General features: G+C 46.9%; 3 protein-coding genes across 3 annotated transcripts in view; all 3 read left to right on the forward strand.

The window, feature by feature from the left end:
* Positions 1-816, forward strand: part of LOC115319536 (alpha-tocopherol transfer protein-like) — a 15,167-nt gene extending 14,351 nt beyond the window's left edge. The window contains exon 5 of the mRNA XM_029979569.4: positions 643-816. Within this exon, the coding sequence (XP_029835429.2) occupies positions 643-816 (174 nt within the window). The remainder of the gene's footprint in view (positions 1-642) is intronic.
* A 29,077-nt stretch (positions 817-29,893) lies between these two features.
* Positions 29,894-49,716, forward strand: LOC115330597 (alpha-tocopherol transfer protein-like). The gene is made up of 5 exons (XM_029992477.4): positions 29,894-30,026; positions 33,137-33,388; positions 33,849-34,042; positions 38,676-38,786; positions 49,510-49,716. Exons 1-5 carry the CDS (start codon positions 29,921-29,923, stop codon positions 49,714-49,716), a joined length of 870 nt encoding a protein of 289 aa, XP_029848337.2. The 5' UTR covers positions 29,894-29,920.
* Positions 49,717-53,108: 3,392 nt separating this feature from the next.
* Positions 53,109-57,446, forward strand: LOC115328424. Its single transcript, XM_029989620.4, has 2 exons — positions 53,109-53,310; positions 53,489-57,446. Exons 1-2 carry the CDS (start codon positions 53,109-53,111, stop codon positions 57,442-57,444), a joined length of 4,158 nt encoding a protein of 1,385 aa, XP_029845480.2. The 3' UTR covers positions 57,445-57,446.
* Positions 57,447-65,312: the final 7,866 nt, after the last annotated feature.

Below are 65,312 nucleotides of genomic sequence, written 5' to 3' on the forward strand. Positions count from 1 at the left end.
GTCTCAAATAAACGCCTTGGTAGCTCGCTCCAGCTCCCGCGCAGCAGAAAGAAACAAATGATCGGCATAGTCAATCTTTGGGCTACCTGCTAGACCTGCAAGCCTGCCTGCCACTGATGTCACGGCACTAAGAAATCGCGGGTATATTTGAATGTTGGTTTCGGCATGGTTTTAATGTGCTAATTGAACAACAACTATTTGAATTTTTACAATACTGAATAGCATACCAGAAGGGGGAAAGGGAAATGCCGGAGATACATGAAATATTGTTATTTGGGGTAAGCTCTAAAAATGGTACGAGTACCCCTTTAACGCGGTGATTGGTGGATATCGGTGTCAAGGCGTTGGTTCTCAATATTTTTTTGTGGTCTCTATTACAAGTCGTTAGGTAAGGATGGGATATTTTGTTCTGTTCCCTGCTATATTTGGTGCGCATACGTATTCAGTTACAACTATCTTGACAACGTCAAGATCTACTTTGTCTCAAAACATTGAAGCAGTGAAGCGTTCGGTGTTTGTTCAAGTCTTCCCACCCAAAAATTCACCTTTTAAAGCAATTCGCTTGTGGCCGTGCCTCCCAAAACCCCGCACATAACACTTCAGAGGGTGATTTTAATAATTAAAATAACGTCCTTGTTACAGGTTCGCTTCATTGGACGCCGATACAAAGAGCTCCATGAGCTCCTTCCTCTTGAAGGGCTACCTCAAGAATACGGGGGATCGATGAATAGTTTCGACTGCAACGCTTTGGAGAAAGCACTTCAAAGCAAGGAGGACTTTTACATGCAACTGAACCAGTACGGCTACAAGAAATGACCAAGTCGCGACAGAAGGTTCCAGTAGGACAAGTTTGACCGCGCGGGAAAATGACAAGCCAAAATGCAGTGTGTTCACATTAGGGGTGTGCGAATAGTGGTTCGAATCAAATAGCGCAGCGTCATTCCCAGCATCGACACTGCAAAGAGAACCGGTAGGTCTTGGTTTCGCCTAGCACAGCCAAGATTATATATGGCGCAGCGCTATTCGATTCGAACCACTATTCGCACACCCCTAGTTCACATGATCTTTTTTTTTGTTTTGTTTTGTTTTTGTCGCTAAATTAAACTGCACGTCGCCGAACGCTCTTTCTCCGACCAAATATAGGAAAACCTGACCGAAACAGAGACAAGATGCCAAAGTTTTGGAACTAACCGTTATCTTATTCAAAAATAGTAAACAATTTTCTCTTTTTTTTTTTTGTTGTTGTTTTGTTTGAATGCGGAATTGGCGGCCGATGGAGCTCTGAATACACGGAGCTGAATGACGCAAGTTGTCGAAAGCGGCTAAAAATGGGGCCCATTTTCCCATCGCAATTTTAAGAAAATCACTTTTGAATTAGATGACGGTTATTCCTGGAGCTTCTCCGTCTGGTTCTGACCTCTAGCGCTACATATGGGTGGAGAATTAGGTCTCAACGATGCGTAGTAAATTTTTGTGATGCAAAAAAAAAAAAAAAAGCTGTCAGTTTGGGCCGGGGGGGGGGGGGGGAGGGTCCACGTTTTACATCAATGTGGGGGTGTGTGATCAGTTCCTTTTCTCAATCAGCATGCATTACTGGGGTCAGAGACCTTGCGCCCAGCGGCCTTGCGGCGCTCCTAAAGGCTGATTCGCACATTTACGTTTTGAGTGTGATCAACTGCGTTGCAAGCTCTTGTGTCTGCCCACGACGTGAGAAGCCACTGGCACAATGGCGCCATTTAACCGATAGCCCTAAAACCATCTACGATACGCGTATAACTAGGCTGAAGGCGTCGAGCTGTTTGCGAGATAAAATCGGCACGCTATCTAGAAGATATGTTCGCTTATAATGTTGTCAGAATTGTTTCAAGTCCGAGGAAAAAGAGTAATGCGCAAAATACCCGCAGACCTAAAGAGTTGCAGCACTACACCCGATAGATGGCGCCAGTGGGTTATCTCGCTGTAAGCAGTGAGAGGCGGTGGCGCCGCAGTTGACCACTCACAAACGCATGGGCCTTAGAAGTCCCCCTCCCCCACCCCCTTTTTTTTCGTCCTGTTATTCTCGCTCATATATCATCAACTTTCAATCCGATGTACTACATGCCCATTCGTGTATATTCTAGCGAATGCATTCCGCGAGGTTTAGGTTTCATAATAAAGATGATTGACTTTTCCTTTTTTTTTTTTTTTAGCTGGAATGAACTATTTGTATTTCGAAACACCGGAAAGAGGGTGCATGCTCGCACCTTCTCGTATCCACTTTAAAACGGATAATAAAAGTTAAATGCGCAATCACCGAAATAAAGAAATATAGAAGCGTTTTAGAAAAGTTTTTGTTATTCTCCCGCAAGTGTGCCACGTCTCCTTCTGATCTGTACTGTACACGGCGTAAAGATCCACTAATGCCGAAAATGGGGATCTCAAATAGCAGCGTTAGGTCACCGAGAACCTGAAATATCTAGTGCAATACGCTTGACGCATCCCCTACAAATCGCTCGCTTCGGCCCGATGAACCGCTGGTTACAACAATTGCGAAAACTAAAACAAGACATAACGCCGTGACGGCTAGAGAGGTTTATGTTATATTTTTAAACAATATTCGTCTATGTTTTCCCAGCCAGTGCTATGGAGGGAAGCAAGACATACAATTAAGTTTTTCATTAAGATCTTTAAGCGAAATTACAACTTCCATCGTGCTTTTTTTTTTTTTCCGGTAAAATTGATCGCTTCATCTTTGTGCCACTCTGGAACCCGTTCTCAATTCAACCAGTTCAATCCTTAAGGAAGTTCGCTATCACTTTTCTAAGGTAAGTTTTGTGTTGTTTTTCTGTGACAACATTACGCAAGGCTCCGTTACGGATTGCATCAGCGGTATAATTGCGAACGAATTCAAATCAAACTAAAAAAAAAGGAACACACAGCTAGTAATTCGTTCCAAGGTCTTGGCACTCCACCCGTTCCTTCGGTCGTAAACAAGGAAAGTTATCGGACGTCGCTTCACTGCCGATGAGTTTGTCCCGTGCACAACGCACACACGTTCCGCACTCGCTCACTTTCTTCTTTCCACGTCATCTCCATCAGCATCTGCTTTCTCGGGTTGTCGCTTCTCTGATGACGCAATCTGGAGCTCAAGGGTCTTGTTTATTTCGGTGCAGCGGGCCGGCCGTTATGCCCGCAAATGATACAGAGACGAGTAGGTACCGAGTGCGTACTGAGAGTGTTCTAAAATAAATTCGCTGTTTGTGCAGGTGAGTTATACGACCAGGGGAACATACCGGGCGTCCCATGTAGCGGCAAGGCTTTTCAAATCGACCGCGAAATTCGGTTTCTTAACCTATCGCGCTACGATTTTGTGCAGCGTTGCCTACAAATAGTGCTTTCTTTTTTCTTTCTTTTTTTTTAAATTTGCAAAGAGCGTATTTACCTGAGAAAAAAGTAAAGAAAGAAAAATGCTTAGCTCCTATGGAAACGCAGCGAAGCCACCGCTCTTCAAACAATACGGCGCCGTTTCGCACGGGAGACAAGAGATGGCGCAAGCGGTCGCGACGCCAACTGCCGCCAACGAACGAGCATACGGCGGCGAGAGCCGGCCTATGCTGCAGGCGATCTTTTCGACTCAAAAGCGGCGCGTGTTCCGCAGGCGGTGACAGTCGCAGAAACAAAAACAGGCGCGGTAACAACCAGGAACTGCAAAACAGACGACATAAGTACCATAAAAAAGAAAGTTAAAATAACCCGACAAATAATTTTTTTAATCGATTGTGTCCATTAAATGTGTTTTGTTAATAAGGATGATAAAATAATGCATTGAAAACTGATATGAAAACATCTCCCGCAACTTTTGAGTCGAAAAGATCGTCTGCTAAAGACGCCTGCTCTCGGCGCCGTATGCTCGATCGTTGGCGGCAGTTGGCGATGAAAACTCTTGCACCATCTCTTGTCCCCCGTGCGAAACGGCGCCGTATTGTTTGAAGACCGGTGGCTTCGCTGCGTTTCTATAGGAGCTAAGCCTTTTCTTTGCTTACTTTTGCCTCAGGTAAAACAAAACTAATTATGTTAATGATTGATGATTCCTTTCAGGTGAAGAACTCTGATTAGATAATAGATTTTTTTAAAGACCACCCAGACCGAAGCTTGTTGGCTTGCTCAATGGACATTAAAGATTTGTATTACTCGATTCCCCATAAAGTGCTTTTGGCATCTGTTGAAGACTATTGACAATCATGGTACCGTGGCGTTTCAGAATGAATCTGGACTCAGTGTGAGTCACTTTCTAGAACTTTTATCTTTTCATCTTTTTTTACGTACTGACACGGATTATGTAACTTGTCCCGAAAAAGTAGCCAATAAATTTTGAAACTATTTTAGCGATTGTTATTCTTCGGGTGTTTCCCATAACACGAATTCTGCCGGTAACATTGTTTGTAATGACACTTTGTCAATCAACCAAGTTAGTACCGACGAAATCTTGGAGGCAATACAAAACTTAAAACCAAAGCGATCCGTTGGTGCAGATTTAACACCTAGTTTTATTGTTGAGGGTTGTGCTGATATTATTGCCTCTTTACTGAAACATGTATTTAATATTTCGCTTAAAAAGGGTGTTTTTCCAAGTCTATGGAAGAAGTCTGTCGGTGTACCAATACACAAAGCTGGTGAGGTGTCGAAGGCAGAGAGCTACCGCCCCGTATCGTTACTAACTTTTTCATAGGTTTTTGAAATAGTGATGTAAACCCGTGTTTATTTTTACTTCTTTCATAAAATGAGCACCGTTCAACATGGATTTGTTAGAGGTCGTTCGGTAGAGGCAAACTTTTGTTCACTACTCAATTACACTGTGCCGTTTGTTTTTGCGCGAGGGCAAGTCGATATTGTTTATTCTGATCTATCGAAGGCCTTTGATAAGGTAAACTACAAACTGCTTCTGCTTAAACTTTTTTTATATCGTGCGTCACCTTTACTTTTAATGTGGTTCAGTAGTTATCTGAATGATCGTCAGAGTAACGTACATGTGTTGAATAGCTTATCAGACGTTTTTGTGCCCACTTCGGGCGTACCTCAAGGGTCAAACCTGGGGATGCTTCTTTTTCTTGTATTTATTAGTGCTATAGAATCTTGCGTAAGGAATGCGCAGCTGCTATTATTTGCAGAAGATATCAAACTTTATTTAAGAATTCAGTCGACGAATGATTGTGTTCTTTTACAAGGATGACATTGCCCGCCTATCAGGGTGATGTTCTAATAACTTATTAGCCGTCAATCCAGATAAAACAAAACTTCTGACGATGTGTAGAAAATGTGAAATCATTTCCTATCCGTATCTACTTGGCAATACTTCAATTGAACGTGTTCAGAAAATCAGTGACCTAGGTGTTTATTTTGCCCAGTTACCTTTCTTTTTCATACCACGTAGCCCAAATCCGTCACGTCTGCTTCTAGAATGTTGGGGATCACATCACGCCTGACGCGAGATTTTTTTAATCCGCTGTGTATCATTCGATTGTTTTGTTCTTTGGTTCGTGTTAGGCTCGAGTTTTGTAGTGCCGTATGGAATTCGCTGACGGTAACTGATGCAGCAAGAATAAAAAAAGTTCAGAGACGATTTATTCGCATTGTGTATGACAGATATTTTCAGAGGAAGGCGCTTCAAAGCAACGACTTTGAGCTCTCGCCCTCAGATATCACTACTATACTTTGCTTCAGCTGAAAGTTCAGACGCGGCTGATGCAACAAACGCGTGCATATGGCCCTGAACAGTGCTTGCACCGCACGAACGCGCGTGCCTAGCTAGGTCGCCTGAAGTCAGGACCTCGCGCGTGTAGTATCGACTGCGTCTGGACTTATGCTGAAACAAAGTATAGACGCTTTCAGCGCGCGCCAGATTGAGCCGCCATTGCCGACCTCCTCTTGTCTTACCGAGATGTCGAGCCACTGAAGCGGGCGTTGACGAGTCTCCACAAGGGCCTACGCTGAGAAGAAGGACACAGTAACATTTAAAATGTCAATAACCTCTCCTGCTGTTTCAATGATGAAGTGGAGCGAACGGAATGAGAGGGAACAAAAACTGAAGGTCGGTTATGGCGGTGCCCATGCACAGCTGCCTGAAAGCGTCTATAGGCGAGATTGTTAAAGCCCCTTCATGTTTCAAAAGTTGCGCAAGTTGCGCTGATGCATGAGGCGCGTACAAACGTGCAGCCCTTGGGAAGAAAGATCATGACGGCACAGCGCAGCACTGAGCTAGATTTCAGACGCCATGTTCCTCCCAGGAGTGGCGCGCGGCACGTGTCTCGAGCATTTCCACAACAATGAATGGCGCCACTTTCCCCAGGATGGAGGGTCTTCAGAGATTGTCACGCGTTGGCGTCACCAAGCGGCAAGGCTCGCAACTACAGTACCCTTGACCCTGCGAGAACTATTGACGTCACGAGCGCGCGCATTGCGCTTCTCGCTGACCGACTTTGAAGCGAGGGGCATGAGAGCTCGCACTCACGTCCTTTCTTTTCCGTGCCCATCTAAAGGGACACTGACACCACCCAAATTAGTCTTTCCTTTTTTGTCACGCGATTCATTATGATGTCGGAATACTACTCAATTATTATTTTGCAACAGAGTTACGTATTTTTTAATAAAGCCAAAAAACGCAACTGCTCGTAACCGAAACCGAAACTCCCGAACCCTCGGAGAAGTAGAGAGGACAGAGTGAGTGGCGGAAGTCACGTGGCTACACCCAACCGTGAGGAATTTTTTTTTTTTTCTCCGCACGTAGCAGGCGAATTGCGTTCGTTCGCCGTGCGATTCCTTTGGAGTCATGTTCCTTCCGCTCGCTGTTCTGTACTTCAAGATGAGTTGTTTAGTACATTTAAGTGTTGGCAATTAGTAGTGACCTGCCCGTAATGAATTCCCGTGATCGGCTCCGAAAAGAATACTCCCAAGATGTTGCGTGAAGAGCTGCCTCACATGTCCTGCATCTGAAAGTGGTATTGTGCGGCAGAGTGCACAAGTTTCTGAAAAATCAACGGGTCGGGGTCAATGGCTGGCTGCGATACCTGTAGAACAGTTACGCGAAGCGCGGATAGCGGACGCTACCCGATTCATATGCCCCTTGCATTTTGTGGAAAGTGACTACATTGAGTTCGCAGGTGTCAAAATGGAATCCCACACCATTTAGTTCAACGACGTATCGTCCACAACAATTTTTTTTTTCAATTATAATTGTTAAAAAAAATTCGCAAAATGCTTGACAAAAAAAGAAAAGGTACACCCCCACCAGGGATTGAACCCATGCCCTCTGCGTGTGAAGTGGACGTCTTTCCACTAAGCTACAGAAGGTTTTTTTTCTTTTTTTTTTTGCAAAAGGTTTATTTACATGACTAGATACACTTTGACACTATTGTACAATATATACATAAATTGTATAAAGAACAGGTTACACATGTCGCACACCCTACACTCAAGATGTTGGGGCGCATTATTTTCCGAAGTAGTTATTTTTCACAGACACCGATTCCAGTTCGTCTTAACTAACACTTAACTTTTTCTCATAAAAAAGTTTTTTTTATTATATAGGCTAGGTGTTTTGAATATAACCTAAATGATGTCAGGTGAACGACTGAGGCTTTGTACAACCTCTTTCCATTCATCATCTCCTTCATAATTTTCGACCATGCTTTGGCCTACGAATATGGCTATGTTTTTTAATGGTATATTCGGCTGGTCACTTTCGAGCACTACAATCATCCGAGTCGTAGCTACCAGATCCCGGAGCGCCTCCGCATCGGAGCGAGAGAATCGGCGCGCCCAGCCGAACGCTTTTCAACGTTTCAGAGCGGCAAGCCGAGCGGATAGAGGGTGGCGTGCGCAACTACATGACGGCGCTAGCCGCCCTCTAGCGGAACTTTTGCTCTTTGGATTCAAAAGGTTGAGCAGTATTCGGTGATCCATCCATCCGTAAATCCTTGAAAAATGGCAACCGTCAACACGGATGCTGATAAGGTCATCGCAAGTCAGCCGTGCCAAGCGGAAGTTCCTGCGAAACTATAAAAAAAAGACAACATTACAGCTTGAAAACTCTCGTACTTTTGTACTTACCGCTTTGTCCGAGTAGGTCCGCACTATAAAAACATAGGCCTTGACCTTGGGCACCGTACAAGGCAACGTTGGTACAAGGCAACGTTGGTACAAGGCAACGTTGGTACAAGACAACGTTAGGTACAAGGTGCGTCAAACAAAAACTCGGCAAACTTCGCTTCGCAAACACGGTCCTCGTCGTCGTAGTCCGAGCTGCTGGTGTTGTCGCTGTCTGCTAGCTTTTCCAGCAGCACTGGCGGTGCCACCACTAACATTAAACGTCTTCGTTTCAACGACATTTCACCTCAATTCGGGGAGCACAACACAACGGTGACGGCGTCGAGACTGACGGCTGTTTTTCGCAGCCCTCTTTTTGCGGAGTAGCTGCGTTCTCGCCGTCCGCTTCCGACACAAAAGCAAAATGGGGGAATGGCTGGAGTCACGTGACCGGTCGGCAGCCAGATCTCTCGCGCGCTCCCACTTCCAAGTGAGAGCGCCTGAAACCGCTCCGATTCGGAGGCCGGCGAGAGTCGGAGCTTCGAGAGCGCTCCGAAAGAACCAGGCAAATATACTTGGAGCGCCTGGCATCGACCAGCCGAATGCACACCGGCTTTTCAGAGCGCTTTAAGAGGCCGAAAAACGACCAGCCGAATATACCATAAGTTTACCCAAGAAGGTTTGGCCACACCCCCATCCGTATCCACTTTTCGAGTTTTTCCATAGGCTATATCAACCTAACACGACGAGTGTGTCAAGAACCGAAACCAGTTGGCTTCCAAAATGCAAGTAACGAAGAATGCACTCTTCAACTTCAAAGTCCTTTTCCAGTGTCCTCTTGAAGACGTCCCAGAAAAATACAGCATCAACGCACAGTACAAAAGCATGAGTGAATGCCTCAGTTGTCTTGCACAGTCTATAGTCCATGCTCCAAAATACGTCAAACCCACGGGATTCGCGCCATTCCTTCACAGCTATCGTTCGAGAATGGAAGCGGAAAAAGAATGTCTTGCACTTAGGTGGTATGGGCATACGTTTAACCCGTTTCAGAACATCCTGCTTACAATTGCGAGGAGCCGCGAACGCATTTAAGCGATACAATGGTTCGGGAAACAAAGAGTTGATAAGAGATCTAACTAAGTTTTTTTTTGGTGCATGACTCTAAATAGACACTAGAGAACCGTGCCGTCAAGAAATCGATAGTGTCAGCAACTTCTTTATAGAAACCACGTAAAGTGATTGTATCGCTTGAAAGCTTTTGGTCTACTCTGGATCCTGTGTACCTCGCCAAGAAAAACTCTTTGCATATTTCTAGAAACGGGTGGTGTAAGGTTCTAAAAAATTTCCATCTCGTGATAAGTTGCCTCACAAAGATATGGCCAAGGCCAAGGCCGCCATCTTCAGTTCGTCGAAAAAGGTTAGATCTCTTCATTGGCTCATACGACGAATTCCAAATAAATGTCGCAAACATTCTGTTGAATTCAATAACGGTAACTCTGGAACAATGCATGACTTGGAGCAGGTATGTGAGCCTAGATAAAAGGAAAATATTAGAGACAGCGGCTTTCCCAAATATAGAAATGTACCTTAGATTCCACATGTGTGCAGCTGACTTAACATTAGTTCTTAAAGAGTCCCACATGGACCTGGGATTGTCCATAGCACAGTGGAACGCCTAAGAGTTTCGGTTTGTTCGTTGACCACTGGATGTCCTCGTACGTAGTTGGCGTTGTTCCCCACGACCCGCATTAAGATCCACTGCTTTTCTCCTTATTCACGGAGGCACCGGACACAGAGCAGTAGACTGCAACACGTGAAATTGCTGTAGCGATGCTTGGCTTGTCAGTGCAAATGAGGACCAAGTCGTCTGCATATGCCAGGAGCTTTACTTCACAGGCATGAAGACGAAAACCTTGTACGTTATTATCATTGATGATATGTATTCAAAGAGGTTCTAGGTAAACATTGAATAGTAGCGGTGACATTAGGCAGCCTTGGCGTACCGATCGTTGAACCATGATGGATGTAGAAAGAGATCCGTTGATGAGTAGCTTTGTTGATATGCCCTTGTAACATAACTTGATTCCGTTTTCAAGGATGTCGCCGATGTTTACGTGCTTCAAAAGGGCAAAAAGGAAAGAATGGTCCACCCTATCGAAAGCTTTCGCCAGGTCCAGTTGGAATACAGCAGCTGATTCATGCATACGCTGGCAAATCTCTAATATTGATCGAAAGATGTGGAGATTGGTCTGTATATTTCTGGCCTTTGATAGAACACGTTTGGTGATCTCCAACGATTTGACTTATCACAGTCTGGAGTCTAGACGCTATCATTCGAGCGAGTATCTTATAATCGCTGTTGAGGATGCTGATTGGTCCATAGCTTTCAACCTGTTGTAACTTCTAAGGGTTTTTTGATTTCGGAATGAGTATTGTGGTGAGCCTTACGAAACGACAGTGGCAGCGTCCATTCTGTATAAGAGTCTTTGAACACGTGACATAGAATAGGGGCTAGTTTTTCTTTCCATTTCTTATAAAAACTTTCAGGTAGACCATCTGGTCCGGGAGCTTTACGGCTTTTAATTTCAGTGATATTTTGTGTAATTTCGAGTACATCAAAAGGGGCGTTCAATTTTTCCGTCGTTTCTTTTTGTAATGAGGGTAATCTTGTTATTATTTCACGCAGTCGTGGAACAGGGGCATTGGTACTCGATGCAAAGATGTCAGTGTAGTGAGACACAAATGCCTGCTCAATATCGTTGTCCGCTGTCGATTCTTGACCATTTTTCCGTATTAGTGGCACCAACGTTTCCTTCAAGTATTCACGTTCAGCATAAAGATGTCTATTTGTTGACGTTTCTCCCTCAATTAGTTGTAGGGTGCACGCCCTCACGGCAGCTCCTTCATAACGTTTTTGGTCGTGTTCTTTGATTTGTGCTTTTATATTTTTTATTTCTTTCTTATACAGCCCCGGTAGTTGGCTTTCGAGAGTGTATAGGTATAAGAGGTCTTTGTTAAGGCGTTTCTCTTCTATTTTTTCGTAATACCTCTTTAATGAAGATATCTCAATCGCAATTAAGTTCTCATGTTTTTATCTTAAACAGTTTCCACTTCTGGCACCACCCAGTTTTAACTTGTCCAAGGTCATCAATTAAACATTCTATTCCAGTCTTAAAGTCATCGTTTTCGAGCAGGCTTTCCTTCATTTTCCAGTATTCCCATGACTGTGGCTTTTTTTGTTTTCGTTTGCTTACGACTAGGCCCTACACTGACCGTGACCATACAATGATCTGAAAATAATGCAGGGATCACGTTGTAGTCACAAAGCCTACTGCCAGACGAACCAGATACGTATGTACGGTCCAAACGAGCACGAGACGATCCTTGAGAATGCGTGTATTGAAGAACCTTCGTTGTAGTAGATGCATCGACCAGGTCACAATCTTGGACGAGGGCTCGAAGGATGTCTACGCTGGAATCAGCGAATTTGTTGCTTGGAATTTTGTCCTTTGCATGCAATACACAATTGAAATCGCCAAGGACAATAACGTCGAATCTAGTGCCTGGATGTATCCTCACTTGGTTGAACAAGCTCTCCCTTTGTATGGTATTGTTGTACGCATATAAACAACGACTATACGCCAGGGGTTGTCTTGTATAAGGACATTAGCCACGAGGAGCCTACCTGAGTCCATTCCTTCAAGTAAACTGCACATACGGTACTGCAAGCTTTTTTTAAACAACAGGGCGCATCCAGCAGAATAGTCTCTTGCTGGGCAGTGGTATATGTCGTGCAAGTTCGCCCAGGCCGTGTTTGCTGAAAGCAAAGCCGTGTCTCCTGACACTTTGGTCTCTTGTAATGCGACTATATCACAATTGTGAGGTTCCAAAAAACGAAGAAGTTGGTATTGTTTTTTTCGTGAATTAATACCTCGGACGTTAAGGGTGCATATAGTGAAATCACTTCTCTGAGTGGTGTCAAAGCTGACTGTGGACATTTAAACGTTGGGGTCGGATCGGGCTTGGCTTGTTTTTTGTCTATCCTTGAACTTTAACCTTCCTCGTTGTTCTTAGAGGTCGGGACTTTGCTGCTGTTTATCTCTCACAGCGATATCGTCTTTCGAACTGCAAGGTTCTGCTGTGGGGTAGGTTTCAGTTTTGTCCATCTTCGCTTTCTTGCGCAGCCTCTCTTCTTCATCCTTCTCAGCCTTTGCAGGTGAACTCGTCTGGGCGGGTGACTTTCTTGGTTCTTTAACGTTTGTAGGTGGAGTGTCCCCATGGGAACCTTGCATTTCTGCGTCGTCCAGACTGGGCGTCGGTCCACTCTCCTGATGTTCTGGAGACTTCAAATTTGTTTGGTCGACAGAGACCTTAGGATCCTGGGAATCTTCTGGTTGTTCTTGATCTTTGGGGAACATTTCCTCAACGTCCATGATGTGTTCGCTTACAACAGCGCTAGGTGAAGCGTTATCCTGAAGCTTTGAGGCGTACGTCATGACACATTCCTCAATGGAATGGCCGAACCGCCAGCACTGAGTGCAACGTGGGGTAGCGCAGTGCCTACGGATGTGGCCTACCGCTTTGCAGCGTAGGCAGACGGGAGGTCGACCGGGAATGACCACCAGGGTATTCACTCCATAGATGTTCAGCATGCGGGGTGCCTTGTCAACAGAGAGGTAGTCCTTAAGGACAAGAGTCACAACCCGGGTCAAGGTGGCTGTTTCCTCAAAATCAAAGAATCTCCACTTCTCTCTTGTGATTTCTTTACCGTTCCAAACGGCTCTAGGACCTTCTTAACTTCGCTGTCCGGTAGCTGGGTGGTAACCATAGAACTTTAAGTTTGATCTCGTCCTTGGTGGGATCGATCACGACGAACCTCTTTTGCTTGATTACGAGCTCTTCACACGCTTTGATTTTGCACTTGGGTGCTCCGTTGGCGAAGACTGCCATCCATACATGGCTCATCTTGTAGGGGCCTAGTGCGATCAGATCTTCACGCTCAATTATCGAAAAAAGAGCTTCTTTAAAGTCTGTCGGCTCATATGGTCTTCCGGTGATATCCACGTGCAAAAAAGAGGGAGTTGGAAACCAGCATACTTGTCGGTAGATGAGGCAGAATGATCCTGTAGTACTTGTACACCTTGGAATTTTCGTCTTCATAAACATTAACCCGGTCACCAATGACCATCATACTACTCTCCTTCGAGCTCATCTTACTTGAAAAATCGCTGCCTTCTCCGCAGCGGTTTTCAGGGCCACAACGGTCCTAGTAAGTAGTTAAAATTTTAAGACAGTCAGAATAGAGCGTCCACTTATGGTCATTTCTTTTTTCTCCCTCAGCTACTGAAGGAACTCTTTCATGCGTAGTAATGAAACAGGTCGACTGTAGGTCGGAGGTTTGCTGCCGATTTCCCTTCAATACATGCACTCCCGGCTTGAAGTCGGGCAGCACCACGCATAGGCCACATTCACACCTCTTAAAGAAACCGTAGGCGCGCGTATTCAACTTGAAGTACACACTTCGTGCTTGACGCTTGAGCGAGCGACGTCTTCAGCCACAAGAAAAGACGACGACTCGGCGAAGTATTCGTGCAATCAGCTTGCTGGTCGGGCGTGTCGTACGGGATGATTATCAATTCTTTTGATCGGTCCAAAATTTCTCTTTCGAAGGAAGACAGAATTCGCCGGTACCGTGAACGACAGCTTTGAAGTAGAGGTCCAGCGCCTGTCGTCCACTGCCGTCCGCTAGCCCCACGATACGCGAAACGAAGCCATGTTGAGAATAGACCCTTTCCGGAATTCAGTCTGGCCACTTTGATCTCTATCATCATCATCTGAAAACGGCATATGTGTTATACTAATGGCGGCCTTCTGTTTACTGTTGAAGGAAGAGGTTGAAGATGCTCCTGAGCAGATGATTCGAGGCCTATACATTCTAGGTGTTAGCGCGACGTGAAGCAGGAATTGGAAGTAAGAGCTGCGTAAGCGTTCATTTCTAACTCAGTCCCAGTCAATCCGTTAGTAGCACTCAATCGGCTTCAAAGCCTCTTGATGTATAGGACTCTATCAAGGCGTGTATGCGGGTTGGCGCTTCGTTCCGACTGGCTGCATTTGTTTCGCCATCGACACTAAAAGAGATTGAAAAATAATTGTAGTGAAGTGAACATTCTCGTTTACCGTTGACCTTTAAGTGACGGTGCCCCATTAGATATTGCAGACCACAGGCTCATTGCCGCCATTAGTATAGTAAAAGATAAACTGCCATTTGAGTCACCAGATGGCACTGAATTCCGGAAATGGTCTATTATGCAGTGAACGCACAGAATGCTTCCGGTTGTCTGTGCTACCTTCTTTTTTTTTAGATCAACGTGTTTGCAGCTTTTTGGAAGCCACAAAAAATTAGTTTCATTTATTTTTTTTTCTATTTTTAATGTTGACTGTGTGCCTCAATGGCCCACGACTTTGATTAAATTTGGTGGTCGCGTCGAAACCTTAGAAAACGGCCCGTGACCACGGAGAAGAAAGTGAGCGCGACTCAAACCGGCCAGTTCTCGATCGGCGGTTTTCGGGCGGAAAGAAACCGAATTTCGAGCCGCAAATTCTGTTCTGGGTAGTTGGGCTCTCATATGTCACGTACAACTGAAAACCTCGGCGAGCATAAATACCCTGTCAGTGTCCCTTTAAACAGTGATGCAGTGGTTGAGCTCGCGAGGAAGGCGACGCACTCGGGGAAAGCTCTCTGTGACATTTTTGAAGAGAGGAGGCACGTGCGTGCACAGCTTTCATCGGCATGAAAGCCCCCGCTCCCGTACCTTCGACTGTATGCTGCCACAGGAAACGAGTAAGTCAGTCGGCGAAGCTCACCCGCCCCTCCACCTGAACGGTTTTGAAACTGCGCTCTTATTGATAACGTCCCACAGAACACGTTATGCGGCACTTACATACATACGACGAGCAAGCGTCCAAAGCTTTAACCGGCGATCGCGTGCTGTCGACTGTGAAACGGAAAGCTGCAGTATAGATGGTGCAGTTGAGAGAACGCGCGTCTGTCCCTCGGCGCCTTCGTTTGGATTTGTAAAAAGGTAAGTCCCAGCTTTACCGTAAATGGGAGTGAATGTGCTAAAGTAACTAAAGCAAGGGTGCAGGCGAGCTGGTTCGATACTGACAAGGTAAACCCTGGAGCCTGGCTCCGGGGTGTACCATGTCAATGTTAAAGTGTTGCCGCAACCCCAAACGATGTCTCATTTATAAACCCTTTTCGGAAGTGTGCACTCTCCGGTGGTTGTGGGGTCAATCGAGGCCGCCATATTTTGGGCACGCACTTCTGAGCGTGCGTTTGACAGGAGTGCTGCATCAACGTTCGGCGCGTAATCAGGTCCAAATATATTCGAAACTATCGTTGCGTCACCGCTCGGTGTGAACTCGATTTCAACCACACGCTTCGCGTAGGAAGCAATGCCCATGGATGGATGGATGCTAATGGCTGAACCGTTTACAATGGGCTGTAACTTGCGCCACCTAGCCTCGAAACCAAAAATATGGGGGCCGCCAGTGTTGCTTCATGAACTATTTAAAATGGTATATTCGTTTTCTTGACACCGCGAAAGACATGAGGATCGCTTCGCCTCTAATTATAATCGCGAGCAAGAATCTACAGCGGATAGAAATTTTAGCTAGAGCCACGAAACACCTTTAGTGTATCGGCACTCCACTTTACGAGATTCTTGCGGGGTCCGCCATTTTGATGTTTAATGCGGAACGGTTGCAATCATGGAGCCTTGAATAAGAGGAGGCAACATACCGGCTAATCAAGCCGAACGAAAAAATCCCAAGTGAAGCCAGATCCAGGTGGGTGGGACCGCCTCAAAGGTGCTCAAATCCGTCCGATAGCGTGTTTTTTTTGTTTTTGTTTTTTTGTCATTGTTGAGGATGCCTTCCTCCAAACCGGAGTTCTCCATCGGCCTCACCTCCGGGGACGTCATGTCGCCTCCAGAAGCGTTTTGCCTCCATGGTTGCAATAGACCCTTCTAAAACGTCGATCAAGCAACATCTTCAGTTGCCATTGCTTGGACACGAAGTGCGTGATTGGATCCGAGTCCTCACCGAACGCTGACGTCACGCTGACGTCACACTCGTGTCCAATATATGCTCAGAATATGTGATCAAACAATGGCGGACACTATAGGCGATGGCGCGGACTTTTGAAAATGGTCGAACCGTTACGATATGAGTTTGAATTTCAACTCGTCACGATTCGAAAATGCGATTTCCCATCCGGTTTAAGATAGCGGAAAGCCTTGGGGGATATCGTTTTGCTTTGTCGCGGACTGTTTCTTTTTTCTTTTTTCACTTTTGGAGGATGTGAAATTATTTCCTACAATATAAAGCAAAGGTTCAGATATCTGGCGATAATGATTTCTAGAACCAAGATGGATGTCGTTACTTTCAACAATGGCTCATTTAGCAGCTTTAATGTGACCCAAACGCGCGATGGCTTCCTTTTTTTTTTTGCCGTATTTCTTTTTCATTAAAAAAAATGACAAAAATAGCGGTGTTTTAGCACATGTGTGCGTGTGTGCGTATGTGTGCGCGTGGGGTGTGTGTCTAAGAGAGAGAGAGAGAGATGGGTACACAATCAAAGTGGACACATTTTGTGGTCAACCGCTACCTGTATAAGCAACTTTCGAAAACAAGCGCTCGTTGAATTTGGTTAAAACTGTCTCTTTGTTACGAGTTCAGGTAATGGTCTCAATTTCTGCCAGTTTTGATTTCTTTTTTCCGCGATTGAAAAGAGAACCGTTCACCGAATGTTACGGACGCTGAAAAACAACTTTGGAAATTCTGTGAGCAAACCGATCGCTAAGTGTTACGTCGCTGAGGGACGGTAAATGAATTAGTTGAATGCTTGTCACGACCATCTCTCAAAACTACAGGCGCCTCATACTTTAACCGAGGCATCTTGCGCATTGCGATAGTGATATATACGGGAATGCGGAAAATGTGGAAACCAGTCTTCGTTACGATATTCAAAGCGGCCTGAGCGCTTGCAAAGGAACGGAAACAACACGTACGACAGGTTCTGCGTTACCGGCGGTATTAGACACGCTCCTATAAAGTTTTCACTCGTCCTATTTTCTCGTTAGAGCCAAGTGAGAGAGCACCAAGAACGCCGCCAATGAGCAGCTCCACACCCAGATTCCAACACCTCACATAGCAACGTTCATGGCACGCGTGTTCCAACGGGCTCTGGGCGCTGCCATCTTGCCGTTTACGTCAGGCATCTGGTAAGATCACGTGTCTGTTCGATTTGAAAGTGCACCACTCAACATAGCGACGGCCAGGAATAAATTAGGGGGGGGGGGGGGGGCTACATTCTGCTTTTACTTTTTTCCAATCCCGCCCCTCTAGCAAGGCCCCTGATTAGGTCGGACTATACTCCGTTCCTGGGTGGTATAAGAAAAGCAAAACAAATCCACAAACCTTTCTGTACGCCGTGATTGGTCGTTTCCTCCTCAACAGCGTTCGCTCGGTTGAAGTGGAAAGAGTAAAGGGCTTTCTGGGAGGGGACTGTCACGCTTTCCATGACCTGGTACAGACTATAGACCTTTTTCACAAAGGCGCCGCCATCTTGAAATATCGCCACTTTCATGCAGTATCGCGAAAACATCTTTTATTTATTTATTTATTTTTTTAACCGTCGCCACGCCATTTAGGATATAAGCGTAGCCGCCGTCCATTCTGGTCTTGCCCCCCCCCCCCCCCCTATAATGTTTTACTATTTGCAGGTTGAAATTTTTTTTTCATCACCTTATTTGATATGCTCACCAGGTGGCTAGTAACCGAAAAAGGTCTACAGAGCTGCTACATAAGCTACGTTTTATAGTTCAGTCATCTTGGAGCTCAAAATCATTGCTGACAGTTATTTGAAGCCATGTCTGAAATGGCGCGAATAGCTTTTCCGCTCTCCGGGAAGGTTAAAGCAGTCCGCGACAAAGCAAACATGATATCTCCCGAGCAACCCGAAACCATATCACAAAGTTCAAGAAGCGGCATTTTTTAATTACAACTACCGCCAATATACCCTCTTTTAAAAAGTCCATCGAGCAAAATATTGACGGTTGCCAATAGGTGGCCCTAGCTACCACCCGATATAAAGGATACAGCCAATATTCGTCCATCATCCATCCATCCATCTATTGGACAAGAAGCGTGTGATTGGATCCCAGTGCTCGCCGAACGCTGACGCAAGCCTCATGTCCAATACTCGCTCAGATTTCGTGATCATGCAATGGCGGACAGGCGGACGTTTGTAAGGGGGGTCTGTGGCGCCCGCTCTGCACTAAGTACCAAAATGGCCGTGCCCGCTTCGCATATCTTACAGGCACCGACAGTCGTTGTTGTGCGCGCCACGAGCGAGTGCTGCACCGCAATTGGTTTCCAGAGACCGGGAGGAGTGCGCGCCTCGTGCGCTGGCGCACGTGCGCTAGGAGGTTGCGCCAGCAACCTCCTAGCGCATGTTAGGAGGTTGCGCTGGCGCACAACCTCCTAACATTTTAGGAACTTTTCGGAAAATATGGCGTTTTGTTGTAAATTTCCGGCAATATATAGAGGTCACTTTCGTTTGATGGTTGCCACGTTCAAATATGACGTACGTAGCTGGGTTGAGCGATGGAAACAAAACTTGAATAATTTAGGCGTAAGTACAATGAAATATTATAGCCAAGAACAAATGCACAGCTACTGGCACGAATTCTTTGGATATCTAGCGCCTTTAAATAAGGAAATGAAGTGGTTTGATATACTATATGTCCCCAACCCAGCAACGTCAGAATTCAGCATGGCGGCCGCAACAAAAAAACGGTCTTAATATATATATATATATATATCTATATATAGAGAGAGAGAAGGAGAGAGAAAACTTTTTTGGTTGTTTCTTTCCAATCGCCATGACGTTTTAGGTTTCGCGCTTCGTCAAATTGTGTAGACCAGAGCTTTATTTTTATTTTTAACTGACAGGTACGCCAAAATGCAGGAAGGACAGTTGCAATGAGGTAGAGGGCCTTAAGGCCCGTTCACACTCTTGCGACCTCTTAAAACTGGGTTCCTTGAAACCTCTTACAACGAGAGGACACGCTGGCGCCATCTATTGGGTAGCAGTGTAAACTTGGCGGTCCGGCATACTTTCTATTTCTCTCGCGCATTATCCTTTCTTTCTTGGCTCAAGAACTTTTTGCAACGTCATAAACGAGCCTTTCTTATAGGTATTATGCACATTTGACCTCGGAAATACCGCAAAACCTTCGCTCTTGTGAAATGCAGTTCCAGGGTCACCGCATAGATGGCGCCAGCGTGTTTTCTCGTCCTAAGAAATTTCAAGAGGTTTTAACAAGTCTCGTCTCTCTCGGTTGTACTCGGTTGCAAGAGTGTGAACGGGCCTTTCGAGTGATAAACTGCATGGCAGCTGAAAGCGACCCCAAATGGCCGCCGCCACGTTCCAGATTTTTTACCGCTAGACAAGTGACTTCATTGTTTTACGTCTACATTTTAACGAAGTACCGCGCACAAATAATTGCTTATTGGTATTTACTAACAGTACCGACGAGATCAGTTATGTTTCGTTTGTTTTATGTCAGAAATGTGCTTTTACGACAAAAACCCGGGCAGCTTCGCAATGCCTTCGCTAGATGCCGTCATCCACGTCCCTGTATTTTGGGTTTTTATCGGAGCTAGACACCTCTGGGGTTAACAGTATTGAAAAAATAGTTTATCATGATTTTTCAGCGATGACAATACAAACCTCGGCTCAGTGTTGCGTAAAAGCCTCAGGATTTGGTACGGTCACGTGCCTCGTGGTCACAATTGTACAACATGGCGGCAGCCAAGTGAGGGTTACTTTTGTTTATAGCTCTAAGTCCCTCTACCTCGTGGGACTGTTGTAACTCTTACTATCCGCCTGTCCGGAGTGCGCGTCTCCGACTGGTCTGTTCAGCGCGTTTTCAAATATAGTCCCTCGATTTCCACCCGATGGCGTCATAAAAGCGTCGTAGAGCGACTTTACCATATTGCGGCTCTGCCATATTGTTGCCTGCCGCGATCCTAGCGGTGGCACAACAGCGGATGTGGATAGGGCTGACGCCAGTTCTGTCGTAGATCGCACTGCAGCCAGACAGCCGAGGAAAACCTAAACGCAGACACGAGATGGAACGCCATGACGAGAGCGACGCTTGCGGTCTTTCGGCTTTTTAACCAGCGATCTTACGACCAACCGCCATAGTCGTGGCATCCGACGGCATGGCAGGCCGGTTCCTGTTATGCAATCGTTGCCACTTTTCGAGCACTATCCGCTGCACAAGCGGGACGGGACGGCAAACGCACCAGTCGAAGACGCGTTCCAGGCGCCGTAATAGTACGTGATCTTGCGCGATAGCAGTACTAAGTTCGCTTCCGTCGCTTCTTGTCCTCCTGCGTGACCGGTGATGCAATTCAGTTGTACACTATCGCCAGACCTTGAGAGCGAGTGGCGTTGCCTGCAGATTTACCTTCGTTTAAAAACAAAAAACAAAAAAAAACGGTGCTTTTTGTAAATTATTTTAAAAATATATAATTATTTTCTGCTTGTCGTCAGTTGCAATGTTGCCATCGGCGATAGTTCATCGTGACATCGCGGCGAAGCAACGCTCTGAAGGGGCTGTGGACATGGAAGACGGAGCAGTAAAAACAGCTCTTAAAGGGATACTGAACCAAAGAATTTAGTGCCCGTAATAAGTGGCGCACGTTCTTTCCACCAGCCAGCAGCCGCCGGTGTGCGCGAGCACACGCAACAAAAATTACGTCACAGACCTCCATTCGCGGTTGAGAGGACAATGAAATGCATGGGCTTCGGACTAAAGGAGAATAAAGACAGGCTTTTCATCTCTACAAGTGAAAGCTACGTGCTTGTTAGACCAATTCATCGCTTACTTTTTACACAAGGCACCACTGTGTAGATGAAAAACTTGTCTTTATTCTCCTTTGGTCCGAAGCCCATACATTTCACTGTCATCTCAACCACGAATGGAGGTCTGTGACGTCATTTTTGTTGCCTGTGCTCGCGCACACCGGCGGCTGCTGGCTCGTGGAAAGAACGTGCGCCACTTATTATGGACACCAAATTCCTTGGTTCAGTATCCCTTTAAGGATTTAGGACAAAGTTATAGTCATTTCAGGGAGATATAATTAACTCACAGACACACTATCAGACTCTTAATAATGCATCTGGTTACTATGATTAAGAATGATGCAATTACAATTGCATATGATAATTAAGAATCGATGCAATTACTTTTAAAATGTCTCATGACATCAAAACGTTTTGTGATTGCTCATCGAGGAATTATTTCCCAACATGGAGAAAAACCCTATAGGTGCAGTTGCGCCGATTTTGAGACTAAACAACGTATATTTTATGTAGTTGTCAGCGTAAAAATTTTAGAAAATAACTCTCAGTTGCATGTTACACCGGAAACGTAACTGAGTTACCGCCACAGCTGCTGAAATTTCAATGAAACTAAGAAGCTATTATTACTGTAACTTAGATAATTTTATTTAGTTGCATCACACCTTTGGTGGTGAACACTCGGAGCGCAGCGAAACAAAATATCGAACATGTAGTAAGTCGGCGCAGCTCTTTCCACTGTTTCTCGAGACTACTTACAAACCATGCATTCGGAAATTCGCTATGCACGGGAAGGTTACTACTATTTGATTAGACATAACCGTGCGCTAAATTCGACCTTTAAGAAAGCTGTGGAAAAGACTTAAGCTATACGTGGCTTTACATCAGCTCGGAGCAGTGTGAAGGGTATTCGTCTGGTGCGAGCCGATTAGGCTAAATGGCAATGGTTAGAGCCCGGCACGGATAACACTTGATCATTCGCATCCGAACCGCACCCGCTAAATTCGGAGCCCCGTCCGACCTGCCATCCCCACATTCTTGTTACATCATGAAATTTAGCCTGAATGAAGCAAATACGCGCCTGGATTGTACCTTATAAGCCGCTCGCATATCTTTGTACAAAGAACGAGCTCTGCAACGCTAGCAAAAACGCAATTTGGCCTTGTGCAAGACGGCGAGACGGTGGCACCACTCGCGCTGCAGCGACCAAGCGGCGCGGGAAAGCTCGATCCAGCAATTGTGAAAGAGATTAGTGGATGATCTCAATAATATCAACAAACTTGCCATGGCCAACGGCGGCAAAAACGAAATTGGATTTGTGCCGCCATCCATCTCCCGATAGGCGCAGCAATCAGACGACGCACTCAGTCGAAAGCAAACGACCTTATCGTCTGTTCATAGCGCCTTTCGGGATATGGCGCCGCAAGCTCTATCCTCGCGTATTCGGTTGTTTGCATTTACATCCTCCGTTGACTCTGGCAAGTTTGTTGGTCTAATTTTTTATCTAATATTTAACACACAAAACAAGGGAGCTACGTTTCGAAATTTCACAAGCTAAAATACACCACTAAAATACACTTTTTATGAATTAGCGCAGAGTGGTTCGCAACAAAAATATTAGTTCGCTTTCATGTCAAGCGATTCGGAGTAGTTCTCCGCGCAGCCTCTTTCGGGGGAGTACGATCTGAGGTCACTCGCAACATTTGAGTTTCGTTAAACGTTCCCGCGGGCGGGCGAAGGAGTTTCGCGGCTTTTTTTTTTTGTTGTTTCGATTGCTGGGTGGGCTCTCTGCTGAGCTTGATTTCGTTCCTCTCGTCGTGACCGACTCGCACGAGCACACTGCGGCGATGACATCGTTGCAGTTAATTTCAGGAGGTTTAATAAAACACTGTGACAGCGAAATCGGCGACAGCGACGAAGATGCCAGCTTGGCTCCAGCTGGAGTGACGACGAGGCAGCCGTTTTCAGCGAAGTGTTTTCCGCGTCGTTCGCCTTGCCAGCGAAGATACCCAAGATATTGCGTTGCGTCGAACACGTTGTGCGCGCCATTTCGAATGAAGAGCTAGGTACGTCGTTTGTTGGTTGTGTGGCCTCTGTAATGTAACTGCAATATTTAGAACACAATACGCCAAATACTCCGCAGAAGGAAGTCGCCTTCGGAGATGACGATCGCTTTAAGGCATACATCTTCGGTATTGAGGAGTTTCAGCGACGGTGTCACCGCCCTGGCGGCCGGTCGCCGAAAGAGAACGAGGGGGATAGGTTTGCTGGTCGTTGGCTTTGTGTGAATGCGTTGGCCGCGAACGTAGACTTATAAACTTCGGCAGCAAGAATATTACGCGACTCTAGTGTTCCGGTACGAGCAACAGAGTTGGCACGATCTGCTACGACTAGCTACGACCACCCGCCGCAGCGATGCAGGCACCGAAGGAGCGCAACCTGTGTACTACGCATCAGTCTTCGTCGCCCGACGCAGATCGTTTGGCATTCAGGGCTTTCCCAGCTTTCCGCCCCGGGTTCTTCGTTTGTACTTGGAACCGAGTGTTATTTCCTGTGCTTGTGTATGTGCTCAGTGGCTGGATATGGACCTCATAAAGCAGTTCTTCAGACTCAACAGCGACTCAAAGTTGACGGCGGAGGGGCTTGCAGCAATGCTTTCGGTTGGTGCACGGGTGTGACGACTACACGGATAAATTTTAAGATTGCTGCTAGCAAGGTGGGCCATAGTCGCTTTATGTTGACACGATTTTAAGTGGAAGTACTCCGTGCAAAGGCGAATCTATCACGTTTCTAATCCACCTTCGTTTTTGTTCTTTTTTACCGATCACGGAGTGAATCTCTTCGGCCTTACGTTGCGGAACGCCCAATAAAAAGCCATGTTCGTTCAGCGAGAAAACTTCCCTTTCGAGTGACCTTCTTTGATAATTTCTCCCGTATCTAGGTGCCTTAATCAACACGGTCGATTAGGTTTGCTTCCCTAGTTAAGACATTTTACTGCCACATGCGGCACTAATGCTTGGCACAATGTATGCCACTGGTGGTATTGTGAATTGGTTTACTTCCAAAGCTAAAAGTGTAACAGGTGGGACCATTCAGTTTGCTAAAAATGTGATGATATGATAATTTCGTTGCATAATTCTAGCGTTTTACGTCTAAGGTTGATAAGAAACATGCTCATGTGATGATGCATGCCTACAGCATAAGCTTTGCAGATCCAGAATGGGTGTGCTGTAGGCTACAGCCTCAAGGTTTTTAATGGACCAAATTGGTGATTACACAACAATAAAACTGCCCATTGACTCGGTGAGTTTTGATCGTGACCACATGGTATGCTGTTGGCAAATTACGTAATGGCACACCTTTCCCCTGACCATCTGGCTTCAAGGGATATCGCATCTAGATGTGCTTAAATATGTTTATTTCAAGGTTCAGTTCACCCCTCTGCATCATTAAAAGAAGGCAGTCTCAAGCCACAACGAACAGCAGTGAATATACAATGCATAACAGGCATCAGTGTCCAGGCGTAAGTCCGCAAAAGCCAATTTGAGCCTAACAAATTTTTTTTGTTGTTTAGATAGTTTGCATTTGGTGTATAATCCGCAGGGCCTAATTTCCGCGCCCAGTGCATAGTCCGCCAAGCTGGTGCGTTATGTCTTCGTGCTTTTTTTCCTGGGTGACATTCTCTTCACAAGTTCTTCGGCGAACGCTGTTGAGCTTGAAGAACTGCTCTTGAGGCCCATATCCAGCCACTGAGCACACACACAAGCACAGAAAATAACAGTCGGTGCCAAGTACAAACAAAGCACCTGGGCGGAAAGCCGTGAATGCCAAACGAGCAGCGTCGGGTGACGGCGACTGACTGACTGCCCCTTTTGACGCCTGCATCGCTGTGGTGCGTGGTCGTTGCTAGTCGTAGCAAGATGATCTTCACTTCAAGCAAGAAATCTTGTCATACCTTGGTCAAGATATGTGTGCAAGTGTTGGATGTCGTGGGCTCTCGCACATTGGTGCAGTTGTCATCAAAAAAGGTACATATCAACAATGTTTGCACGTTTGAGGCTGAAACTATGACGCATACGTTATCTAAACCTAAATTTATTGGTCTGCGGCTACAAACCTTTTCGTTGACGTTGCTTAGATGATTAACCATTCAGGCCTCGCATTAAATGGCGTTGCGAACTCTTTAGTTGTGTATGAAAACCTATTTTTGCCCTAATAAAAGAATTGTAAAAAGGACACATGTCTTCTGCTGATACATATCTTCCAATTTACAATGCAGAGGCAAAAAGAAAGTCAACTGTGTAGTAGAGTGGGAAGTTGGGCTAGTGGGTAGTTATTCATCTTGGTTTTAAAAGCGCACAAAAGACGAGGACAGAGTAAGAAACACAAACGACGGACGAGCGCTCACTCGCAACTGATAGGTTTTATTGGAACCTCAGAAAACACGAAAAGCACCCCCCCCCCCCCCCTTCCCCCACCAGATCGCTCGTCCGTCGTTTGTGTTGCTTACTCTGTCCTCGTCTTTTGTGCGCTTTTAAAACCAAGATCAACTGTGTACATCTACCACTTAGCATAAGCACCTTTTGCCATTCATTCTTGAGCACACTTAGGTTGCTCTTGTTTTAGAATCTTTGCCCTGTTTTGTAAAAAGAAAAAAGTTAAAAAAGCTTTACCTGTGTTCTCCTTCTGGCATTTAATACAGACTTGTTTGTCAGCAGATCACAGACAGCATATGTCACTGTGACACATACAACTCGAACGACCGATCAGACTATTGCTATTACAATAAAGCTTTCCACAAGAGCCAAAAGGAGGCTTGCAGGGGTGCACAAGCCCATCGAAATGAGATTGGCGCTTTCGGGGCTTGTTTATATTATGCGTAAAAACAGGACGATCGGCGACCAGCTGATTGCAATATAACACCAAGGATACCGATGTTTCGATACATAAAACGCAGGATAACGACCTCAATCGTCCCTTGTATGCTGTAGCTGTCATACTTTCCGTCCAACCGCTTGTTAGCACAATTAAGTATAGAACAACCGAAGAGTTCGCAACGCCGTTTAATGCGAGGCCCTGAATGGTTACATCATCTGAGCAACGTCAGCGAAAATGTTTGTAGCCGCAGACCGATAAGATTAGTTTCAGATAAAGTTCGCGTCATAGTTTCAACGCGCGAACATTGTTGATAAGTACCTTCCTTTGGACCCGCGTACATTCGGTTCAACTTGACGACAGCTGCACCAACGTGAGAGCTCACGTCGAACATTTGCACACATATCTTGACTATGGCAAGATTTCTTGCCTTCGACTGGCTTGAACACTTCATTTGTAGCATCACGGTAGGTCTTGGTTGAAGTGATGACCGTCTCGCACACGGCAACGAACAGAGAACGACACGCTTTGTTTAATTTATACGCTACCGGTCTACGGGCGTCGCAAATCTATCCCCCTCTTATCCGCCATGTTGGATCGATCGGAGCGCCCCCTATATTCGCTTAAACTCCTCAATTGCTTAATTGCATTCTACGGCTCGTACAAGTATTTCTAGTTGTCTTCATTGGGTTCGTATAACTGAAAGGAATAATAAATTGTGTCTTAACGTCGGAGTCACCGTTAATCAAGTAGTAAACAATCAAAATTTTTGTCAAAGCATAAAGTTCGGATTAGAACTTCATGCTGTCAGCAAGAGAGCAATGGGAACCGGAAGTGTTAAAAAGTGAGGGCAGACACTCTGAAAGAGGTGGCGCTGGGAGCGTTACGGTCGGTTTGCTCCGCAGCGCGTGCCACTGGGGTGGATCATGTGACCGATCGCTCACGGAGGCGCCAACCGCTCGACGACCGCTAGCGTGGAGTACAGCCGTATATTCTAGAGAATTTGGCCATTCGTTAGGAAGTATAAGAGGCAAATGAGAAAACGCCATTGGCCGAAAGCGGGCTAGGCGTGTTCCAGGGCGTCTTCACAAATTCGAATGTGGCCAACCAGAAGTCGGAAATAGTACCCTGGCGGTGGTCGCGAGAAACAAACTCAAGAAGTGCGTCGGAGTAACTCTCGGTGACAGAAAATATGGTGCACGTGATGTTTCAATCACGGTCATCCAGAATCATGGTGGAAGAGTGCGACTAGCGAAATGATTGACATAATCCGTACGCCAAGCGCCGAGGGCCGGGAACCTGCCTTCCGAGCGGTCACACTCTCTCCGAGCAAAGCAGAGTTGAGCGGCACATTCCTTTCTTACGTCATTCTGCATGATGATGATCGAAACGCCACGTGCACCCTGTTTTCAACCATGAATAGTAACTACATTTCCTTTCTTACGCGCTTATTCAAACCATATATCAACATATAGCTATAATTAAAACCGTTTCTCGCTACCACCGCTAGGTGATACTTTTCGGCTTCTGGTTCGCCGCACTCTTTATACACGGCTCTGGCGCGGAGCGCTCCGCATCTTCCAGGGGAAGAGGCTAATAATTTATTTTAAAAAGCCTGTATTACGTGTTTAGGAATTTCTTTTACTAAACTAGAGCGTCTCTAGGCCACGAAAACATACAATCTTTAAAATGTTCAAAAACAAGCCTGGATCACTGACATGACCGCTTGCGCAGTGTATACGTCACGGTGTCTTTGATTATTTTACTGTTGGAAGTATAGAGAGTACTAAAAAAAATCGTGTTACTGTAATTTAAGCTGTGAACGTACGCCCTGATGTTTTGCGTAACGCAGTACACATTTTGGCTAATGCGGAGCTCGCCGCTACCGACGCGTCTTAATTCGACAGTTGCTGACAACTACTCGTACGATGGTATGCAAACCAAATCTAACGCGTTACAAGTAACGACGTTACTAGTAACCCGTTAGATATTTTACTAACGTACTCGTTAGAATCCCAAATGACTAATGAGTAAAGTAATGTCGTTATTATTTTACGGTATCTCCTGTCAAATTACGTTACCCGTTGCTCGATTCTTTTGATTAAAAGTAGCCGCATGATAGTTTGAAAACAAAATAATTTTTGTACTGTACACTATACTCGGCGACACCTTTTCTTTGCAATGCAGTGGAGAGGAAGAGAGCCCGCGCACAGCTTTCTACAGTGCTCAAAATGGGAGAAGGAACGCGTGCCTGTACCTTCCAGTGCATTCCAGTGCCAAGAAAAGCTGTCGCCGAGTATAATTAAAAGTGGCAAAAAAACCTCACCAAAGCTATATATAAGTGGCGTCATTTCAAACTCCTCCGGGAGGCACTTTTAACGTTTCCACAACCGGGCCCAAAAGGCGCGAGATTATCGCTCAGCGGAACTCCTAAGCGTCCTTGGTGCAGTCTTTGGATAGAAGCTGCTAAGATCACTGTCGCCGTTACCTAAGCAGCCGTCTCGCTGAAAGGAGACAGCCGTTCAGAAGTCAACAGTCTGCCGCCGCTCGAAGGATTTTGCGTCAGCACCCCTTACTGCAACAGCTGGTCACCCCCCCCCCCCCCCCCCCCCCCCATCCTTCTCTTAATAAACAAATTCTCGTTCTATCAACACGCTTTAAACCAAAACAAGTGTGTCAGCGGTGGCTGGGTGCTGACGTGTCGTTAATTCGAAATGTGACGTTGGTTTGTGAAGGAGTAAAATAGCGTTTAATTTACCGGATTAACTTTGATTACATGAACAGGTCTACATGGCATCCGTTGCGTGGTGTGAATCCGGTCGTTCTTTTCCGAGTGGTTTCTTCTTCCCAGGCAGGTCCTATATGGGCAAGGTTCAGTTCTCCGAATCGTGTTCGCGAAGCGTCACGTGACCTAGGGTGCACATTACACATCCTGCCGAGGCCATGCAAACAAGCTGCTAACAAGTGGCAACGTTATATCCCAGCAATGAACGGCGACCGTGACCAGAAAGACGTCACCATCTTTTAGAATCCCTGCCTGCTTGTGCAGTTTGTATGAGTTTCCAACGTATAAATGTGATCTGTAGCCCACTTCTCTGCTGGAATGCTCCGGCGATGCAGAGTAGAAATAAATAAACAGATAATAATCACTCTGAACAAGCGTGTTGTTGCCGAAGTTTATAGAGGCGGTTTATCATAAACATGCTGTCACATATACAAACAGTGAAACACAAAGCAACGACAGACCAACGTAAAAGGGACGTCCGTTAGTCATCATGGCAAGTAACGACACCGGTAATTCGTTACGTTTGCGAAATGGTGCCGGAGCTCTGTAACACGTAAGCTTTTTTCCAAGCCAACGAGTAACGCTATTTCGTTACTTATTTTCGATGACGGGCACAACACTGCGAGCGAGTGCTTCGCCACCATTCGCTTCCAAAGGCCGTTCATTTCACTGCGTGTCGCCGACATTTCCTTCCAAAACCCGCACGAGGCACGCGCCTCGTATGGTGGCGTATCTGACGCTACTTGCAAACACAAACGCATCGAGGGGCTTTAGGTCGGCTGCTAGTCTGTGCGACTTGTGACCAAAAAAGGTCAACGGGCCCAATGACTGCGGCCGAGGACCGCCTCGGAGTTTCGAGAACCAAACCGCGGCTCCGATGTTGATGCCGATGCGATGGCTCTGCTGTTGGCAGGGCGCACGCGCAGACGTTTCACGAGAGTCTGGTTTCTGCGTACGCACAATGCCCACAGCTGGTGTCGGCAAAACGCTGCGTTGTTTGTAAACAGTATGTTGACTTCTTTTGCAAGGGTTGTGGGGACCTCAGAACGCCAAGCTCTTCTGATTGGCTCTGATTGAAGAAGGATAGGGGGTAGACCTCGAGGCAGCTTGCCTTGAGGTCTATTCACTATGCTTCAATCAGAGCCAATCAGGGCGCAGCGTTCTGACGTCACCGGAAGCCCTTGCTCAACGAGCAGACGCGTTTGCGTTTGATCTTGGATGAACGCTGCCTGCAGAGCCAAACAGGAAGCGAGCCCAGTTTGAACATGGACAGGCTTTCTCCCGATCTGAAGCTTCTGGCCCGGCGAGAGCTTGGTGAAACACCGCAAGTGAGCAGGGAGGCTGTAATACAACTGCGGACACTTATAACCGGTAAGTGGAAACAAAGAGGATGGTGTGTGATGTGTTAAAAAATGAAAAAAAAAAGAGAAGAAGAATAGTCATAAGGAAAAAGTTTAAACCGGTCTAATGCAGTGAAGTCTCGTTAAATGGACACCTCTTTCCCCCAAAAAACGATCGCCCATAATAGAGTCGTCAATAACAAGGAAAGAATGCATTACCTATTGCCAGATAATACTTTGTCCTTTTAGCATACTATCTCCGTTCCTATTCACGGAGTTTATATTAACGAAACATGACCGCATAGTTAGGAAGCTTTAAACATTTAATTCCTGGACTACGAACAGAGAGCAGTGGATCAGAAACTATTCCCGCGGACAATAAACAGTCTGTGGAAAAGCTGCCAAAGCTACACGCTCACTTGTCATTTGTTCTCTAGGTTGATACATCACTTTATTTCTGAGTATACAGATACACAAAACAACACAAAGCAAATTCCAGTTCTGAACGTCAACCTTTGAATGCTATTAGTGGCTTTCCCTTGTCGGATAAACTATGCTTTGTCTGTTTATACCGTCTGAGTTTATTTCCGTGTTTACCTCGCAAATACAATTCTCACTCGAGTCGGGTTCGTGAGTTGAGATATTCGGCAATTATTCGTGTATTCTCCAGCTGCTCACTTTCGCAGTTCACGACGGTTGTCTTGTTTTTTTTAGTCAATTTTCGTGTCTAGCCGCAGTTCAAACATTGTTTTAGGCGAGGCATTAGGACATTCCTCCTACTGTAAGGGAAGTGACTTCTGTGAATCAAGTTGTGCCGCTTTAACCGCACGAGGTCCACTAGCATGGTATACGATGAGTTGTCGGGCCCCTAAAGCCACGGTCACAGTCTGCAGACACTAAGGAGTTTTAGGGAACCGTTTTAGAGCGCAGCTCTTAGGCGCCCGTTTCCGGCTTGAGCGGCGTCGGCGTAACCGCGCAGTGCATTATGGGTAAATTTCCCCGCTAAATCTAGCGGAAAAATTTCCCCGCTAAATCTAGCGAAAAAATTCCCCCGCTAAATCTGGCGACCAAATTTCTCAGCTAAATCTAGCAAAAAATTTCCCGCTAAATCTAGCGGAAATTTTTCTTTAGGGCGTCACGTGACCTGGACGTGACCCCCCAGGTCACGTGACCTCCCCCCTCTCCCCCGAAGTCACGTGACCCCCCCACGTGACCTCGAGGAAGGGTGTCACGTGATCCCCCCGTGCCCCTTCCCCCCCCCCCCCCCGAGAACACGTAAATCTCAGTATCCTTCCCTCCTCCTCCTCAAGAGCTGCGCTCTAATTCGGCGTTACAGGGAGTTGTAAACGGCTTTCATTTTTTGCACATCCGATACTCTACGATAAGCCCTCCGTTACGAACTGCGCGTGTGCTGCCGCAGAAGAAGCGCGCACGCGCAATTCGTACCGTATATGATGTGTAAAAACGGTTCCCTCAAACTCCCTACTGTCTAAGGCGCGTTTCTTCCTGGTACGACTGTCCCGTCCCGTTGATCATACAAACAACTGTTTTCAAGCGAGCTTCGAGGCATAATGAAGTAAAATACGCTCACAAGGTGCATGAGGCGTGTCTTCGCGGACCATTCTGCCAGCATGTCTACGGCGAACACAATCTCGTCTGTGTTTGATGATGCAGGACCAGTGTGACGCCGGCTTCAATTGTCTACAAAATACATGCTGCAAATGTAACATGTACTAGACCCAACGCGCCCGACCGCCACAGTTTTCTGTAAACGTGTGAAGTTCAAGCACCTTAAGGAGAGGACGTTTTGTCGGGAACATTGTCTCTTCCCTACTCTGAAACGAGGACTTTGGTTAAAAAGTTGGACAGGAAGTTACAAAACGGACTTTCTTTCTCCTTTACGGGACGGGAATAGGCGTTTTCCAGCAAACACGCGCTCTGCGGGTGTACGATGCCCGGAACGCGGCTCCGACTGGAGTGTTTAGCGTCCTGTCCCCCGGCAGCATCGAAATTGGTCCCGCAGTGACAACAGATGGACGTCACAAAAGCCCGTGTGTCAGGCCGTCGAATGTCGCGATCCTCGTAATCAATCATACAAAAAATGACTTAAAAAAAAAAACACGAGCAAACGCGAATCGTACAGTCGTTCCAGCGTCCCGACCGCTGACTCCCGAAGTTTCCGTGGACTGTCAATCTGGTGAGCGACCTGCGACAGAACAGGCGTCTGTCACTTCCACCACCGCTGCCGTCACGGCAGCGGTGGTGGAAGTGACAAACGCCTGCCGTGCCATACTGCACCCGCAGTATGGCACGGCAGCGGGTACCATATTCACCAATGTTTGTTTGCAAACAAGCTCGCTGCCGCCCACTATCGGCGGACCCCTGCGCGCTTCCGGTTTTCCTCTTCTTTTCCTCTTGTCACACATCCTTTTGTTATTTGTACTACGTTCTACAAAGCGCGTAGGTTCTTACAAACCTATTACAGGTACCTCTCCGAAGGAAAATCTTATTTTCCGATCGCTGTGTGTTACTGAAGAAGAAATAAATACACAACCGGAAGTCTACTGGGGCACCAAATACTGTGGCGCCCTCGTGGTACCAACTCCCACCGAATGCGGTGAATACTGCGGGTGCAGCAGTATGGCACCCGATTCACCCACACCATAGAGTCACAAAATATGCTACACCTAGAGTGTCGGCACTACACATTCCCCGAATGTCTCGTGGACGACGACATTTTGGTGCTGGGTGCCGTTACGATTTGAAAATACCACTTCAATGGCTTCGCGTATACGTTGTCAGGATGATAATGCGACATGTCGTTTTGCTTCTTCGCGAACTCTTTTTTAACGTTTCTGGAAGATGGAAAAGCGTTTCCCGCGATTTCAGTTAAAGCTATAAATCGTACATTATGTAGTGGCACTAACCCACGGCTGAGCTGGGGAGGGGGGGGGGGATGACTTAGCCTGAGCAAGGTTTGAAGCAGATACGATAAAATCAGACCGGAAGCAAAAGAAGGAGCGGTAGAGGACACTGCATTTACTGTTCGCTGGTCGGAGAGCCATGGACGCAACCGTAGGATAAGCCGTGCAGCAACAGCAGGACTTATCCTATGGTCCTATCTTCGTACCTTCATGACAGAAGAGCCGTCGCTGCAATGTCCCCTGGACGAAGAGTTCCTGGTGAAGTTCCTGCGTGGCCGCAAGTACCGAGTGGTGGACACCTTGGAGGTCATCCGGAAGTACTTCCAAGTCCGGTTGGAGTACACCGACATCTTTGATAATCTTCTGCCATCCCGCATCATGTTCGATACCATATACCGCCGGCACAGAGTGGTGGCCGTTCTCAAGGAACCGGATTCACTGGGGAGGCTAATAGTCGTTGCTAGGCTGGGTAAGTCAAAGTCTCCAAGGAGCTTTTTTTTTACATTTACTATGTACAATGGTGGATTGGAAAGAGGGTGAGAGAAAGAAAGAATTGAGACAATGAGTTCCAAACATGGAATTCGCTGGCAGTGAGGAAACGTGTGACTTAAGTCTCACCCGAGCAGAGAAGTTATACATGATCTAGCTGTCATGGTGCACACATGGGAGCCCGCTCGCCTCTCTTGGCCCGTCGATGAGCCTGGACTGCCGGTGAGACTGCGCGCGCCGCCGTCGACGCACCGCGTTGGCGGCGACGCTTCGCCGTTTTTGGTTAAAGCGGACCTCGGAATTCATCACTTTGTATACTTGTACATTAATGAAATTAATCCAGTGCTTAATTACTTCATATCGACGTACGTTTCCTGTCACCGATTATCTAGGTGAGCTTTCTCAGACGTTGACCATCCTCTCCAAATGTATGCTTTCAGGCGTCTGGAACCCGAGCCTGTGCTCCATGACCGAGTTATTCAGAGCGATCGTCCTTGTGGCCGAATACAGTCTGCTGGACCCGAAAACTCAAATCACCGGCATCGTGGCAGTGGTGGATCTGGAGGGACTCCATTTTACGCACATGCTCCACTACACCGTCTCGGAAATAAAGAAGGCCATTAAGCTAACCCAGGTAGAACTACGAGGTTTGCATTCTGGTTCATTCATTTTGTTATTCATTCTTTGGTTCATTCATTCATTTATTCATTACATGGTTCATTCATTCATTTATTAATTATTTGATTCATGCATTCAGTCATTTAATCAATATTTGGTTCGTTCATTCATTGATATAATGTTTTGTTCATTCGTTCCTTCATTCAATATTTGGTCCTTTCATGCATTCGTTCTATCTTTGGTTCATTGTTCATTCCTTCGTCGATTTTGTTCATTCATTAAATTTTTAGTTCATTCATTCTTTGGTTCATTCATTTAATCCATCTTCGGTCCATTCATTCATTTATTAATTCAATCTTTGGCCCGTTTATTCATTCATTCATCAATTTTTTATTTCCTTCGTTCATTTTTCGGGTAATTCATTCATTTGTTCATTCGTTCATTCGTTCATTCATTCATTCATTCAATCACTCTTTGGTTCATTTTACATTCAATCAATCTCTAGTTCATTCATTTATTTGTTCATTGAATATTTGGTTCATGCATTTATTCATTCCAATTTTTGTTAATTAATTCCTTCGTCGAATCTTTAGTTCGTTTATTCATTCAATCAGTATTTATTTCATTCATTAATAACATTTGGTTTTCTTCATACATTCTATTTTTGGTTAATTTATTTATTCATATTATTCAGTTCATTTATTTATTTTTTGGTTCACTCATTAATTTGTTTATTCTTCATTCATTTACAATTAACGATCCAGCCCCACTGTAGGGAAAATGCGCGTGGAATACGGGCAAAAACACGACAGGTAAAAATATTCGAGCGGGTGTCTGGTGCTACAATACGTGGCAGTAATTGAATGATTCGTTAGTATATTGCCATCAAGGATGCAACTGGGTGCGCGCTATGTGATTGGAGGTAATACTCGTCTCGGTTATATAAAAAGAAATGAGTTCTTGCAAGTATCATTTGGACCACGGATCTAGTTATGTTTACTTAAAATAGAGAACGTTTAACGGAACAATAAACTTCAAATTTTGTTTTACTATTTCCTGTATAGTACAAACGTTTTACAAAATAAACACCTCTACCCCCCCCCCCCCCCCCTCCCCCTTCCCGAAGAAAAAAAATATTTGCGTCGCGAGACTCACTCTAATGGCGCATTCACACTGGAAGCGGATCCGCGTTCGCGAAGCGGTCGCGGATGCGGTTCGCGAGCGACCCCGTTCAGACACACCGAGAGGCGGTTGGCGGTTTCTCAGCGATCACGCGTGATCTTTTGAGACTTGTGTTTGGCAACCCTGTTTTGCAATCCAAAATCCACTTTAATTCAAAATCCAAAGCCAAACTTTGCTATTTTGGCACTCGGAATATTTTTCTCCGGGATGTTCGCACGCATCACGACTCACGAGTTCAGGCAGCGAAAAAAGAAGCATGGTCCTGCCAAACTCGCCTGTGATTCCCTCGACTTCGCCCACAAGCAAAGCCCAGCTAGGCGCGCCTTGCTGACTCAGAACAGGATGCCCCCGACCTTTTCTTCGAAGTGGGCCCTTCCCGCATGAATAGCTGACCTTGTTTTCAGGATAGAGGGCCAGTTTTTCCCCCCTCGTTGTTCGCTCTTACCATTTTCGAAGTTGTGAGCGGTGGGGTGGAGCGTGGTGCGGGGAATGTGTTCGGTGCTAGCCGGTCGTGGCTTCGTTGGTGGCGGACTCTCCTCTCGTCACTTGCTCGTCGATCGAGTCTACTGTTTGTTTGACATTAAGCTCAAATAAACGCCGTATGGATTACCTCTGCATTGTCTGGTACGTACACTTTATTCCTTGAGTAGGTTCCTTTTATTTATTTTATTAGTAGTAAACGTTACAGGTCGAGCTAGCGCAGGTACCCTGCCCCCTCCGCGGTAGTGCGTTGGCTACGCAATCGAGCTCACGACGTCTCTATCGGCCTTCGTGGTGGTCATGCACGGTGTCGAAAGCTTTCAATAGTTCACGCGACTATCTTAGTGGGTAGAAAGGCTGTTATTTCGGTCGATCAGGGGCGGGTTCCGACGTTCTACAGTTAACAAGGCCTTGGGCTGTGGCACCCGGGATAATAAACAAACTCTTACCCAAACCAAATCACCGGTGCGAAGCCCGTTAAAGTTACGAGCCAATTCTTTTCGCGGCGGATTCGAGTGACGGACGTGAACATCAAGTTTCTCCGTTGATTTGTCGAAAGCTAAGACTACAGCGCTAGGACAGCACCGCCTTGGACGCCTCACCACCGACAGGTGCCATCTTGTTTCGAAACTCACTGACGTCACGTCAGCGTCGCGTTGTGATTGGTTACCGCTTTGCGGTTCGTGAAAGCGGTTGAGAGAAATCGGTCGCGAAGCGGTTGGCAAAAACGCGCTCCAACCGCTCGATCCTAGCCGCTTTGCGGTTGAGAACGCGCGGATCCGCTTCGCGAACGCGGATCCGCTTCCAGTGTGAACGCGCCATAAATGAAGAGCGATTCCGAAATGTGCTTCTATTACGGGGCCGTCGTCTCGAAATTAGCGTTTCGGAGAACCGGACTTACCTCAAACTGTGTATTGCCGCATTCCTAATGCAGGACTCTTTTTAGAGCACAGCTCTTAGGCACCCGTTTCCAGCTTGAGCGGCGTCGCCGTCGCCGTCGGCGTAACCGTAAGCTCACTGAAGCGTGACCTTACGCGGTGACCTGGAGGTGACCCCCCCCCAGGTCACGTGACCCCCCAGCAGTAGGAGGGAGGTGGAGGAGGAGGCGAGGGGAGGAGGTTGAAGGAGGAGGTGAAGGAGAAGGAGGGGGTGGAGGAGAAGGATGAGGGGAGGAGGAGTAGCAGGTAGGATCACGAGCGAGGAGGAGGGAGGAGGTATACCCTCCCCTTTGTACCCTTCCCTCCTCCTCCTCAAGAGCTGCGCTCCAATTCGGCGTTACAGGGAGTTGTAAACGGGTTTCATATTTTTTTTTACATACAAGGAACATTAATTTTCTGACAGGCGTGTCTTATTTAAGCAGATAAGGTGATTTGGAGGAAATTTAGTGTTCTTTAAGTTGTGCTGGTGATAAACGATGTTACATAAGAGGCGGAAACAACTTTCCTCAAAGTGAAAATGAAAGCCGTTTACAACTCCCTGTAACGCCGAATTCGAGCGCAGCTCTTGAGGAAGAGGAGGGAAAGGTACTGAGGTGAGGGTATACCCCTCCTCCTCCCTCGTGATCCTGCCTGATGTTCCTCGTCCCCTCATCCTCCTCCTCCACCCCCTCTTTCACCTCCTCTCTCCTCCCCCTCCTCCTCCACCTCCCTCCGACTGCTGGTGGTAACGTGACCTGGGTGGGGGGTCACGTGACCTGGGGGTGTCGCGTGACCTGGGGGTCACGTGGCCTTGCGGGAATCACGTGACCTGGGGGTTACGTGACCTGGGGGGTGACGTGACCTTACGGTTACGCCGACGGCGACGCCGACACCGCTCGAGCCGGAAACGGGCGCCTAAGAGCAGGCAGGATCGCGAGGGAGGAGGAGGGGTATACCCTCCTATCAGTACTCTTCCCTCCTCTTCCTCAAGAGCTGCGCTCTAATTTGGTGTCACAGGGAGTTGTAAACGGCTTTCGTTTTTTGTTTTTTTTTTACACACAAGGAACATTAATTTTGTGACAGGCGTATCTTATTTAGGCAGATAACAAGATTAATTGGAGGAAATTTAGTGTTCTTTAAGTGTGCTGGTGATAAACGATGTTGCATAAGAGGCGGAAACAACTTTCCTCAAAGTGAAAATGAAAGCCGTTTACAACTCCCTGTGACGCCAAATTCGAGCGCAGCTCTTGAGGAAGAGGAGGGAAGGGTATTGAGGGGAGGGTATACCCCTCCTCCTCCCTCCTGATCCTGCCTGCTGCTCCTCTTCCCCTCATCCTCCTCCTCCACCCCCTCCCATCGCCTCCTCCTCCTCCTCCTCTCTCCTCCCCCTCCTCCTCCACCTCCCTCCTACTGCTGGAGAAGACACCTGACCTGCGGGGGGTCACGTGACCTGGGGGTGTCACGTGACCTTGCGGGGGTCACGTGACCTGGGGGTTACGTGACCTGGGGAATCACGTGACCTGGGGGGGGGGGTGACGTGACCTTACGGTTACGCCGACGGCGACGCTGACGCCGCTCGAGCCGGAAATGGGCGCCTAAGAGCAGGCAGGATCACGAGGGAGAATAAGGGGTATACCCTCCCCTCAGTACCCTTCCCTCCTCTTCCTCAAGAGCTGCGCTCCAATTCGGCGTTACAGGAAGTTGTAATTGGCTTTCAATTTTTTTTTGTTTTACATACAAGGAACATTAATTTTGTGACAAATGCGTCTTATTTAGGCAGATAACAAGATGATTTGGAGGGAATTTAGTGTTCTTTAAGTTGTGCTGGTGATAAACGATCTTACATAAGAGGCGGAAACAACTCCTCAAAGCGAAAAAGATCGTGACACAGATAGGAAGAGAACTTGATATCACGTGATGACAGTAGCTTTAAACATAGAGAATGATTGTGCATACATATATAATTATTCCTGTAGCCATTTCAATAGAGTTTCTTTTTATGAAGTTTTATGGCAATTTATTATTTCTTAATTACAAAGCAAAAAAATTTTGCTGCCCCTTTATTTGCAGGAGTGCTACCCAGTGCGAATCAGGGGTATCTACATCATAAACAATCCTCCAGTCTTCGAGCTTTTTCAGCCTGCCCTCAAGCTGTTTATGAAGCCTAAGCTTTTTGAAAAGGTAAGGTTGGTTTTTAACGTGAAAAATTCCTTTGACTGGGTGTTCGTGACTTCTTGAAGTATGGCTAAAGGTGAATCCTGGATAAAAGCGCGGCCAGCTCTTGCACGAGGCGGGAATCGAACCCATACCATATATTAGGCGAGTGTGTTTTCAATATCTTACACAATCATCTTAAAACAATATATATATATATTTTTTTTTCGGAGACCGTCGTACGATGATAAAAAATGGCCTTAATATATATATATATATATATATATATATATATATATATATATATATATATATATATATATATATATATATATATATATATATATATATATATATATATATATATATAAACGAATATGTGCAGATGAATGAATCGTACTTTAATCCAACGAATTAAAGAATCCAAGTTTTTCAGGAACCCGCCGAAAGCCAAAAAACGGCGGAGCCAGGATTTGAACTCTGGGCCTCCCAATGTCCGGTCCGTGTTGTATATATATATATATATATATATTCGAAAATATGATGATGATTGAGAAAAGGAAGAAGCCCCCGAACAGCGTGTCGCAGTTTTGTGTCTCTCAGCTTATGTTTGATGAACTTGCCAATTTGAAATATTTTTCAGTTGTTATTGTAGTTGCAAGTATTGTATACTTAGCTTTTATCCGCAGCTGCGAGTCTGAACACCAAAAAACGGGCGACGACGGCCGGCAAATTGCCATTGCCGTCTCAACCCGATGACATTCCTTCGATAAAGCCACCCGGTAAATCTTCTTCACCAAATGAAAATCCACCCTCTCAAGAGCTCGCACCGACGCGCCCAACTACCCTCTCACATGTACAGGCGGATGCCGTCATTCCCATCAAAAGGCAGCGCGTTGAAGGCGCGCGGAGACTCAACCCCGCACAGATCAGATCCTCCATCGGAAGCGGCGACATCGACCTACTCGTTACAGGAAAGCATGGATGATAACGACGATGACGCGAGTTTCACCATCGTCTCTTACGAGAAAAACCGACCAGCAGTCATCCCAATACTCGTTCATCCGACGTCCAATGAGTTTTCCTTCTGGAAGGTGAACCCGAAGGTCCTGGCACGAGAGGTATTGGGAATAGCACAGGAGAAAATACCCTCACACAGAATCGCCAAGGATGGCAGCCTAACGGTCAGTGTAGCGTCCCTCCCTGCGGTAAATAAACTGCTTCCGCAAACATCCCTCGCGGAAATCGAGGTAAGGGCAACCTCTCCAAGCTCTTAACTCCGAAAACATGGCCTAAATCAAAGGAGTTCCTCTCAAATACTCTGATAGTGATCTATTGGAGTACTTAAAAGACAATAGTGTGCTAGCTGTCCAAAGTCTGGTTGCACACCCAAGACAAGAAGATGCGACTTCCGTGGCCCGTCCCAAAGATAGCGTCATACTTCGCTTCACGCAGGACTGCCCGATGACCCCCAGGGTATAGGGAATATTTACTGGCGGCCATAGCTGTGTGCGTGACTGCTGAGCGCGTGCTGAGGGCGTGCTTCCACAGCTCTTTCGCCACGTGCATTCCGCACCACCAAGATTGCCGGTTTTAGCAGCCTATTAACGTGAGCTCGTTCCGAGCATGAGCTCTAAACATCGCCCTCAAATATGGCGTCCAGTGAATACTCCCTATACTTGGGGTTCACCAGCCACCCAGTGGAAGAGTACTTCGGTTCTCCCCTTCAATGCTACCAATGTCAACGATTTGGACATATTGTCAAGAACTGCAGCAGTGTCCACCGTTGCAAAATACATGCAGGTCCACATCACCATCAAGAGTGCAGATCACTAACTGAACCTAACCGCCGAATTCAGAAACCTCACTCAAACTACACTCAAACTGAAGGGCCCCTCCACTTCCTCGAGGAAGGCGCGAGGGCCGGCGCTGGCCAATCGCGAGGACGGATTCGTCGTCGCGAATGGGCATCGCTGGCCCTCGCGCTTTCCTCGACGAAGTAGAGGGGCCCTTCAGTTTCAGTGTAGTTTGAGTGAGGTTTCTGAATTCGGCGGTAAATGTGCAAACTGCGGCAAACGCCACGCGGCAACATTTTCCGGCTACTCCAGTAAAAAAAGCGGCAGCATGCAGTTGTAAGAAAAACAGAAATCCTAAATGGCAGATCGCCTAGTCGACGACCTCCACCATCAAATATTATGTATTCAGACGTTCTAATCGACAACCGAGTAAAAAAGACACAGTTTCAAAAAAAGAAAATGGTGCCATGACATCAGCGCCGCATACTCAATCCGAAAAGCGCGAGTCAGGACCTCCTATACCTACCGCGTCTGTTGCCCGAAGGGCTTCACGACCCAGTGCATCACAAACGACACCCTCAATGGAGACGCCGTCTGCTACATACCCTGCAGATTCCCAGGTCAACGCAAACAGCCAACAATTGATCAACAATTTCTCATACGGCTACTGTTTTTGGCAGTGAAAGCGATCATTAGATCGCTACCAGACGCCGTCAACATCTGAGAGGTAAAGGCGATCCTTACTATGGAACCTATTATTCTGGGGACAGGGGTCCCTGAAATGCCATGAATGTGTGTACAATGAAACGACTATATTCCAATGGAATGCGAATTCCCTTCGAACTTAATTAGGAGACTTCAAGAAGCTCTTCGCGCAATAACAGTTGCCTTTTCTGGCAATATCTGAAGTTCATGCAGATACGAAAATTCAGGTAGCTGGCTAGCTCACGTATTCCTCGTCCCGTCGGGATGGTCCCAGTCGAGTAATGCTCTGTGTGAGGAAAGACATACCATCAATTATTGTGTGCTCATCATTATCTGAAGCGCCAGAATACGTCGCGTGCAAGGTCACGTTTGGTACGACCGCAATAATTATAGCCTGCGTTTATTTAGAGCCAGTAACATTAGTGACGAAGGAAGATCTAGCATCAATATTCTCAAAATTTCGTGATCCCTACATTTTATGTGGGAATTTCAACTCGCACCATACATTGTGAGGAAGCGCACAAAATGATTGGAGAGGGAAGCTGATTGCCAATGTAATAAAGAAATATAACCTATGCGTAATAATAATGGCTCTCAAACATTTCTTCGTGGATGTACTCATTCAAGTGTTCTGGATTTGACATTGTGTTCTCAGGACATTTTCCCGGATCATTTGCCCACACTCGTCTAGCACAGAAAGGTAACGAGACCGCGCAATGGACAACGTAAAGTCAAAATTACAAATTGGCGCATGTTTCGATCTTTGAATACGCTAAACTGTAAAAACGTTGATGCGTTGGACGATTTTGCTTCGATTGTGAGAAAACATTTTGACCACGCAACAAAATGGATGTCCATTCCATTGGATTATAGAGGTGTTGATGCTTCGTATGAAAAACTTAGAGCAATAATATATACGTACGACGCCGTAGAGTTATTATAATAAACGCTAGAGGCTCAGTTGGAGCTAGTGTCTATACGGAACTTCCAGTTGCAAATTGAAGCAGACAGCATGCAGTCTACTTTTCCAGTCTTCCTGTATATTCCTATGGGAAAACGCGCGTGAATTTTGTCTCGTCGCCGGAAAATAACATTAATAACTTTTGTTATTTCGGTTGTACCGGATAGTTTGTACCTTTAATAATATTGTAAAAGTGTAATTGCTTTAGCTACAGCACGTTTCCTTTACCACTGAACGATGTAAAACATCGCTATATTTCAGGCCCAAACCTCTGTTTTATGGCAGGTATGTAGAAACGAGCGACGATTCTAAGCAAGATAGATAACAATCGAAAGGAATGTAGAGTGTGTTCAAAGTTCGCCAGCATTCCGTTGGTGCTTATATATTGCTAATATGCCTGTCCCCTAACTATATGAAAATAACCCCGTCGTGCATCTTTATGAGTGGTTAAAAAAACGTTTGAAACGAAAGAATAAAGTACGTGGGCTACGAAAGGTGTGTTTTCTTATTATTTCATATGTTGGGCAGTTTTTATCGCGCACCTGTTCCCTGGCTTCCCCCTATTTGCAAAGATTTGGAGCGTGCGGGTGATGATTTGAACACAGAACAAGCATTTTCGCATATAATAGTGAGCAGAAAGAATAAAGCAGTACTTATTTATTGCAAAGCGGACTATATTACGTGACTTTCAATTTATTTTGATCGTCTGCAAGCACAAGGAGTTACTTATCCAGTGTTACTGCGTAGTTCTTGCCGTCTCTCCTGGTTTTCCACATGTCCTCCGTTCGTTCGGCATGTATATCCCCCATGCTGGAAAGCGCCGACGCCGTGTTCGCGCTAACAGTGTCCGACAGTGCACATAAATGCATGCACGAAGTGGTTTTAGCACCGTTTTTCATGCCACGATTTTAAAATAAAAACGCCATAACTGACCAATTATTTCATCTGCGTGTCTGGGAAATGTTCCAATGTGCCTAGTAGGTACGAATTATTCGTGATATCTGCTCTTATAATAGAACGCAGAGAGGAAATGTACTCGCTTTTTTCCGTAGAAATGCATTACCAGAAGTCAATTTCGGACTGTTTGCTGTCTGCTTCAATTTGCGACAGCACACTAGCGCAAGTTGAAGCGTACATTATAATAACTCTATGTACGACGCAGAGCCGAACAAAGATACCACCGCTCAGGATGCATAGATGACTATAAGGAGGCTCAGCGTGTTCACGGCCTTACACAACGTAAACTTGGGCAACTTGCGAAACATCGATGGCGACAGCTTTGTGCTAAGCTATCGCCTGTAAGTGACCTCACGAAAATGTGAAATATTATAAGAGCTCTCCAAGCGCCGGCTATTCAAAGGTTCCCGCTGCGAGCAGTCGCCCTATCCAGAGGCGTATCAGAACTAACAATAGCAGACGAGTTCTGCAAATTATTGGGTCGACCAAGCACGGCATCTCTGACACTTAAATACATTGTCTCGTGTGCCATTGCCAAACAAACATTTGATAACGAGTTTACATCCTGCAATTTGGAGCTAAATTGTGTTTTCACAATAAGGCAACTTCAAAACGCACTGAAAGTGACACGTCGGGGTAGGTCACCTGGCCCCCACCTGATCCCAATGGATGAATTGACCAACATCGATCCACGTGCGCTGAACTTCATTTCGAGCACGTTCAACTCTCTCTAGATCAAGGAAGAATTATCAGACCAATGGAAAGTCGCTAAGGTCATACCGCTTTTGAAGGTGGGAAAAACACCCATGGACCTAGCCTTCTTTCGACCGGTCAGCCTTACAAGCTGCTTAGGTAAGCTTTTCAAAAAGCTAATAAATCAACGACTACAATGGTGGTTAGAAACAAGTGAAGTGTTACCGGAAGAACTAGCAGGGTTTCGGCCTAAACGCTGCACGATGGATTTCGTTTTAGATTCGATAACATCCATAGGACATAAACGTACGCTCGGGAAAATTACAATAGCTGTATTTTTAGATATCAAGCGCGCCTACGATACAGAAAGTAAAATCCACATTCTATATAGTCTCATACAATTTGGAATTTGAGGACGAGTCTTACGGTGGATAAAAAACTTCCTTTCAAAACGGAGAATGTTTGTAACGACCGCAGATGGAGATAGCACGAATCAATATCTCCGACACGGCGTACCTCAAGGGAGTGTAGTAAGCCCTACTCTATTTAATACGGTCATGGCTATGCTTCCAGGTCGCCTCCCTTCACCACTCCATGCAACGATATATTCAGATGACATCTGTGTCTGGGCCTCAAGCACATGTCCAAAAACTTTGCAGGATCAGCTTCAAGCGGTACTGAACCACTTAAACGAGTTCCGAAATGAACGGGGTATGGATATAGCGCCTTGAAGATCAGTAATGCTTCCGTTCACGAGGAAGCACCTTCGTAGATTTGAGCTAAAAATATAGGGTCAAACTTTGAACGCGTCTCGCATCATCGCTTTCTTGGAGTGACTCTAAATCTAAGCCTCACTTGGGTAAAACACATCGATATACTGGAGGCAAAAGTAAACGTACCAATCAACATTTCACGTTATTTTACTGAAGTTCGTTGGGAAGCCTCAACGAAATCCATGATAATGCTAAATTCTGCACTAGTTCAGCAAATTATTACATGTTCACCCCCAGCACTCCATAGATCATCTACAACGCAAGAAAATAGACTGCATTACAAAATCGCCCCTAGGCTTTGGATCTGCTTGGGCGTCCCGCGTCCAACTCGCGGAACAATGGTTTTAGCAGAAACAAGACAGTTACCTACTCCAATTTTACGCGAATATGAGACATTACGTCATTTCCTACGCTTGTTCGTTCCAAATTTTCACCCACTTGCGGAGAATTTGATTTATAGGACGGGCTCACATATTTCCTCGACACTGATATAGTCGAGCATCGTCGTGCCGGATTACGCACTGTGGTTTCCGACTATAGATCGGCCACTCTGGATGTTTCGCGTCGCAGATATTAGCACGGAACTACCCAACCTTAAGAAAAGCCTGAGCACATCTTATTTTGTGATTACTCAGTCGGCGCTGTCATACTTGCATAATTACTACAGAAACCACATTCATGTATAGACCTTTTCTGTGTACTCTCGTCCCCAGCCACCTAATAGGCGTATGCGGTATGGGCGACGAAAAAATACTAAAACGTTTCAACCTGTAACTAATAAAAAAAAATAAGGGGGAGGCAAAACGATAATGTGTGACGGTTACGCTCATATCCTAAGTGTCTTCTACTGACGTGGCGACGGCAAAACAATGTTTTCGCCCATACTGGAAGTGATGACAATTCAAGATGGCGGCGCCGTTGAAGAAAGGGTCTCTATACACGGATGGCTCTACGAGAAATGATGGCTCAGCCTCAGCTTTCGTAATACCATCAATGCAAGTGAAAAAATTTATTCGTTTGTCCCACAGAACGTCCTCTACTGCTGCAGAACTTTATGCAACGTTTGCGTCAGTGGGGTATACAAATGATGTAAAACCTCAAAACCAGTGGGATATCTGCACGGACACGCAGTCCTCGGTGGTTTTTCGTCGATAAACTCTAGAAGTCCGGCGTATGCATTGCTCTATACCAGCTAGCTGATATGATCGATCGGGCTATAAGTAATGGTCATTCATTAAAACTGCAGTGGATTTTCGGACATGGCGGAATCTCAGGAAACATGGAGGCAGACAAACTAATAACAAGTGCACATGCTTTAGAAAGAACTCGATGAATTCCTTTTTCCAAAAGAGACATAAAGTATCTAATTTCAGACCACTCCAAAGAAATGGCACTCGACATATATGGTTGAATGAGACAGGACGGCAGTCTACTCTCTTCGTGGTGGATCCAGAATTAGTTTCATATCCCAAACGATATACCGAAAAAATTAGAAACAATGCTTCACCGCCTGCGACTGAGTGTTGCTTTCACGAAAGAATTTTGCTACAAAATTAAGGAAATTGAGAACCCAAAATGTTTTTGCGGTCAGAATGTGGAAACTATTGAACACATTTTTTTTTTTAACTTTCCTCACTTTGATCGCAGTTGGTCCCAACTAAAATTACTGTTTTATATCCTGGATAAAAGGCCTTACTAGGTCCATGACCCAATCAAATCATGCATTACTAGGTCCATGACCCAATCAAATCATGCACAAAAGGCTCTCCAGGCAATAAAGAGGTTTCAGAAAGGCAGAGCATTGCCAGATATTAGCTTTTGAGTTGATAATATTGAGTTGATAAATTGAAAGGAGTGAATTATACCAATGTCTGTGTATGTGTGAACAATCTGGTGACAGTTGGTAAGACTCGAAGTGACACGTCATACCAAGAACATAATTGCAGTTCATTAAGTGTTTCTATCGTATGTGTCTATGTATGTGTGCACGTGTTGGTGTGTATAACCAGTGCTTGTTATTATTCAAGGATCATTGTCAGTGTGAAGTTGGAGTCGCACCCCGTACCTATCGCACGGGGCGCGACCCGCGGGTGACACTTCGAACGCTCTGACTCTCTGCACGACGGTCCAGCCGCGTCGCTCGAGCAGAGTTATGCTTCCGGAGGATGTCTTGTGTAGCTGGTGTGGCACGCCGTCGAGAGCGGGGCGGGCGATACTTGGGCGGTGTCTGCGGACTGAGTGTTGTGGTGTCTGTGAGCGGTGTGACTTCAGCATTAGACGTTTCTTCATTATGTTCCGTTATAGGTAGGGGGGGGGGGGGGAAGGGGGGGGGGCCTTCCCGCCCCCCCTACCTATAATTCGCTGAGGTGCATAGCAGCATCTATATGTTCGAAGTGTTTAATTTCTATGTCGGAAGTATTTTCTTCAATGGTAATGGAGTAGCCGGTCAAGCCTTAGAATGACTAACATCTATCTCAATTTATTATTTTAACACATATTGAAGAAGAAGATGATGATGAACCGTACTTGATGGAATGAATCAATGTCTTACGAAACCCCCGAAAGCCGAAATAAACGGCGGAGCCACGATTTGAACTCCGGGTGTGCTGACTACTACATCAATTCACTTTGGCTTTCTGGCGTTTCCTATCTGTCTTATTAATGCACAATAAACGAAATGTATCCAATCAGAGGTGTTCTGGAAGCACACACCGCCGCGTGGAACGCGGTAGGACGCTTTCTGGCGCGTGGTACGGGCTTGTTGTGCTCCAGAAATACTTAAACTGTTTGTCTCTTCACGGGTTCATGTAGTATTCTTGTTTGTGAGCCTTAGAAACATGTTATCATCATCATCCGCGAGAATCAAGAGCCACACTTTTTGAATATATCACGGGCATTTTTCTTCATTGTACGGCGGTCTCCAAAAAGGAAATAATCGAAAATCGAAAAAAATAAACAATTAACTGTTTTAACAGTTCTGAAGGTCGGAAAAGCGTTTCCTGTGATTTCAGATAAAGCTTCAGATCACTGGCAACCATGATTTTAAGCAACAAGGTCTTAGAAGGGCGGGAGGAACCATATGTTTGTCTTTTCAAACTAGGCTTGGTGGCGCAAGTTACCGCCCGTTACTAAGGGTATAGCTATTAACATCCATCCATCCATCCATCCAGTGGCTGAAGTGTCGTTACTGTAAAGCCAACGTTACTATACTCGTTTTCACTTCAAGAAAAAATGACGTTTTGCGCATTGTTCATACGCCGCGCGAAGTAGTTCTTAGAAGATTCAGCTGTTGGAGAAAGAAACGACGCTTTCGGCGTTTGAAACGTTTACGTCTTGGTAAGATAGCAGATATCCAGTCTAAAATACACCTATATAAGTCTTAATGCTCCACATAAATGGGAAAATTAGTATTGCGCCGCGAGGAGCCAGACTTCTTTTACTACGGTTCTTGAGGTGAAAACGGGTATAAAACCCTCAGTTGGGAAACTCACCCTTAAAACCTGGGCCGCTGGCGTCCACCAAGACCAAGCTAAATACGATAACAGCGCCACCTTTTAGCGACGAGTTAAAACATAAAAGCTACTTTACATAGCTACTGCGAGATGTCCCTGCGAGATGGCGCCACCGGCCCTTGCCCGACTCGACGTGCAGCCGTGCAGTTCCCGGAGTGGACGCTGCGGGAGAAATGGCGGCGCTGCGATCGCCATTAGCTCGGTTCTCGAGTACGGATCGGAGCTACTTTTTTAAAGCAGGCTCCATGGCAGTTTCCCAACTGAGGGGCTCTAGTAAAGTTGTGTAAAGCGTAGCTTATTTAGTGGCTCTAGGTGCGATGACTCGAAGCTTATTCCACCGTGATTTTTAAGTACACGATGGGACTTGTAATTCGCAAGTAAAGTGCCGTCACGGCACTCGATCATTACCACGACGCGAATCCAAATATTCGTCGACGGATGAACTGTTGACGAGCACGTATAAGGAGTATTCACTGGGCGCCATATTTGTGGGTGATGTCTAGAGCGCATGCTCTGAACGAGCACACATTAATAGGCTGCTAAGACCGGCAATCTTGAGGGTGCGGAATGCACATTGCAAAAGAACCGGGGGAAGCTCGCCATCAGCACGCGGTCAGCAGTCGTGCACACAACTGTGGCCGCCAGTGAATACTTCCTATACGTCCGAGTGACGCGGTGCTTGTGTCCAGTGCGTGAGCAGGGTTAGGCTGACGTGCTTGGGCAACGCGGATGCGTCACATTGAAAAGGCGGAGAACCTTTGAAAGAAGGGAGGCAAGAAACAGTATGCAATAACTTCAAATTTTGGTACCGAAAGGCAGGCTTTTGAATTTTCGCCCTGGTGTGCTAGTTTTCTTTTGGGCCACTAAACGATATGCGAATAGTAAAATTCCAATCTAAAATCATTTATCCCAGTCCAAAATTAATTTCATTGTCCCTCTATGATGAGAATCATTACCATAAGGAAGTTTTAAAATGACTCGGAGAGCGGGTTGGCGAGTACGCTGCATTCATTTACTTTACTACTGAACACACCCACGACATTACGTGCGTCACCTTTAAGTCACCTATAGAGTTATCACCTTTTACACCAGTTACCCCCACGGCTAGAGGATTGCTCAATGCTGACGGAAAAGGAACAATATGAGGTGGGCGATCTATCGGTGTTAGGTATTTTTTCGAGATGTTGTGGCCTGTGATTGGCCCGTCACGGCTTGTGATTGGTCAGAAGTGTTATGTCGGGGCTTGTGACTGGTAAAAAGGTGCAGTTTTTTCAACCATACCCAACTTTCGCCCAACCAATGGCGTTTTCTCAATTCGAGAAATAAATAGGGCGGGCCATACTTTGCTTCCAGATTCACTTCATCGGACGTGACTACGACCAGCTTTATCAACTCGTTCCCCGTGAACGACTGCCCGAGGAATACGGAGGAACAATGGCCAAATTCGACTATGACGAATTCGAGAAGACCTTAAGCAGCGCGGAAAACTTCTTTCTGGAGCTTGGACAATACGGCTACTGCAAGGATAAAGCATCGAAACACTCGTCTGGGCCCGAATGAAGCGTTTGTCTGAATACTGTAAAGTGATCACTCCTGTGCGATTAACGTTTGCAAACCGTAATGAGTCAAATAAAGTGGTGAAAGATTGATCCGTGGAGTAAAGTCCCGTTGGTGTCTGTGAATCAAACAACCCATTATCACTTCCGGATCACATTACTGGAGCTCGCTTTCTTTTCCTAAACTCCCAATCGGGGTCACTGACCCCTTACTTCTACCGGGTGGCAATTAAAATTGTTTGTCTCCGCTGCCAAAATGAAGCAACAAAGCGTCTGGTGGAGCAGTTCCCTTCTTGTAAAAATTCCGCTCTAACTTTTGCAGCGAAATCTACCGAAGAAATTCTTTGTGTGACGTCAGGTGCCGCTGCTAAATTTAGCGTGTAACCGCAGTGTCATATGACACTGGGACGTCGCAGTTTCACGTGACGTTAAAGTTTCCCCGCTAAATTTAGCAGTAATGTTCACCCCTTATATTTAGTAGGAATTGAGTGTCACGTTACGTCATGGTATCACGTGACCACGTCATGTGACGTCACAATCACGTGACGTCATGGTAGAACGTGGAGTAACAATGTCACGTGATGTCATATCAAGTTGCGTCAAAAAGCTAGGGAGTGTCATGCAGAGCCTGTGTAAGCTTTAGGTGACCTTTGGTGTATTGATCTGTATTAATGTCTTAATATGTACATGTATACATGTATTAATCTGTGATCAACATTTTCACCCTTATAGTGGAGGATGAAAGTGCACACTGGGTGTTTTTGCACTCATTCTTTGTCCAAATTCCTTCACAATTAACTAAATTAACAACCTTAATCAGTAGCCTACATAGTGCCTGTCGTCGCATCTATGTTGTGACATTTCCTTAGTGCAACGTATTTGCCCCAGACGCATTGGTTGCCCTGACTTCAAATCCTCGTAGACCACTTACTGCCGCCATATAAAGAAAATAAACAATGTTGATGGTATAGCAAAGTAATCCAACAACAAACTCGTATCAAAACTCAGGTCCTATATTATATATATCACGCCATTATTGAAGTACGTGAGAAAAAACAAAAAAACCTTTGGAATGTAAAATGCCGTATACTGAATTTTCATCAGGCAGAAAAGGAACATTAGCATCACTGAAGTGTGTTAACTCTCAACGGATAGTAATTGCGAATTGCATTATTTTTAAAAGGCAATATAATGCTTATAATTAATTACTTATGTTGGACAATTCGTCGAAGGTAAGTTCGTCCAAGAAGCGATCGGGTCGCCACTTTTTTTTTTATAACATTGCGTTTAGTTTCTGCGTCCGAAGACGAATATATTGTATGACGGATTCGTGTGGGCCGCAATTTGAATAACCACGATGCGATTTGCTTAAGGTATTTATTGGATAATCTATGTGAGAGACAAGTTAATCTCGTTTTTCGCATGAAGTGCTACTCTCCAAAATTACTTCTCAAACAACTTAAATACAATGTAAAAAGGGAAAAGAAAAGACTAGTTTGAGCCGTTGCACGCCTCCACACATTACCAGAAAAACAGTGCGGCGTGGGCGACCAAAACAAACGGCACATCGGTGTTTCGTCATGGAGAGTTTTAGTAGATCCGTGTTTCCAGGCCACGCTCTTTATAGCGGGAGCTCGCGCTGGCCACTTGGATGCATGCTCTGGAGCACGCACCCGTAGCGGTAGCGCGCCTTTGAAAACGATCTACTAAAACTTCCTATTTAGATTCACGTACGCTGCGGATTGGAAGCACCACGGACACGTGCTAAATTCGAGTGGTGACGGTAGCCTACGAGCTACCGTCAGCGTTCGCGAGCATCCTAGCAATGACAAAATATCAAACACTAAAACTAATAAAACTAGTAATCATGGAGTGCGATGAGATGGGGCACAAACGCGTGATCTCGCTGATCCGAGGATAACTCTTCGGAGTTTCCCGTTTTCCTATTGGGCCAGTGTCCGCTGGCACATGGTCCGCTATAAAAAGAACACTGTCACAGAATTCGAGCGTTTTGTGTGTTTGGTTTTTGAATTGATTTTTTTTTCTTTTTGTTCTTGCCGTCTATTCGGCTGGCCCGGCGCATTGAGCGGCAGGGTTCGTTCCTCGTCCGTTTTTTTTTTTGTTTTATGACCCCCTGGCCCCGCGCGTTGAGCGGCGGGGTTCGGGCACCGTCCGTTTTCTGTTTTATGACCCCCTGGCCCCCCTCGTCCCGAGGACGATTCTCGCGAGGTTTTTTTGCTGGTAGCGATGGGCCCCTCGGCTTCCCGGAATGTTGGGAATGGTTTCCAGATGTCCGAGTGGGGGTGCGCTGTATGGTTCGCTGGGATAGGCTCACTGCGGGGCCTGCCAGTGTGACGTGTGTTTTTGTTGATATGTATTTTGTTGTTGAAACTGTTGAAAAACAATTATTTTTTGAACGAGGGAGAGTGGTGTCTGCCGCTGGAATTTGGGAAAGTGCGGACCTCGGCTTGATTCCGAGCCGAGTTGGCCGAGTCAAGTTAGTGTGCGCGAAGACTTGGCCCGGGGGTGTACGCAACGCGAAGTTTGGGGCGGGACTGCGGTAGCGACGGAAGGCTGAGCACGGGAGGAGTTTGGGCTCCCTGGTCCAAGCGCTGCTTTGGGCGCCCAAGTGTGTGTGCGTTTGTGGGTGAGTGCCTGTGCCGAGGAGCCACGCCGACAGCACCCAGGCGCACATCGACATCCCAGGTTCGGTCGGCATCGCAAGAGGCCGCGTCACCCCCATCACCCACCGGACTCAGGTTCGCGCCACTCACCCCCCATATTACTTTGTATAGTTTATCCCTCCTTTAGTTTTTTTTTGTTCCTTTGAGTGCAAGTACTTAAATTGCAGAAAACTTTCTTTCTGAACGAGCGCTGTGTTTTTCATGTACAGATATAATCATACAACATAAGTCGCGCCTCAGCGCTTACTCTATGGGGCGGTCTGTTGTGTCTTGCTGTTGGAAGTTTTGTTTGTTTTGTTTTATGCATTGTCTAACGTATTTTCAGTAAACTATTTTTGTGGCTGAAAAGAAAAGAGTCTGTGTTGTTCATTCTCCCCTCACCGTGAGTCCGTCACCAGGGCGTGGACCTATCGTCCGGTCAGCGGTCCTATCAAAATTATAAATTTGTTTGCATAGGATATTATTTGGATCTTTTATTGTTAATTTTCACCGAACCTGTGACAAACTGGCGTCCGCGACAGGACCTGCTGACCACGGTGACGGCTCGGGCTGAGAGGGGACTGGAACGGAGAGTGTACAGTTAACCGTTACCGTAAATGGCGGGCTGTATAAAGCCTACGTGTATGCGGGACCCCACCGCTTGGCTTGCCGATCGCTAATGAGGCGGGAGTTTAAACCCTTGTACAGAAACTAGAGCGAGTTTGAACAAAATATGGAGCTCAACGAGCTAATCGCGTGCGGCAAAGAGCTCGGACTTGAGGGAGCGGCTCTCAAGAAATGGGTTGATCACGAAAGGGCCCAGGACAGAGCAACGAAAGCTCAAGAACAAGAGCAGGCACGGGAGGCGGAGCTTCGAAGCTTGGAGCTTAAGATTAAACTGCAGGAACTGCAGAACGCGGCTCCGCCAGGGACAGGTGAGAACGGGACGGCGTCGGCGTTGGTCAAGAGCCCACAGCGGTGGCTACCAACGTTTGACGAAAAGAAAGATGATCTCGACGCTTATTTGTCGCGCTTCGAGAGACTTGCGACCGGGCAGCTCTGGCCGCGCGCAGGAGCAATGGGCCACGGCCTTGAGCGTATGCTTGTCCGGAGAGGCGTTGGCGGTGTTTGCCCGACTAACCCCGGAGGATTCGCTCGAGTACGAAAAGGTGAAGAAGGCGCTCCTCCAGAGGTTTCGCTTAACCGCCGACGGCTTTCGGGACAAGTTCAGAGGTGCAAGGCCCGACAAGGGTGAAACGGGTACACAGTATGCGGCTAGGTTGTCCAGCCTTTTTGACCGTTGGATCGGCCTGTCGGGAACAGAGAAAGAATTCTCCGCCTTGCGTAACTTACTGCTTACGGAGCAGTTTGTTCGAAGCGTATCGCCGAAGATGTCCCTGTTTTTACGAGAGCGAAAGGGCAGAGCGCTGGAGGACATAGCGAGCCTCGCAGACCGCTATCTCGAGGCCCAGGAGCAGGAGCCCGTAAGGCACGAGGATACTGGAGGGGGTCCCTCGCAAAATGCATCCCATCTGAAGCCCAACGGAAAACGGAACGAAAACAACAGGTCCCCGGGAAAATGTTTCTTGTGCGGCAAGAGCGGACATTTGGCGGCTGAATGTCGAAGTGGAATGAACCAAAACAGGAAGGCAGTGGTCTGCCAGAATTGCGGCAAGACGGGGCACGCGGCTAACAAGTGCTGGAGTCCGGTCGGAGGGGCGCGGGTTTCCTGCTTGCATGCGGCCGGGGAAGAGATGAACGCCGTATCGGATCGTGTGAGAAATGGTTATGTAGAGCTGCGGGACGGCACAAAGGTACCCGTGGTAAATGCAATGTCCGCAGCCGCCCTTCTCACAGGTGACATGCCGGTGGCCGCCGGCAGGCTACAGGGACAGGCTGTCACGGTTCTGCGAGACACGGGATGCAATACTGTTGTGGTGCGCCGGGACCTCGTTTCCGACGAAAGCCTGACGGGACGGTCGAGCCTCGTCTACTTGGTCGACGGAACCGCGAAGGTTTTACCTGAGGCCAAAGTACATGTCCAGACTCCGTTCTACAGCGGGACTATCACTGCGAAGTGTATGGACAGCCCATTGTACGACGTCATTCTGGGAAATATTCCGAATGTGCGTGCTCCCGGGGACCCCGACGTAGACTGGAATAGGTCAGACGAGACCAAAAACCGAGCCCCAGATGACAAGCCAGAAAATACTGGGGTTTCGACGACCGCTGCCGTGGAAACTAGATCCAGGAAGAAGATGGCAGGGAAGGGCGTCAGTCCGCTACGAGTGCCAAGCATTGAAGGCGCCCCCGCGGGGCCGGAAGAGTTGGCTACACAACAAAAAGAAGACCCCAGCCTAAAGACGTGCTTCGAGCGTGTGGGAAAAGAAATGACTTGCAAAAACTCAAACGACAGGTACGAGTTCGCTATGCACGAGGGGCTGCTGTACCGAATTTTTCGGCCTGCGGTAGAGAGGGAGGTGCACCAGCTGGTGCTTCCCCAGGGACTACGAGACGTGGTGCTTCGGATGGCCCATGATGGCATCCTGGCTGGACACCAGGGAGCAGAGAAAACCACCCACCGGGTTCTAGAGGAATTCTACTGGCCCGGACTTCAAGCCGATGTAAAGAGATTCGTCAGGTCTTGCGATCAGTGTCAGAGGACCACCCCAAAAGGAAAGGTGACGAAGGCACCCCTCGGCACGATGCCCTTGATAGACACTCCTTTCCAGCGGGTGGCCGTCGACATCGTGGGCCCCATCACACCGGTGACGGCGAAGGGGAATCGATATATACTGACATTGGTCGACTATGCCACCCGATACCCTGACGCTGTCGCCCTCCCGGATATTACAACGGAACGTGTGGCTGAGGGCCTGGTAGAGATGTTTACACGGATCGGTCTGCCAAAAGAAATCGTGAGCGACCGCGGCTCGAACTTTACGTCAGATGTGATGAAGGAGGTGAGCAGGCTGCTCTCCATGACACAGCTCCACACCACACCATATCACCCTATGGCTAACGGCCTTGTAGAGAAATTTAACGGGACTATCAAGATGATGATGCGACGCATGTGCCAGGAGAGGCCGAGAGACTGGGACCGGTACCTCGCACCCCTTCTCTTCGCATACCGAGAGGTGCCGCAGGCGAGTCTGGGGTTTTCCCCCTTTGAACTGTTATACGGTCGACATGTGCGGGGGCCCCTCTCCGTTCTAAAGGAGCTGTGGACGAATGAGGCCCGGGAGCCGGAGATCCGTACCACCTACGAGTACGTGTGCGAACTCCGAAACCGACTGGAGGCGACCTGCCGGTTGGCCCATGAGGAACTCGAACGATCGGGTGCTCGGTACAAGAAGTACTACGACAAGAAGGCTCGGAACCAAGCCCTGAGCGCGGGTGACAGGGTGCTAATCTTGCTCCCGACAGACAACAATAAGCTGCTCATGCAGTGGAGAGGGCCCTATCCCGTCATGGCAAGGAAGGGCGAAGTAGACTATGCGGTGGACATCGGGCATGCAACGAGACTGTTTCATATCAACATGTTAAAGAAATACGAAGAGAGGGACCCGACGACCGCGAGCGGGGAAGGCATTCAGTGTGCTCTGGTAACGCCGGACGAGGGGGAGTGGGAGGACAGGCTGCCGCTCTTGAGCCTCGAAAGGGTGGAGGATAGTCGAGACGTGGCAATGGCTGACGGGCTTACGGAGCAACAGCGGCGGCAAGCCCAGACCCTCGTCAAGGAGTTTGAGGTGGTATTCTCAGATGTACCCGGGCGCACGGACCTAGTGGAGTGCCGGTTGGACATATCGGCCCCCAAACCGGTACACACAAAGCAGTACCCACTTCCGCATGCTGTGCGCCACACGATCAACGACGAGGTGCAGAAGATGTGGGAGATGGGAATAATCGAGCGGTCCCATTCGGCATACAACTCTCCTGTCCTCGCCGTGAAGAAGCCCGACGGCACCCATCGCCTATGTATTGATTTTCGGGCGCTCAATGATGTCCTGGACACCGATGCCGAACCGATTCCCCGAGTGGATACCTTGTTCTCGGAGATAGGAGCGAAGAAATATTTTTCGAAGCTAGATTTCACGAAAGGGTACTGGCAGATCCCTCTCTCCGAGGAGTCACGGGCCAAGACTGCCTTTTCAACGGACACGGGACTCTACCAGTTTAGATTCATGCCGTTTGGGATAAAGACGGCCCCGGCAATCTTCACAAGGCTCATGCGACGTCTTCTTGGGGCGGTGCCCGGGGTTCTATACTACTACGACGATGTCCTCATTGCAAGCAACACGTGGGAGGAGCACCTGGCGACACTCAGAGAGGTGCTGGAGAAGATCCGGGCCGCGGGGCTTACGGTGCGTCCCACAAAGTGTGAAATTGGGAGGGAAGAAATTGCCTTCCTGGGGCACCAGATTGGAAAAGGCAAAATGGCCCCTCTCAGTGGACTTGTGGAGAAAATCCAAGGAGCGAAACGACCGGAGACAAAGCGCCAGGTGCGCTCATTCTTGGGGCTGGCGGGATATTATCGGGAATTCATCGCCAACTACGCAGAGGTGGCCGCTCCCCTGACCGGCTTGACCCGAAAAGGAGGCAGCAACCGAGTCGACTGGAAACCGGAGCATGAGGAGTCCTTCGGTGAGCTGAAGCGCAGGCTGGCAAGCGCGCCGATACTTAGGCTGCCCGACATCCAAAAGCCCTTCGTTCTCAGAACCGATGCTTCGGATCAAAGCATCGGTGCAGTCCTCCTCCAGGCGCATGACGGTGTTCTACACCCGGTTGCATACGCGAGTCGGAGGCTTCTGCAAAGGGAGGTCGCCTACGCAACCGTTGAGCGTGAGGGGCTGGCGCTGATCTGGGGTATCCAGAAATTCCACACGTACCTATACGGGAGGCCCTTTGTGCTGGAAACAGATCACCAGCCCTTGCTTTACATCAATCGTACCCGACATTCCAATGCTCGTGTGATGCGTTGGAGCCTCCGGCTCCAGGAGTACGATTTTCGCGTACGATACATCAAGGGGAGCGAGAACGTTGGGGCGGATTACCTCAGTCGCTTGTAAGGTAGAGCCAACGCAATTTTTTTTTGCTGGCTCCTGTAGATGGCGTTGGTATTTGCTGAAGTGAACGCAGCCGAACTGTATTTGTATTTCTTTTTTTTGTATGTACGACTATAAAATGCTTGGTGTTTACAGTTGTTCGTGATAAATATCTGTTCAGTCGCATGCATACGTGCAGGCTGCCGCCCAGTTTTGTGTCGAATTGTGTGATTTCTCTATATTCACTGGTGAATATTTTTGAATTGGGGGTGGTGTCACAGAATTCGAGCGTTTTGTGTGTTTGGTTTTTGAATTGATTTTTTTTTTCTTTTTGTTCTTGCCGTCTATTCGGCTGGCCCGGCGCATTGAGCGGCAGGGTTCGTTCCTCGTCCGTTTTTTTTTTTTGTTTTATGACCCCCTGGCCCCGCGCGTTGAGCGGCGGGGTTCGGGCACCGTCCGTTTTCTGTTTTATGACCCCCTGGCCCCCCTCGTCCCGAGGACGATTCTCGCGAGGTTTTTTTGCTGGTAGCGATGGGCCCCTCGGCTTCCCGGAATGTTGGGAATGGTTTCCAGATGTCCGAGTGGGGGTGCGCTGTATGGTTCGCTGGGATAGGCTCCAGTCTTGGGCAGTAACTAGTTACTAGTAACGCGTTACCGGTAACTAGTTACTTTTTTCGGTAACTTTTAACTGTAACGCGTTACTCTTTAATACTGGTAACTTGTAACTGTAACACTGTTACTTTTTTATTGGGTAACTGTAACTGTTTAGGCCGTTACAGTTACTTTTTACTATAAAATTAAAATTCCTGGCTGACAAAAAAAAAAGAAATTGAACAAACAAAAAAAATTGCCTCGTTTTGCCCACGACGGACCATAGACGAGACGGACGAGCGAGCACGAAACCGGGAGATTAAGGAAGCGGCGCCTGCGGTGGTAGGGGAGGCAAACAATGTGTGTTTCACCGACTTTGGCTCAATCTTCTTCTGTGGGGACCGTCTGCGGGTGTCGGTGGTCATGCGACATGTCTCCGAGTATTCCGTCTGGGCTGTGTCTGCCCTTCCCCCTCTCCCTTCCTCTTTGTCAGATATGTCCGCGCTGTACGTCGCTTTTACACCCAGCCGGTCGCCGCTCCCTCTTCGCTATGAGTTTCCAAGGAAGCCGTCCCCATATTAGGCGGAAAGTCGGCGCTTGTTTAACTTATTCTTTCTCTTCGGAACCGCTCGAGTAAATTGCCTTTCCCGCTGACAGCCCCAAGAAATACTCCAATAGACGTTTTGTTGTGGATTCTCTGCAGTGCTCCAGCTGAAGCGATTACCCGGAAAACACGTGTTTTTAAGAGAGAGAAATTGCTGTTTTGAGGCGCGTGTGCGGACTGATCTTCCACAGTTGGCGTTTGAGACAGAGGCGCCGCGGTGGTCGTCGTACACACGTAGAGCACCAGAAGGCCTCACTTTGTCTCCTTTCCCCCTATATTCTTCCAAAGCTGTTTGACCTGCTATATTTAAGCCTGCTTTCGAGTATATCCCATAAGGTAATTATGTGACCATCTGTGACCATCTGTGTCCATGATAAAGAGGATCTTCATCAGGCTCAACACGGGGATTCCGTCAAGCGCGCCGGCTGAACGCCTGTTCAGCAAAGGACGCGATGTGTTCGCCATCAAGAGAGGGAAGCTCTCCGATGACAATTTTGAAAAACAGTTGATATTAAGTTATAACAAATATTGCAAATAAGTTATAATCGTTAAAATTCTGAAACGACGAATGACACAAAAAAGAAGCACCCTTCGGTTTTAATGTTTTCTAATTTCTCAGCAGTTCATCTTTCTTCTCACTACAGTGTAACAAATAAAATATTTTTTTTGGTTTATGGTTTCTTGTGTCCAATTTTGGTACTGTAACGAGAAAGTAACGGCGTTACTCTTTCTGCGGTAACTGTAACTGTAACACGTTACTTTTTTAATCCGATAACTGTAACTGTAACAGAGTTACTTTTTCCCCCTAGGTAACTGTAACTGTAACACTGTTACTTTTTACTGGTAACGTGCCCATGACTGATAGGCTCACTGCGGGGCCTGCCAGTGTGACGTGTGTTTTTGTTGATATGTATTTTGTTGTTGAAACTGTTGAAAAACAATTATTTTTTGAACGAGGGAGAGTGGTGTCTGCCGCTGGAATTTGGGAAAGTGCGGACCTCGGCTTGATTCCGAGCCGAGTTGGCCGAGTCAAGTTAGTGTGCGCGAAGACTTGGCCCGGGGGTGTACGCAACGCGAAGTTTGGGGCGGGACTGCGGTAGCGACGGAAGGCTGAGCACGGGAGGAGTTTGGGCTCCCTGGTCCAAGCGCTGCTTTGGGCGCCCAAGTGTGTGTGCGTTTGTGGGTGAGTGCCTGTGCCGAGGAGCCACGCCGACAGCACCCAGGCGCACATCGACCTCCCAGGTTCGGTCGGCATCGCAAGAGGCCGCGTCACCCCCATCACCCACCGGACTCAGGTTCGCGCCACTCACCCCCCATATTACTTTGTATAGTTTATCCCTCCTTTAGTTTTTTTTTGTTCCTTTGAGTGCAAGTACTTAAATTGCAGAAAACTTTCTTTCTGAACGAGCGCTGTGTTTTTCATGTACAGATATAATCATACAACATAAGTCGCGCCTCAGCGCTTACTCTATGGGGCGGTCTGTTGTGTCTTGCTGTTGGAAGTTTTGTTTGTTTTGTTTTATGCATTGTCTAACGTATTTTCAGTAAACTATTTTTGTGGCTGAAAAGAAAAGAGTCTGTGTTGTTCATTCTCCCCTCACCGTGAGTCCGTCACCAGGGCGTGGACCTATCGTCCGGTCAGCGGTCCTATCAAAATTATAAATTTGTTTGCATAGGATATTATTTGGATCTTTTATTGTTAATTTTCACCGAACCTGTGACAGAACACGATAGATTAAGGTGCAAAAATATAGAACACAAGAAACTAAAACAAGCATTGTAAACACTCACGCAACCGGTAATGTGAAACACAGCGACACCTGAGGTGCGACGTCGCAGCTGCTAGGGTGTCATTTCGGAGTAGATGGACTGAATGAACGGTAAATGTGCGAGCGCACACCATGGTGTCCGCATAGGCCGTTTCGTATTAAACCGAGTAACACACCGGACGAAAATTCCATAGCATTTTGGAACAAATGAGGGTGTATTAAATAGAAGAGGAAATAACTTTATTGAAACCAGAGTGAGACTGGTTCCGGGTGAAGCCGTAGTCCAGCGCCTCAGTGTCTTCCGCCGCCTTCCTCGCCCGATACTCCAGGTCGCGTTGGTCTTGAGCGGTTGAGTTTAGCAACACAGCTTCCCAGGTCTGGCAATTGGGATTGTGTATGGGTGGGAGGATCCGGTTTGAGTTACATGCCCAAGTTATCTGGTAAAGAGACGGGTACACCCGACAAAACGGACATTCCCCCGGGCATCGTGTCGGGTAGAATTAGTGCGAGTTGGCTAAATGTATGTATGCACCAGTCTACATCTGCCTCCAAGACGTAGCCTCCTCTCGGGATAGAGAGCTATGAGGTGGTGGAAAGTGATATCGTAGCCCACTGTGGTGGGCCAAAAACTTCGATAACTGGTTGGGTAGCGGTACCAATTCTTCTGCCCTGTCTGACGGCGCCCGGTTGGTACATGATTTGGCTACGTCGTGAGCTCGACGATTTCCATCGACGGAGTACGACAGGGGTTCAAACCAGCTCAATGTCCAGTGTCAAGGGGTCATTCTTGTAGAATTTTGAATGCTTGAGGCGAGATTCTTCCCGCCCTGAAGCGTCCGATGGCAGCTTGTGAGTCTGACAGAATTATTAGTTGCCTGTTGTTCACCGGGCTGGCTACTGCCAGCGCTATGCCCTTACAGAAGAAGCCATTTGTATGAGAAATTTTTTGTGTCCAATAAACACATATGAATCATACAAGATATATAAGAACATATAAGAGTCATATAATAACTTCATAAGAACTACATAAGATATATAAGAACATATAGGAACCATGTAAGAATCATGTAAGAAACTTTTAAGAAACTTCTCACAAGTTTATTATATGGTTCTTATATGATCTTGTATAATTATTATATGGCTCCTTATATGGTTCTTATATATCTTGTATGATACATATACGTTTATTCGACACAAAAATTTCTCATACAAATGAGATTTTTCAATAGGGTGGCTAGTTTCTCTGCAACCATCGGGAGGTTAGTGCGTACCGTTGCAATGATGATTGAATCCGTCTCTTGACTGATTATGCCCAGTGCTGTTGTCCGTCGACCCGGGTACATTGCTGCACCCGTGTATCTCACATTTCACCTTTAGCGTGCATCTCCTGCAACGCCTCGGCTCTAGCCTTGCGGCGGTTTGGATCATAGGTTGGGGTTTATATTGCGTGAAATTGGAGCTACTTGGATCTTGTATCGTAGAGAAGTTGGCGCCTGGACCATCTCCCTTAGGTTCGTTGGGATTAAGCGCGTGCCTGCCCGTTAGTGTTCGGGACAGTCTTTCTTGCTGGCTTGCTAGATGAGCTTCCACAAGCTTCCGGTACGTATCCTGCACCCATTTGTAAGAGCTTGTTGTTGGCCGTGTACGGAGGTAATCCGAAAGCCGCCTTGAACTTTTCCTGATGATGATGTCCATCTTTCCCCTGACCGTTGGCGTCAAGTTGAGGTACGGTGTGCATAATTCAGCTTGCTGTATATTAAAACTTCCTTTATTTTGATCAGGTCGTTTTCTTTTAGTCCGCGTATGCGGTTGACTACGCGACTTATATCATGCCTATAGGGCTTGTGTTGTGGATTCGGTGATGAGTTTGACCGTTGGTTGGGCCACACCTCCGCTCTGCTCCAGGTGGAGGCCCAAAATGCGCATGCTCTACACTGCTGGAACCGTAGTGCCGTCTTCGTATCTCAGCTTAACCGTTTGTCTGGACGTTAGTGCCTTGCTTTCCCCTCTCCGATTTCAAACCAGCAGCGGTTGCGATTTTTCAGGCGCATTCAGATACCGTTGCATCACGTCGACGGCTTCCTGTAACGGGTCTTGCTTGTTGCCGTCCGAACTCAACGTGGTCCATATGGAGAGGTCGTCCGCGTAAAGTGTATGCCTGATACTCCCTAATAACGGTAGAAGTTTGCACATGGCCAAGTTGAACAGCGTGGGCGATAACCCTGCTCCCCGCGGAATTCCTTTGCCTGGAACCTTGATGGTTTCCGTCTTGATGGATTCCATCCCGATAGCGGCCGTGCGTTTCGTCAGAACGTCCTTGAAGTGTTCGTACGTCCCCTTTCCACAGTTGGTGGAGGACATGTTCTGGAGTATAAGTTCATGACTATAAAGTTGTCGAAAGCGCCCTTGATGTCTAGGGCCAGGATGGCTTGCGTCGTCTTCGACACGTTGTTTACTATGTCTTCTGTGAGTTGCAAAAAAATGGCTTGCGTCGATAAGTGCGATCTGAAGCCAACATCGTTTGTTAAATCGTTCCCGTTTCTTCCAGGTACGGCTGCAGTTGGTTTAGAATGACGTGTTCCAGTAGTTTGGCAAGGCATGAGGTTAGAGACACCGGCCTCGAGTCTCAGTGACCTCCTGCTCGGCTTGGAAATTAGCACCATCTCCGCATGCTTCCATTCGGCGACAGTCAGTCCGTTTCCCAAATCTTGTTGAGGTGGTCAGTTAGCGTCGAAATAGATTGCTGCAGCCGGCCAGTTACCAGCGCGCGCCTGGGTGGACACCAGGGGGCACATCGTTCGCGCTTCCCATATAAAGCAGCGCGACGCGCTGCTTCCGGTTCCTCTTCGGTTGCGGGCCAAGCCCCCGGCCCGCACGTACAGTTCTAATAAACATGTTTTGTTACTCGTACCATAGATTTTGCGTCCAATTTTCCTAGGAGTCGGTTTTGGATCCTGTCTCTTCACAGCGACGTCTCGTTAGGTCGTGCACCGCCCTTAGGCCTTCTTCCGTTTGGGGTGCGTCCAGTTCCGGGATGGGTTACCCTTGGTACTCCGGGTATCAAGGGTAACCCTTTTGGGAAGGAATTTGGCGAGTACTTTCGGAATGACCCTGGACAGCTTGCTGGACGTTCATCGGGTCGACGGTACAGACGACGTGGTGGGCAAGTTTTCCGATTTGTTTTCGGGAGGACAGGGTACACTGCGTGGCGTCAAGGTCAATATAAGAGTGCCGTAGGATGCGAGACCGAGGTTCTTTCGGCCGAGAGAACCCCGTTCGCACTGCAGGATCTGGTGACTCAAGAGATTCAGCGGTTGGAGCGTGAGGGTATCCTGAGTCCAGTACGAACATTGGAATGGGCAGCACCTTTGGTTCCGGTGTTGAAGAAAGCTCTTGGCAGACGGACGTCCGCTCGGAGGAGGGGCGCCGACTTTCGGAGCCAGGGGAAACGCTAGCGTTGAGTCATCGCCGGTCGGACGAGCTCACGCCGCGACTCGACTTTTCGCCCGGAGTCCAGTCCAGGACTCCTCGACCAGATGGCCGTCCACTCGGAGGAGGGAACTCTCGACTCTTCCGCGCGATCTCGCTGGTCCCCCTATCAATAAAAATGCGTCCCCCAAGTTTTATGGACCTACATATCTCAAGCCTAACACTGTGAACTCCAAAAACAACTTCCCTAAAATATTAGCGGCGTCGAAACCAGGGCGAAGTCAAAGTGCGCTGCTCTTTCGATCGACAGCTGCACGGGAATAACCTTGACTTCCCTGTTTATTCAAATAAAGACCCGCGTTTTTTTTTCTCTCTTTCATGGCGCAGTTTTTTTTTTTTGTTTTTTTTTTAATTAGAGATGAACCTACAATCAAGACAAAAGAAGGTCTCGGGCGCTCAGCCATGTTAGCCGCTGCTCCTAGCACTCCGGTGAAAAGCGGTGAAGCTCGAAGCGCGCGCCGGCGAGAGGCGGCATGGAGGCACGCGGCAGACAGGCAGGGATCGCGCAGGAACTTCGAATTCGGCATTTGGAAATTGTTTTTTTTTTTTTTTTTTAGTTCACAAATATTGAATTCCCAAGTTTCGAATTGTGAGGGTAATGCCTCGGCATCGTTTTCAATCGTTTCGGATAATAAAAACAAACAAACAATGATTTTGATGTGTCAGAGCCCCTTTTTTTTTTTTTTTTTTTTTATTTAAAGAATACTGCGGCTCACATCTGTGAGCCATAGCAGGGGTGGTTACATAATGGCATGATATGATGTACTTATGAGCACTTTCACGTGGCGGAAGCGATTGCTTCAACAAAAATATCAAGTGATGGGAGGGTGACTATTTCATTCGTCAAAGAATTCCATTCACTGATTGCCCGAGGAAAAAAAGAATATTTAAAGACATCGTGCTTAAAAGGATATTGTTTAATGGCCCTAGTATGGTTCAGTCTAGCTGATCCGCTTGATGAAAATTGTATGTATCGATCACTACTGACATTAAAGATTCCATTAATAAAAGAATATAAATTTCGCAGTCTGTCTATTTTAGCTCTAACCTCCAATGGCGGGATGTTAGCTTGCTCTAGTAAGCTCGAGGCAGACACACTATATCTGAACTTATTAAATATAAACCTTCCAGCCAGTCTTTGTACGCTTTCAAGTTTACTAATTCCTTCTGCCGTGTGCGGATACCATACTGTGTGCGCGTACTCTAGAATAGGTCGTACAATTGATTGGTAAGCAGTCTTCTTGGTTTCGTTATCCGCAAATTTTAAGGTGCGTCTTAGTGTGTATAATTTTGCCCTGGCCTTATTCGTTATGTCATCGATATGCTGGTTCCAAAGAAGTTTACTGGTTATTGTCACTCCAAGATACTTATAGTGGTCAACAAATTTAATGGGAATCGCATCTATTGAATAGCAATATTTCAAGGGATTCTTTTTCCAA

This window comes from Ixodes scapularis, unplaced genomic scaffold, assembly GCF_016920785.2.
Source record: "Ixodes scapularis isolate PalLabHiFi unplaced genomic scaffold, ASM1692078v2 PGA_scaffold7__128_contigs__length_106722199, whole genome shotgun sequence".
Classification (NCBI taxonomy): Eukaryota; Metazoa; Arthropoda; class Arachnida; order Ixodida; family Ixodidae; genus Ixodes; species Ixodes scapularis.

Coding starts and splice junctions, on each gene's coding strand:
- LOC115330597 (XM_029992477.4), top strand. CDS start 29,921: ATGGACAGGCTTTCTCCCGATCTGAAGCTTCTGGCCCGGCGAGAGCTT. Junction 30,027..33,136: donor ACTGCGGACACTTATAACCG/GTAAGTGGAAAC, acceptor CCTTCATGACAG/AAGAGCCGTCGCTGCAATGT. Junction 38,787..49,509: donor AGCCTAAGCTTTTTGAAAAG/GTAAGGTTGGTT, acceptor CTTTGCTTCCAG/ATTCACTTCATCGGACGTGA.
- LOC115328424 (XM_029989620.4), top strand. CDS start 53,109: ATGGAGCTCAACGAGCTAATCGCGTGCGGCAAAGAGCTCGGACTTGAG. Junction 53,311..53,488: donor CGCGGCTCCGCCAGGGACAG/GTGAGAACGGGA, acceptor GCTTGTCCGGAG/AGGCGTTGGCGGTGTTTGCC.